We start from the raw sequence: 72,089 nt of genomic DNA, 5'->3' as shown, positions 1-72,089 counted from the left end.
AGTGAGGGCGAGGGGGAGTTATGTGAAGGTGAGGATTAAGGAAAGCAGGAAGTGAGAGGGTAAAACATGGCACAGTCTTGTATAACACAGTTTACCAAGGGGATGAAAAATGGAAGTGTGCCTGAGGAGGATTGACGTTAGCGTAAGGCGGAGGGAAAGAAAGAGGTGAGAGGGCACACCAAAGCATAACCGTGCACAGGGGTGTGAAAGAGAAGAGAGGGTGAGGGGGAGTGATGCGAGGGTTAGGAGCACGAAAATGAGGAAGGCGAGCAACACAGAAAGATATAAACAAAAAAAAGTTTAAAGAAAGAAGAAGATCCAGAAAGAGATAAAGCAAGCAAGATGAAAGAAAGAAGAAAGGAACGGGAGATTATGAATAAAATTAAAAAAATAACAGAACTCAATCTGTGCTAGGCCCGGTGGTAGCGCTTGCTTGCTTGCTCCGCTGTCCACTCTGATTTCGCAGGCGTAGAACTGGCTTTAATTCTTTTTCCAAATACCGCTAAACTTAATCTGGTTATCCCTTGCAGTCCTTTCAGGGAAAGCGCACTTCATTTTACGCATAATACACTCATAAAGTTATGCAGAGTTTCCTTGTCGGTTCGGGCCCCAACGACGGCAAAGGTACTTTTTCGTCTACCTGAATTCTGTTCCATTTATGTCATAGTTATGACAGCAGAGTTAAAAGCTACAAATAATGTTCCCTTTCCTTTCGTCGCCTTCAAAGTTTGTTGTCTTCATTAGGTTCTGTCTAAAAAAAAAAGCCGGCAGATCCCACGCATTGTGGGAATCGATGTAATGCGAAGCAGCCAGCAAAGAGCTGCATACATCGTCTTGCATGTCACTGAGGAAAATGCGTGTCATGGTTTTCATGTTAACTCCTATTATTTATGTTCGTCACACAGTAACGTCGGGCAATACCAATTTCGGGGTAGATCAAGCTAGCGAAACGGCCGCCAGCGCCCCATGAGCGTGGCACGTAAGTCATGCTGTACGTGACATGCGTGTCATGATTTTCATGTTAACTCGTGTTTTTATGTTCGTTACACAGTCACGTCGCGCAATACCAATTTCGGGGTAGATCAAGCCAGCGAAGCCGCCGCCAGCGCCCCATGAGCGTGGCACGTAAGTCATGCTGTGCATAACATGCGAGTCATGATTTTCATGTTAACTCGTGTTATTTATGTTCGTTACGCAGTCACGTCGCACATACCAATTTCGGGGTAGATCAAGCCAGCGAAGCCGCCGCCAGCGACCCATGAGCGTGGCAGGTAAGTCATGCTGTGCATGACATGCGAGTCATGATTGTCATGTTAACTCGTGTTTTTATGTTCGTCACACAGTCACGTCACAAGATACCAATTTTGGTGTATATAAATCTAGCGAAACCGCCGCCAGCGCCCCATGAGCGTGGCACGTAAGTCATGTTGTACATGACATGCGTGTCATGATTTCATGTTAACTCGTGTTATTATGTTCATTACACAGTCACGTCACAAGATACCAATTTTGGTGTATATCAAGCTAGCGAAACTGCCGCCAGCGCCCCATGAGCGTGCCACGTAACTCATGCTGTACATGACATGCGTGTCATGATTTTCATGTTATCTCGTGTTATTTATGTTCGTTACACGGTCACGTCGCAAGATACCAATTTTGGTGTATATAAAGCTAGCGAAACGGCCGCCAGCACACCATGAGCGTGGCACGTAAGTCATGCTGTGCATGACATGCGTGTCATGATTTTCATGTTAACTCGTGTTATTTATGTTCGTCAAAGAGTCACGTCGCAAGATAACAATTTTGGTGTATATCAAACTAGCGAAACGGCTGCCAGCGCACCATGAGCGTAGCATGTAAATCATGCTGTACATGACATGCGTGTCATGATTTTCATGTTATGACTTGTCATTTATGTTCGTCATACAGTCATGTTACGCCATACCAATTTTGGTGCACATTCGATGAACCAAGCGACCAGGAGAGCACAAAGTCGTAGGCGGCTAGATAGATAGATAGATAGATAGATAGATAGATAGATAGATAGATAGATAGATAGATAGATAGATAGATAGATAGATAGATAGATAGATAGATAGATAGATAGATAGATAGACAGACAGACAGACAGACAGACAGATAGATAGATAGATAGATAGATAGATAGATAGATAGATAGATAGATAGATAGATAGATAGATAGATAGATAGATAGATAGATAGATAGATAGATAGATAGATAGATACGCTCAAAGTCGCAGAAGTTCGCTAAGAAATGCTTCGCATTTATAATGGTGTAATAGTAGCGCAAAAAAGACGAGGACAAGAAAGTGAACACCACAAGCGCTTACTCACAACTGAAAGCGCAAGTGCGAAGCGCAATTCCCCGCGACGGAGATCTTGTTCAAACACCGCGATCGCACGACACGAGAACTCGCTGAAGCTTTTCATATTAGCACGAGGGCATCTACGTGCGTTAGTCATCCGTCTTTAGCCATATCGGAGAGGGAAGTGATGCTACTCAAGGAGAGGGGGTAGCCTGTTGGGGGGCGGAGGGTTGAAGGCGATGTGTTTTTTTGTTCTGGTTTTTGCCTTTTGCCTTGCCCACGATGCGCATGCGCGGGAATTAGTCGAGCGTCAAGTTTAGATATATTTTCTGTTCAAGCAATAAAGCTTTCAGTTGTGAGTAAGCGCTTGTGGTGTTCACTTTCTTGTCCTCGTCTTTTTTGCGCTACTATTACACCATTATGAATCAGTACCAACTAGCTCGCCTTTCCGTTTTGCTTCGCATTTAAAAACAAAAAACAAAGACGAGCCCCTCGAACCACTCCCTTGATTTGGAGCTTCCATGAGGTATTGATTGCAAATGTTGCAACAAACCGACACGCTTTGTGCAGACTTCAGCAGCGAACATGTTATTGCTATGGTTGTCATGGGCTCCATTTGTTTTGCTTCACGATGGCGTGCCGAACTTGGCGCTCATTGTAAAACTCACTACTAAGCTGCCTTGAACGCCTAAATATGTAACTTATTGGAGCGACCATAGTTAGCCCTACCTGCCCTGGCAGCTTAGCGGTTAGGGTGTCGTGCTGCTAAGCTCGAGAGAGAGAGAGAGAGAAACTTTATTTTTAAAAAAATCAGTCAATCACGTCAGGCATTGCCCGTCGCCCCTAGCTGTCGGCCGGAATCCCTTGAGACACGGCAGCAGCAACGACTTGACTGATGATGTCCCGCTGGACGTTGGGGTCTGGGCTGCGGAGCAGGGCCTCCCAGGATTCCAGAGTGTGGGAATCATCGTTCTGACTCGGACATCACCCCCCATGTGAACCAAATTCACTTCCTCATCACAAAATTTGCACAGGGACCGGAAAACTTCTAGGTGCCACTGGCTGTAAAGTACGGGGTTTGGAAAAACCCCTGTCTGCAATTTTACGCACATAACCTCGTCTTTCTTACTGAGCGATCTGTCCGCACCTGGGTATACTTGCCGATTCAGCCTGTAGTGTGATATGATTTCATGATATGCGAGGATATTCTCACTTCTTTTTGTAAGTTCGGTAACTTGGGAGGTTCCGGGGATCGACCGGTAAGTGAGACCTCGGGCAACCGAATGAGCCTCCTCTTTCCCTCTATGTTTCTGGTGAGCTGGTGCCCAGACGAGCAGAATCATCTCTCTGGGTCCCCCTACCATGTTTAATATACGGACGGCAGTCTCCGTCACTCTTCCCGTTTCATAATTTCTCACGGCGTTTTGGGAGTCGCTGATGACCACCTTGAACCCCTTTTGGCTGATGGCCAAGGCTATAGCCACTTTCTCGGCTTCTACAGTCTCGACACCACGGACTGCGCAGCACGCCATCAGGGCGCCGTTATCCCTGACCGCCACTGCCGTGTGTGCTGCTTTGCTCTAATATTCCGCAGGGTCTGTATACAGGACGCCCTGTCGACCGGTGTACCTGGCTTGTAATGCTTCTGCCCTGGCTTTACGTCTGCCTTCGTGAAAGGCAGGGTTCATGTTTCTGGGTAGCGGATGTATCTTTATTTTGTCCCTGATCTGTCCCGGTAAGTCTTCTGAGCGCACTTGCTCACGCTTGGGCTCGTAGCTTAAGATCTTTTATATTGCTCTCCCCGTTTTAGATCCGAGTAGCCTTTGATGCTGTGCGGCAGTGCTGGGCAGTATCGAGGAAACATGTATCTTAGATACTATATTAGATACTCCTTGTGTATCTTGTATCTGTATCGCGATACGTCTCACAAGGCGAGTATCTGTATCTGTATTTCCGATACATTCAATAATATATCGTGTATCTTAAGATACAAGATACTGCTATAGAAACAACACCGAGCGAAATAATTAACGGTGGCTGAACTACGCTTCTCAAGCTGCTACTGCTGCTATTATGCTACTTGAATAAAACTAACGACACTGACATTCATTTATATATCTGCCAGAGTTATCCTGCTAGGGCGGGCAATGAGGCCTGCGCGTCCCTATTGGTGAAGCACAGTCACGCGCGATCTAGACAAAAACAAGCCCGCGAACTTCTACGCGCAATCGAACTTCGCTTTCTCGCTATTTTTCTTTCTTTTTACTTGTGTCGGTGTCATGACACTTCGTCGTAAACACTGCACTGTTCTACGCACTCCAACGCGTTCAGTACCTTTCACGAAAATTCTGATGCTCCTACAGTGTCGTTATCGAAGTTTCCCTTGCGTGGTGTGCTTCGTTATGAAGTTTGAAGAATGCAAGAATGGGGTTTCTTTGCGCCTCGCGGCTTTCACACGACAGCGATTTAAAAGATCTCGTGGATGGAAATTTGACTTACATACGATGAGATTGACTTACATGCAAATGAGATCCTAAAAACTGTCGCTCCACCGGTGCTGTAGAACGGTGCTGCCGTAGAACTAGCCGTTACGTAACATAACATATCTTGGCGAACTGTATCTTTGTTATCCTGCTCAATTATTCAAGGGGTTATTTTCATCATAATTTGATTGTCAGCATGAGTGCTATTATTGCTGTCCTCCGTTTGCATCCCGTTTTAAAGAAAGCCCGCGAAACAGGACCACGTGATTGCCCTCGTTCGCTGCCGTACTACAGGGCTCTCAAACGCGCTTCGAGCGAAACAACCGGCGCGTAGACCACGGCGAAATGACCGGTCGCAACTTTATGCATCTGCTTCACAGTGCGTCAACATTTCTGACTACCTCACACGGCAAGGAAACGCCGTCGTCCTCGATATGCTGACATTTCGTGCGCCGGTTGCTTTGCTCGAAGCACGCTTGAGAGCGCTGCAGTGCGGTAGCGCGCGAGCGGCGCAGTCACGTGATTTCATTTGATATTTCGTTCGCTTTTAAACTCGAGAAAAATCACCACGCAGCATGTACGTCGCCACTAAAAATTGGATCGGTAGTTTTGGAATGCCTTCTACAGCGTGATGGCACCCACTTGGTCATAAGTGAATAATAAAAATGCTGCATAATTGACCTCAGTAAATCAACCAATTAAGCGCAATATAAAGCATACTATAATGGCCACTACTTGACATACTCCATTGGTTTCATTCAGTCGAGGTTAACCACTTTTTTGGATATTTGGTTCTAAAGCTGCGTGAAACAACCTGTAAACGTACTCACTGTGATTGATACGGAACCGCCTTGCTCTTTGACAGAGATATATTGCTTTTCTTTTTTTAGGTCACTGTAAAGTTTTTTTTTTTTTTTGCTGTTGCAAACCACGAGATATTCGGAACTATGTGTGGCAATAGTGTGAACAGCAGTGGTGTCTTACAACGACTTGTGCCACTACAATACGCCTGAGAAAATTCTCGACGGCACTAGTTCTCTCGGAGAAGAAATTTCAAAATATTGCACGTTAGTGGATACGTTTCTAACGAACGCTTTACGCCAGCAGTTAGGTAGAGTGTAAAAATCATTGCAGTTTTAAAGGGGCACTAAAGAGAAACAATGAATCGGTTTGGATCGATAAATTATGCTCTGAGAACTCTAATGTCGTTAAATTTGCCGTCATAGATTTATTAATAGCGGAGAAAATCAAGTTCAAAGTTTCACTTTTAAATTCCGCGCCGAAATCTCCCCGCGTGACGTCGCGAATTTCAAAGCGTATTTATCGTATTTTGGCGCCATTGGCTCAACAAAATTACCCCAAGCTTGGTATGTTAAGTCTATGGCCCCCTCAATGGACAATGTGCTTCATTTTTACCGATTAGGGACTACATAGACCCTAGTATGCGCCGGTAAAATATGTGACGTCACGGCGAATGGTGCGGAAACGTCAAGGTGGCGTCGCCACCCATATTTTGTTTTTGCGCGTTCTCTCGCTTACTAAGCGTCTTCTCGCAGCAAGCGTGGTGTATTTGGTATCGTGAAAGAGTACTTTACTATTATGAGAAAAATCGTTTTGCACTTTAGTGTCCCTTTAAGCCCTCAATGTAAACATGATGAGTCACCAAAAAATGTCGCTACTAGCGTTGTTGCTGCATTTCGGGTGATCCGGTATTGCGAAAACGGTAATGCGCTTACGGACAAGGTAGAACAGCACAGCGGTATTTGAGCCATCGTGCGCAGGCTTCTTATTGACGTTCTTGTATTCAGATGGCAACCAGCTAGCTGGTCAGCAAGTAGGGAAGCGGCACCCATCAATTACAAAAGTGTCAAACAATAACCACTGACAGAGCAGCGTATAAAGAGCTCTCATGTTAAGCTGAGTTGTTTCGAATTGAAACTAAAGAATCTTGAGCAATTAAGACAGAAATATGGGTACACAAATACATATTTTCTCAAAATAAACAAAGTTGGTCGCAGTTAGAAAATACCGATCAAAGATTTTTGTTCATACGCGTTTCCTGCTTCATTATATGAATATGTAAGAGCAAAATTGCAAGTGTATCAAAGTATCTTAAGCTACAATTGGGAAGTATCGTATCGGATACAATTGTTTCGGAAGTATCTTGTATCTGTATCTCAAATACTTCTTGCCTGGGTATCTTGTATCGTATCGCGATACAATTTCAAAGTATCTTTGCCCAGCCCTGCTGTGCGGTAACAGTAGCCTCAATCAGCTCATCGAGTGTGTTCGATGCCCTAATTTCATAATTCTGTCGGTGGACGTGTTCGGGGGAAGTCCGAGCGCGACTTTCACACTTTTTCTGATAATTGTATTGAGCTTGTTCCGTTCCGCTTGCTTTAATTTGAGGTAAAGTGCCACGTACACTATCCTACTTATTATGAAGGTTTGCACGAGTCTAAGAAGGTTCGCCTCCTTCATACCAGCGTTCCTGTTCGCTATTCGTCTGATGAGACGACATGTCTGATTTGAACTGGCTTCTAACCTGGCAAGCGTTTCATAATTCTTCCGGTTCGCCTGAATCCTCAGCCCGAGGACACGGATACTGTCGACCGCGAGGATCTCTGCGCCATTAATATACAAGTGGATGTCCACCTCAGGCTGCATGTGAAGCCGTCGTTGTCCGGGGGCATGAGGAACAGTACTTCCGATTTTTCGACCGAACGTTTAAGTCCTTTGGGTTTCAGGTACTCTACGATTTTATCAATGGCGTTTTGCAGGGAACTTTCAATTTGCCCGTCACTGCCCTTGTTAATCCATAATGTTCAGTCGTCCGCGTAAATGGTGTGATTTAGATTCTCAATATCTCTTAACTGTTCAGGCAGTTTCAACATCACAATGTTGAAAAGGGTTGGCGATAACACCGAGCCCTGCGGCGTCCCCCTGTTGCCTAATTTAATGTCCTTGATGGCTTCTTCCCTATCTTTAAGGTGGCTTTCCTGTTCGAAAGGAAGTCCTTGATGTAGTGGCAAACTCTCTTCCCGACGTTGAGTGAGGTCAGATTCGAAGACGCGGCTTTGATTGCCAGTCTGCGCTGCTGCATTTAAGTGGCGGATAAATGCGAAGCAGCAACATACTTTGATCTATGTACGCGTTGAAGAAACTCGCAGGTGGGCAAAATCACTATGCAGCCTGGGGCTCATAATCATATTGGGGTTTTGCACGTGAATCACCAGTGTTAAGTATTTTACATTTAATATTTACCCCAAGGAGCATTGCCCCCCTTTCTTGCGTCGAATGTAAACTTTGTGTGCTGTACAGCAGCTTCGCAAGATGGCCGGCTGGATAGTTTGTAGTTCTGACTGGAAGTACGACAGTGCACAAAACGAATTCGGCAGACCCCACGTACCGTGGAAATCGACGTTGTGCGAAGCATGCGGCGGGAAGGTGACTGTGGCGTAGTTTTTTTACATTGAGCGAAACGTTACGAAATGACGCTAAAGATACGTGCAAATAGTATACGCACACAAATATCGTTGAAGAGTCGCACATGTGTAATGTAATGAGGGCTCCGTTTTTCGGAGTTTACTTTTCTTGAAATTCAGATGATGTTTTACGGAGTTTATTTTTTGCGAAGAAATTCGGCGTTTATCGGAGTTTATTTGACTTAAGTCTCAAATTCTCGGAAATTCGGTGTTTAATTTTGGATTATAAGTTGTTTCGATGAATTCTTATTAATTACATTTCCAATTAAAATGCGTTGCATTGCTGCTGATGATCCTATTTCTCCATCATTTCATTTTCTTTCTCACTTCCTGTTCATTTACCCTGTTAAAAAGGCTGTTGATGTGCACTGCCGTACACTCGCCAAAGTGTACTTTTGGGGCGGCCAGGAGCTAGTCAAGCTGTTTATCAGCCTTTTTGTCCCAGCCCCCCTCACCTTCTTGATCAAAAATAAGGAACCTATTATTATTATTATTCTAAATACTCCAAAAATCTTAGATGGAATGATATCGGAACACGAAAGCGCCAGCGTATTTTAGATGTCTATAAGGTTTGAACGCAAAAAATACATATGAATACAAACACAAACACTTGATTAAAAAACACCTACCGTAAAATACCGAGCAAGCGCCCCCCCCCCCATTTTTTTCGGGAGATTTGGAATATGCGCCCCCTTTTCCCTTCCCGATATTTTGACTTATCATTCACTGTTTTTAGTCGCTCGACGAGGGCGAAAAAAAAAACAGTGAATGCATGCGCATTTATTAAAGCATTTCATTAGAATCACGGGTGTGCATTATTTATTCTTCGGGGCTCTTACACCGCCATCTTAAATTCTAATCCGGGACAGAGCAAGGCCCTCCCCCTGAATATCTTGTCGGATTATCCTTCACCATAGGGGGGGGGGGGGCGCTCACTTGCTCAGGATTTTACAGTACGTTTCTTCATATTACAACATTAAAGCTTGTTGTAATAGACGCAAGCATATTTTACGAGGTTGCTGCCGCTGATGGAGTTGCGCTCCTTTCGATTGATCATTCCCAGCTTTGAAAATGCCCTTTGAGCGTTGAAAATGACTATTTTAAATCGGAGTTAATAGGATAAATCCGAATCGTCAAAAATTTTACCGGCGAGTGTTTATGTGATGTTTTCGGATTTATTCGAAAACACGGAGCCTTATATATAACCAGTTGTTTACAGTAGCGTAACGATGTCAATAGCAACATGGGTATCAACAACACCAGACGCGGTAAGCCGATATGTAGTGCTAATACTTGTCCGTTATGATGGAGAACGCACGCGTGTTCAACGAACCCGTGTGCATGTGTGGAAGGGGTTCTTGAGAGTTCTCAAGTATACATAGCGGCGAGCGGAATGTCCTTCTTATTGTAACTGATGTGCGCAACGCAGACATCGTCGATTCCGCTGCTTGTCTCTGTGTGTTCGGTGTCTGGCGGCCGGCGAATTGGGATGCGGCCTCCGTTGAAGTTGCGCATCACTGTGTTCTTATACGTGTCCACTCCTCCACACCTGCAACTAAGCCGCTTGCTGCGGACGACAGAGTGAGCTCATCGCTCCTGGTTTCAGAAAGTGCTAACAGGCCAGTTTCTGCGAGCAGAGCGTCTTTTTCAAGGTCGTGCACATTCGTGTGCACAGACTGTACGTTGAGAGCGGCGAGCGTGAAGTGATTGTTGTGGTTGTGGCATCGAATGAAGGTGGCAGCCCGGTCCAAGACAATAGACAGTTACAGTTTAACGTTAGCGTGATAGCGGGGGTTAAGGGAATAGCGTTACTGTGACGCAAACATTGTTTGCGGAAACCGTGTACGTGCCCAAGCCGGGACGGTGGCGCCACCTCTAGCTCTTACTCCCCTTTCTGTATCAGAAAGAAAGAAATAAACTTCAAACTTCAAACCTAGCGAAGGGAGAATGCGTTAAAAAAAGTGAAAAGAACAAAACTGAAAATGCTCGCCTGTACCCCCGCACACAACAATATTACTCTTTTTTCTGTAACCAGGCGTCACACAATGCGAATTTCGCAACGAGTAGGTTGTTGAATGCTTCCAACCCATTACAAAGGGCTCCGCCGTAATTCTTCATCGTCATCAGGCACAGCATCAACAAAGTGCGCATAATGCCTTACATGCGTTTAGCAGGTACCACGGCTCTCCGTAGAATGACGAAAAATGGCACAGTGCCTGCTTCCCAACTTCTCAAAAATTACAATGATTTATAGCGCAGTGGGTTCCTCGCAAGTGCACTTGTATTGGTTGCCAAGGAAGCCCATAAGCGCATGATCCATTTCCTCGGGGTCTCAATAAAGTTCTTTGTCCGCCCCCTCTCTCTCCCACGTCAACGTATGTTTACAGCGTTGCGGGAGAGGGAAATAGTGACCGGGCGTCACCCAGTGCTAATTACATAACTGGGGGCCCTTTAAAGCTTCCAACCCATTACAAAGGCCTGAGCCATAATTCTTCATCGTCATCATTCGTAGCGTCAACAAAGTGCACAAATGCCTTACAGACGTGTAGCTGGTACCTCGCTTCTTCGCAGAATGACAAATAATGGCTTAGTAGGTGCTTCCCAACTTCACAAAAATTGTGATTATTGGCGTAGAGGGTACCACTGCTAGTGTACTTGTATTAGTAGCCCCAACAGAGTTTAGAACGGGCTCTAGAAATGCGCTCTTCCAGCTTTCGCTGTGACTGTGCTGCGCTTTCCGCGCAGGCCTGGCGTTTTTTCCGCCCGCCGCGAGCGTCGCCCCCCTCTTGTTGGTTGTTGGAGAAACCGGACGGGTGTACTCGCTGCCGCTGCGTAAGAGCAAGCGTACAACTCCCTCCTTTTCGTTCTGCTGGCGCTTCGATGTATCCAGACGCTGACCGAGTTGCAGACAGAGGCGCGACGTTGCATCGGTTGCGTCGAGACCAACGTAGTAGTAAAACGGCATGTTGGCTGGAATGCCAATACATCTCGTTAAAAATACAAGTGTCGTTATCAAAAGCTCACTTGGACGCATATAAGCAGCCTTGCTTTAATAAAGCAGTTTTTCTCTCATTATTATTATTATTATTATTATTATTATTATTATTATTATTATTATTATTATTATTAGTAGTAGTAGTAGTAGTAGTAGTAGTAGTAGTAGTAGTAGTAGTAGTAGTAGTAGTAGTAGTAGGAGGAGGAGGAGGAGGAGAAGGAGGAGGAGTAAGTGGCAAAACACACAGTGACACTCTTGCCTCTATGCCAAGCATATCTTGTCGAGCACTTACTTCTTGTTTTCCGAATGTTCATAAATGTCTTATAAAAAGAGAAATCGATGGTTCTGGTTCGTGTTAAGAGTTATATTGGACACACGCGATATCGGAGCATCACTTTACTTAAGATAATTTCCAAATAACTGTCAAGATAATTAAAAATATTCACAGGGTCCCTTATGCACTCACCTAAGACGACTCGAAGGCCAAAGTCAGCTTCTTTTTCTTCTCAGTCGATGCGTTGATCCTGCCCCGCAACCCTCCGAAAGCTTCCTGCACTTGACGAGGTTTTGCGCTGCCTCCAGGATCGGAGGTGTCACCTGGTTTCGCACTGCCTCCGCGATCGGCGCACCTTTGCTAAGGATCATAGAAAGTTACGTCACGCGACGTCACAGTGACCTCATGATGACGTGATCACGTGATGATGACTTTTCGCATCACTGATCCCCGACGTCTCTGGACGCCGACGCCGACATTCAGCCATCGCATTGGCATGGCAGACTCATTCATGTGCGAAAGCTGCAACTGTGTTGAGACTATTGAACGTCTCTTGTGTCACTGTCCCCAATTTGATGAAGATCGCTGGACACTCCAGTGTGTCTTGAATATGCTAGATGATCAGCCCTTTAATGAAGGAAAGATCTTGGAGCCTGGTCGCACAGCACATAAGCCCAGAAAGTCACAGGAGCCCTGCTGCGGTACTTGAAAGCAACTTCATTGAGCGACCGCCTGTGAAACTCGGCACTGTGTGTGTCAAGTGAAAAGTGTCTATCCTTCTCTCTCTCGTTTACTCCCTTATTCCACCTCCCCATGTGTAGTGTAGCAAACTGGACGCATAATCTAGTTAACCTCCCTACCTTTCCTACATTCCTTCTCTCTCTCTTGATGAGGCATCTAAGGCTTACGCCTTCATTTAATTTGATTGAGTTCAGTGAAAGACTGAGCAGGTGGGATAGTTGCGGCACCTGGCGGAGCAGTTCTCAACCACGCGCTCCTTAGGAACGTGGCCCGTGGGAGACACTTCGGCAGCTCGTCAAGTACAAAGTTAAGTCAAGGAATACACCGGGACACTTGAACACCACGTGCGAGGGCCACTACCAGATACGTAATATTTAAGAGTCGCCTCCCGCTTTTATTGCTGTTATTTTTAACAGTGGAGCGTTAAAACTGCGAACGACGCTCCCCTGGGGAGCGTCGTATGCAGTTTACTAGAGGGCATGTGCCACAGAAAAAGGGCAAGCCCCAGTACTTGCCACTGGTCCAATACAAAATGAAGAAGTCCGCGGACAAAAGCGTGTGTGCCACGGAGAGAGAAAGAAAGGATGAAAGAGAGAAATTAAAATAGACAACGATAGTGAGAAAGAGACAAGAAAAAAAAAAACAACGAAAGAAAGAGAAATAAAGAGAAAAAGAAAGAAGGAGAGAAAGAAAGGAAGGAAGGAACGAAGAAAGACTGGAAGACATTTGGTCGGAAGAGCAGAGGCAAAAAAAAGACTCACAGGATCCCATATGCAATTGCCTAAGAGGACACGAAGGTGAAAGCCATTTTCTTCTTTTAGATGCGTAGCATCTCTTGCTCGAGGGTATTTCCCGCGGTGGGCCAGGCCGCACTCAGGCGAACCGGCAAAGCGGGTATCCTCTGGGCTGCTGTCCGCAGGAGAGTCGGCGGGGGAGCAGGAGGGCGGCGCGGTGTGCTTCCAGGGAGGGACGTCTGAGGCGGGGGTGACCCGCGGCTGCTTGTCTCATTCTCCTGCTGTGGGGGTGCGAACGGGTTTTAAAGACGATAGTCTTTCTTGGGGAACCTAAACGCAGAAACTTTGGTCTGTCTGTCACTCGATTCAGAAACCCGGCCAAAGTTGAACCACTTTCCGAATCGCCCAGCCATCTTGAACTGGTGGCTAGGTTCATACTTGTGTACACTGTCGATCAAAAAGCAATTATTACGCGTATCTGAGGCGCAACATCACTAGGTAAGTATTAGGTGGAGTGTTCCTTTAATTGAAAATACACTAGACACGTAATTCTAAAGACCCTAGTTTCTTAATCTGCGCTGAAAATGCGGCTGCGCTGAAAATGCCACGCTATGCACGCGGACGAAAGCGCTACGCCACGGAGAAAGGAAAGAACCTCCTCCGTGCCCTCTGCAAAACATGGCCTCCGAGATGGCGGGCGCGAAACCCGCCGCGCGCTCGCCATCTCGGAGGCCATGTGCACAAACTCATGTTTCCCGACGTATTGCCAGATGGCGTCCATATCTCACGTAGCGCTAATCTATCGCCTTTCGGCGACATTTGCAGCGAAGCACGCAGATACGCGGCCTGCTGTGTACAGCATGCCTCCCGGTTGCTGCTGTTTGCCAGCTCCAGAAGCGGGTTTTGAGGAGAGGGTTTCTGGCTGTCTGGGTGCCTTTGCGACGAGGCTGGCGGCGAGATGGCCGCGGTTGTCTGCTGGGCCGACTTTCCTGACAGGGATGAAGGAGAGGTAGTGGGGAGTGCTGTCATGGCGCTCGCGTGACGCTTTCTGGCTTTGCCTGGCTGTGGTGCGTTCTTCAGGGCGGTCAGAGCCCTGGCGGCCTTTCGGGTGCGTGTGCGGTAGGTATGTGCAACTATCCTCCTTCCCTCTCTCCAACAGCTGCACGTTACTCTCTCCACTTCTCTACCAGCCCCTGCTTGCGCTTTCCCTGCATTCTCGCTACTGCTCTGGAGGCGCCAGCGCTACTCTCCTCCTCTAAGCGGGTAGAGCGCAGCGCGAATTTCAAGATCCACCCACTGCACCGCTAAAGTGAACCTCACGGTTCACTTCAGCGACCACAAAGCCATCCTCATCAAAGCAAAGTGCACACCTCAAGTACTACACGCTGCTCAATAAAGACCATCGTTAACCGTTTCACCGTCGTCTACAACGTTAATAACACCGTTAATACAACGTTAACAACACCGTTATTAGCGATCCGAGGTCGGTAGCACGCCCAACGAAAGCCAACGGAACGCGATCGTGCGAGTGCTCCGCCTTCGCATCGCCTCATGGTCCCGTTTAGCGGGAGATGTAATTTTTTTCTTCAGTCGATGTATTGTTTCTTTCCCACCCCCCTCCGAAAGAGTTCTGGACCCAACGTGGTTTTGCACTGCCTCCGTGATTGGTGGGCCTATCACAGAGGCAGTGCAAAGCGACGATGTCATGTCTTGACGTCATCATGTGACGTCATCAAGGCGATGCGCACGGGTCCGATTACACTATTGCGTTCTACTCTTGAAGGTGAAGCTCAAGCGTCCTCCAAGTTTATTATTATTATTATTATTATTATTATTATTATTATTATTATTATTATTATTATTATTATTGTTGTTGTTGTTGTTTCTGTTGTTGTTATAAGCGATCTGTGTCGTTCTTGTTCCGGTGTGTGATTTGTATGAGACGCCGTTGGCGCGTGGAATAAAGCAGTAAGCCCTGCTATTATCAGTTCGTCTTGTTTACGCCTTATCAAAGTGTATCCGCAGTGCATACTCCCGCATACAGTTCTTTCATTGCGATAGCATACGAGGGCTCGAAGTGCAGCCACCGGGACTTGGATTTAATCCACCGACCTTCGGGTCAGCAGTCGAAAACCATAACCACTAAACCACCGTAGTACGTACGACATTTTAAGAGTAGGTCATTTTAGCGCTGAAAACATTGGGTGGATTCAGCGCGATAACGAGGACAGAGATGAAGAAGGGACATGAACACCAGCGCTGTTGAAGAAGGGACACGAGCACCGGCGCTTGCTAGGCGCATTTTGGCGCCCCAGCGAGCGCCGGTTGGGGTCCAAAGACCGAGTCAAAGCCAATAGTTGACAACACAAAGAAAATATATTATCAGGTTACGGCAGTACAAATGTCTCACACACATGTACACTTGGCTGGCTAATTCACAATACAACTCAAGTGGGTTTAGCAATTACGGGGAAAGAATTAATAAAACTACGCTCAAGTACAAGCTCAGGCACTCGAGAATAATCAAGAACATTTAAATTCCTTTCATATTCACCGGCTTTTCCAGTCCGTCCACGGGTCTGTTACCGATGTCTCTCGAAGATTTCTCTTCCAGACCCACGCATGCACATCGGCTCTCGTAGACTTAAGCGCTGACCAGAAATTCCCCTACGGCAGTTGGTGATTACATGTCTCTTCTCAGCGTCACTGTCTGGAAGACTTCACATTTCTTCAAAACACTGCTTCAGTCACCGCGCGGCGTCATCTTACAACACTTATTCTTAGGATGACTGACTGACGGCAGAACAACACAACACAACACTTCTCTTGCCTACCGAATGATGGCACTACATCAGAAATATAGTCTACGAGCGCAGCGATGTGGGCTTGTTGGTGTATAATGGAAAGGCAGTTTGTTAGCGCTGGTGTAGACGAGGACACATAGCGCCCATGTGTCTAGTGTCTCTTCCTATGTGTCCTCGTCTACACCAGCGCTAAGAAACTGCCTTTCCACTACATCAGAACATTTCACTGACCGCCTGAACCTCTGTCGCCCCGCGCTTACATTCGGTTGCTCCCAGGTTCGAGATTCTTCGACATGATTCATCCGTGCATAGCACAGCGAAAGCTTGGGAAGGTGCGCGTTCTTACTCGATCGCATGTTCGTCTGCAGCGGCTCGCGCGTCGGCGGTAGCGCCGTCGCTCGACATTGCGTGGCGTCTCCGCTTCTCGATTGTTCAAGCCTTTCTCAGTCAGTCATTGTTTATTCAATCAATTAATACAAGAAGATGAATACAAAAATATTTGTACCGTTAACCTGTATGGCTAGTTGTCGGTCCAATCTATTACATAAGTATTCTGTATGCATGTCAGGAGCAGAGGGGCGGTTAATGTGATTATGAATTTATATGCAAATGCGATAGCTGGGTAGCTTCAAATATATATTTTATCTAATTAAATACGCATGACAAGAAATACAATATACCTGCAATACTTAAAGTACACACCCAATGCAAGAACAATTAAAGGCACACATTGTAAAAAAATTGGCCGCGTATCTGCGCGCTTCGCTGCAAATGTCGTCTAAATACGATAGAAGAGGCGCTGCGTGAGATATGAACGCCATCTGGCAATACGTCGGGAAACGTGAATGCTGTGTTGCGGGCTGGTAGTCCCGGCGCAGCAGCAGGCAAGACCGGCGGTGACCAACGCGACCGGTGGGGACGCCAGCCAGCCCGAACACGCGGTTTGGCGCGAAGCGCCGAAGCAGAAGAAACGTCCGCACTCAACGAGTACTCTCCACACACTCTTTTATATTCACGTCGCCTGGGTAAAGCAGGAATGCCAGAGCGGCGCCCCATGGCACTCGTACAGTGCAATCCTGAACTGAAACCGAAACACAACAATGAGCTCGCGCAGAGGGCACGGAGGAAGCGAAGTTTCGGCGCAGTCGCATTTTCAGCGCCGCTTAAGAAACTAGGGTCTCTAGAATTACGTATCTATGTATTTTCTATTAAAGGGACACACCACCTAATACTTACCTAGTGATGTTGCGCCTCAGATATGCGTAATGTTTGCTTTTTGATCAACCATGTACACATGTATGAACCTAGTGAGCCGTTCACGATGGCTGGCCCTTGTGCAAGTGGTTCAACTTTGGCCGAGTGGCTGAATCGAGGGACGTGCCGACAAACAGAAAGACAGACAGACAGAAAGACAGACCGAAATTTCTGCGTTTAAGTTCCCCAAGAAAGACTATCGTCTTTAGTACAGGGGCCCTGCAACACCTTTCTTAGTTATATTGGCATAGTCTCATTATTGACGTATGACTCTTCACGAGTCATATGCCGCAAAAATTTTTCGAATCCGTCAAGTCTAAGTGGTGTTACCAAATTATAGAGATCACGTTCCTCAGCTTTCTCCCTCAACTCAACGCCGCGAGCGCGCGGAGAGCTAGGCAGCGACTCGAGGGAGGGAGCGCAGACGAGCGAGGCTCCGCCCAAGAGCGCCGGCGGAAATTTTTCTTCATTTTTTTCTCTCTGACGTCTGGGAGCAAACACGTGGTCTGTGCCGCCACTTCCGGTCGGCTTGCGTCGTTCTCGTCGAGCGGAGCCGATGTGTATTGCGCGCGCTTGAAAACTGCGCGTCGGTTTGGTAATGTTGGGTGTGCACCTCGAACGCCGTAGTGTTTTCATCGCTCTGCCAACCATGGAAGCAAACCTGCGAGCTCGTTTGGAACGAATGACAGCTGAGATCGGTTTCGGCCCATACTCCGACACACCGCCTCGTAAGACGGCACTGGCAGACGACCCCGAAGCGCCGCCATTACCAGACGCCAGCATTGTTATCGGAGACATGCTGCACGGCTGCGTCGGTCGGTCGTGAGAACGTGCCGACGATGCAGTTCCCAGCTGACGAGGCAACACTCGAACGGCTGCCACTCTCAACGGCAACTGGCGATGGTCAAAAGCACAGAAATATTCACGTTTCCGGCACTGCGCATGGCGAAGAAAACGGAACCACGCAACTACGAGCAGACGAGCTGTCGGTGAGACCGGAAGTGCTAATATTAATGTTTGTTCGTTGTTTTTAACGCGATAACAGAATATAAACATACATATTATCTACTTATTGAACTCAAAATTAACAACGAAAGTAATAATGAGGGTGTTATCGTGATTATAACATCAGCCAATGGTGGAACTGCCGACAATCGCGTCATAATTTGCGGACTAATACATCATTTGTCGAGAGAAGAGGGAGCGATTTCCCAGCTGACTTTGAGAATTTATTGTAAATTCCAGGCCGTGCGCATCGCTATAACGTTTGGCTCGCGTGTTCTCGGGAGCCTCGACTACCGATCGGCAGCGCTTTTTGAGCATGCTCGAAAAGTGTTGCAGGGCCCCTTTAATACAGAACATTAGGGCACTAGGAATCATCGAACATACATCAGAAGTAAAAATAAAGAAAAATGTACCAGGTGAGTCGTAAAAAAGTATGGACATGAACAGAACTTTAGTTAGCAACACGATTGATTTACAAAATGTATTTTACAAGTCAAATTAAATTACAGTACAAGATTATTTCAAGTGGAATTGAGTTACACATTTTAGCACTGATGAATTAATTAACCTTTCGCCGTATACATTCCTACAAGTAGGTAGGTTAAAGGTGCCATTGCCTGCATGTCTTGTGTTACAGGTTGGTGTCGAAAACAAACTCACAGGTAATGGAAAGTTTGTATTAATAATATGATTGATTGATACATCGGTTTTATAATCTTGCAGAGACGTGAAAGGCAGTATCCGAGTCACGAAAATAAATCTGAGCTTGGCCAAGAAGAGGACGAGGACGTAATAATTCTTAAGGCGCATTTTTGTAATCGTATGAACGGTGCAGTGCACGTTATATAAATAAAGCCCCATATCTCGCTACAGTAGCTGAGTTGAGAGTCAAATAGAGAGAAATATAATGATCGAAGCACGTTATATGGAAAGTAACTTCTGGCTTTATTAAGCGTCAAACTCGCGTAAGCGAGCTTTTTGGATATCTAATTAACCTTTTCTTTCCAATGCAGGTTCCAAAACACCCAAGTATTTAATTGTGGAAACACGCTAAATGGATGTGTCGTTAATTTGTAACTTCAGAAGACTATAATGTAGATTTTTTCTCCTCCATGGAATGGAGTGTACATATTAGCTTTGGCTATATTTAATGTGAGTTTGTTGCGCGCGGACGAAGCGGAAGTTTGAGCTAACTCTGCCGCGATTTTAGGAGCGAAGCTCCTTGTGCCGTGGGTCTGTCCATCCTCCGTTTGTTTGTTTGCAGTAGCCACCTCTAGTTCGTGAGAAGTGCGCGTTCTGGTATGCAGTAGAAGAAGAAGACGGCGTTGACGAGTGAGACTCTCGTGCGTGTTCGCCTGTGTGGCGTTGTGTTGCCTCTGCCATCGCAGCGGTATCTCCGAGCCCTGCAAGAAGACGTTGACTCTACCAACGAGTTTACCATTGCCCTCCTCAACGTTCGATCTTTGCATGCCCACGTAGACGATGTGGAACGGGAAGTACTGCGGTGGACGTTCTCTGTCTTACCGAGACGTGGAACGCCAAAAGACCGTATATCAAAGGATACGTTCCAGTCGTGTGCATCGATTATGCAGAGCGTCCTGCAGGTATTGTGGCCGTATACGTCAAACAAACAGAAAAGGCACAAGATCTGAAACTACTACCAACGACACAGAGCCACAACGGTGAATATGCTGCCATCGATTTTGATGGATGCATCATCATGACCATGTACCTTGCACCCAATTTGTCGAGTGGGAATATCAAGACATTCATTGACACGGCATTGTTTAATTATGAGAAGTACAGGAATAGACCATTTGTGTTAGTTGGTGACCTGAATGTCGATATTACCAAAAAGAACAATGAGTGGTTAATACAACATATGGCAGCCAAATATGCTCTCACGTGCACGTCCTTTTATCACATGAAACCAACGGCCATCCGAGGGACGTGTATATATAGACCTGGTATTTTGAAATTTCCAATTGCAACCCGTACAGGGACCGCTATCCCTTCACTACACGGACCACAAAGCCGTGATAATGAAGGGACAACGCAAGCCAAGCACCATCTTAATAAGAAGAATAAAAGTTTGATGTTTGTAATATACACACAGTGTTTCTCACTCTTTATATGATGATTTATGGGGCGTTACACAGAAGATTCACGGTTTACCGATGATTCCCTCCGGAGCTTCGCCCCACTCATCATCATTCATCACGTGCATATGCTGTGAATTTTTTTCTTTTAGCATACAGAGAGAGTTACCTCGAAAAAGCAGTGTGGTGTCATCAGCGTCCATTATGGTTTTACATAAAAGAGCAGACGGTAGGTCATTTATATACAGGGTGTTTCAAGAAATGTGTCCAACCTTCTCAAAAAATTAGGAAAATGCGATATTTGATTGCTGCCTTCAGAATCGGTTTTTCTGTAGTGGCAGAAATTTTAAGATGTTTAAAGAAATTATTTGGGACTGTAATTAATTTTTTTTAATTAATTAACTTTTTAATTAGTGGATTTAGGTGGTTGTGTAAAATGGGAGAATTGAAGTTCTTCATGCCAGAAACCCAACCAAAATTTGAGATTTTGAAAAAAGTGGTATCTAGTAATAATTACGAAGTAATGAAGTTCAATCAAATTCAATGGCGAAACCTAAACAGAAACATGGAAGAACGCAACTGCCATATTCTTCTGAGACGTCGAAAATGAGTGAATGACTTTTTCGGTAGCGCTAGGCATCCTAAGATGGTTAGATACATCACTTGAGAGAGTAATTAAGAAAGTTAAATTAATTAACCTTTTAATTAGTGGAGTTAGGCTACTGTGTCGAATTGGGAAATTGAAGTTCTTCGTGCCAGAAACCCATCCGAACATTGAGATTTCGAAAAAGCGTCCTCTAGTAATAATTACGAAGTAATGCGTGGAACATCAATGGAGCGGGCGCTTGGGCTCGTATAGCTGCACGCCTACAGCGTTTCCGTGTGGTGACGACTACTTCAGATATTGGTTGAGGTGCACGCAAAATGGAAACTACCGCCACATTTGGAAAGCTCAAAGGCGGTCCCTTGTCTCTAAAATTCTGCGGCTGTCAGTGCTCGAAGCCGATAGGAACGCATAATATATCTGTATCGTGCCTGTTTCATGATACAAGTCCTGTTGCGAACGAGCTGTTACACGACACAGAGGACGCAGCTGATTTATATTATAGTCGTTGAGTGAGCTCTCTCCCTGACAAATGAACGTGCTTGAGTTGCACGTTTGAAAAACAAAGCTCGCAGGGCCACTTATGCATTCACCTCCGAATGGAAGGAGATAGCTATCTTTTTTTTTTTCGTCTCAGCCCATGTAAAAATCTCCCCCCCCCCCCCCCCCCCCCCTCCAATCTTACTGGCCTTAACGTGGCTTTGCACTGCCTCCAGGATCGTAGGCATCGCAAGCCATAGCTGTCAGGCGGACTATACTTGGTTGCTAGAACTGACAATCATTCCTGCAGCGCGAAATATATAGACACAGACACATGCAGGCACCGCGAGCTTTCTGTGCCTCACCTGGTTTTGCACTGCCTCCGGTATCGGCCCACCTTTGACTAAGTGACGATGCGATCGTTATGTGCCCTCATAGTGACAACATAATGACGTCACAAATTTTGGCAATATATGAGGTCATGATGACGTGATACAGTGATGTGATGACTTTTTGCATCACTCGCGTTCACGCCGCCGACAGTCAATTTTCGCGTTTGATGAACGATGGCTTTCACTTTTTTTTTATTATTGACATGATGTAAGGAGATGTTGGCGCACAAATAAGGCGCCGGCTACTCCTTAGCTCTTGGAGTACATAGGGTCCATAAACATAAAGTACATAGTATCCAAATTTCTAATCACAATCCTTATACAGGAATCCTTATATGAATAGACACCCGTAGAATTGACAGGAAGAGCTAAAACGTTTGAGGGTGTGTTGCACGCAACTATTGATAAACAGTGTGGGGCAAGCCATGCACGTTTTCTCGACCCCGTACTAGCCACTGTACCCGTACTGCTGGCAGCCACACGGTACCTTCCCAACCGGATTTGAAAAAAAAAAAAAAAAAATCCGCGTGATGATGGAATTGTGTAAAAAGGCCTGGGGTGCAGCCTCACTGGCGACCACAGCCAGCAATGCACTCCCTCACCAGAGCAGGATTGGCCACCCTGGTGTACTACTTGGCCACTACCTCCCACATGAATACACCAATTAACCCTCGGCCCTCAGTCCCCAGCGGCTGCGAAGCAACTGACCAAGGCGGCGGCCAGAACTGCGACGCAGCGGAGGGTGCTAAGAATCTCTGGGTCCGTACAGGCCGCCATTGGAATCTGAACTTGGCTACGTATAACGCTAGAACTTTATCTAGTGAGGCGAGTCTAGCTGTACTATTCGAGGAATTAGAGGGTGTTCAATGGGATGTAATAGGGCTCAGTGAGGTTAGGAGGCCACAAGAGGCATATACAGTGCTGAAGAACGGACACGTCCTATGCTATCGTGGCTTAGCTGACAGAAGAGAACTAGGGGTGGGATTCCTTATTCATAAAAATATAGCTGGTAATATAGAGGAATACTATATCATTAATGAGAGGGTGATATGTATCGTAATTAAGTTTAATAAGAGGTACAAGATGAAGGCGGTACAGGCCTACGCGCCTACATCCAGCCATGATGATCAACTTGTTGAACGCTTCTACGAAGACGTAGAATCAGCAATGAGTAAGGTAAAGACACAGTATACTGTACTGATGGGCGACTTTAATGCAAAGGTAGGCAAGAAGCAGGCTGGAGATCATGCAGTTGGGGAATATGGCATCGGTTCTAGAAACGCCAGAGGGGAGTTACTAGTACAGTTCGCAGAACGCAATAATTTACCCATCTTGAATACCTTCTAAAGAAAACGGGCTACTCGTAAGTGGACGTGGAGGAGTCCTAATGGCGAAACTAAAAATGAAATAGACTTCTTAATGTGCGGCCACCCGGGCATTGTACAGGATGTGGAAGTAGTTAACAAGATCCGATGCATTGACCATAGAATGGTAAGATCTAGAATTCAACTAGACGTGAGGAAGGAATGGCACAAACTGATACGCAAGAAGCCGATTAATGAACTAGCTCTGAGAGGGAAAGTACAGGAATTCAGAGTTTCACTTCAGAATAGGTATGCGGCTTTAACCGAGGAAACCGACCTTAGTGTTGACGCAATAAATGATAATCTGACTAGTATCATTAAGGAGTGTGCAGTGGAAGTCGGGGGTACAGTCGTCAGACAGGACACTGGTAAGCTTTCCTAAGAGGCGAAAAACCTCATTAAGAAACGTCAAGCTATGAAAGCCTCAAGTGCAACAGACAAAATAGAGCTGGCGGAGCTTTCGAAGCTAATCAATAGGCGTAAAGTAGCCGACATAAGAAAGTATAATATGGAGAGATTTGAGCATGCTCTAAAGAACGGAAGGAGCCTCAAAGCTATGAAGACAAAACTGTGCATAGGCAAAAATCAGATGTATGCATTAAGGGACAAGGAAGGCAAGGTCACAAACAATATGGATAGAATAGTTGAGGTAGCGGAAGAGTTCTACAGAGATCTGTACAGCAGCCGAGACAGTCAGGATGATAACGTAAGAAGCAGTATTAGCGCAGAGGAATCTGACATCCCACCAGCATTGACAGGAGAAGTAAAGAAAGCCCTAAAGGGAATGCAAAGAGGCAAAGCAGCTGGTGAGGATCAGGTAACATCAGACTTGTTGAAAGACGGTGGAGAGATTATGTTAAAAAAAACTGGCCACCCTGTATACGAAGTGTCTCTCGACGGGGAGGATACCAGAATCTTGGAAGAATGCCAACATTATCTTGATCCATAAGAAAGGGGACGCCAAGGACCTGAAAAATTACAGGCCCATAAGCTTACTGTCCGTTGTCTACAAACTATTTACAAAAGTAATTGCTAACAGAATTAATACGACATTAGAGTTCAATCAACCAAGGGACCAGGCAGGATTTCGTACAGGCTTCTCAACAATAGACCATATTCATACTATCAATCAGGTGATAGAGAAATGCGCGGAATACAACCAACCCCTATACATAGCCTTCATAGATTACGAGAAGGCATTTGACTCGGTGGAGACATCAGCAGTCATGCAGGCACTGCGGAATCAGGGCATCGACGAAGCCTACATAAACATAATGGAAGAAATCTACAGCGGCTCCACGGCCACTATAGTCCTCCATAAAGAAAGCGAGAGAATCCCAATAAAGAAGGGCGTACGGCAGGGAGACACGATCTCTCCAATGTTATTCACCGCGTGTTTACAGGAGGTTTTCAGGGCCCTATATTGGGAAGAATTAGGGATAAGAGTTAATGGAGAGTATCTCAGTAACCTGCGATTCGCTGATGACATTGTATTGATGAGTAACGCGGGAGACGAATTACAGCTCATGATTACTGAACTGGATACGGAAAGTAGAAGAGTAGGTCTGAAAATTAATATGCATAAAACTAAAGTAATGTGGAACAATCTTGGCAGAGAACAGCGCTTTGCGATAGGTGGAGAGACACTGGAAGTTGTAAAGGAGTACGTCTACTTAGGACAGGTAGTAACCGCGGAGCCGAACCATGAGAGTGAAATAAATAGAAGAATAAGGATGGGATGGGGCTCATTCGGCAAGCATTCTCAAATCATGAATGGTAATCTACCACTACACCTCAAGAGAAAGGTATATAACAGCTGCATCTTACCGGTACTACCTACGGAGCAGAAAACCTGGATACTTACAAAGAGGGTTCAACTTAAATTGAGGACGACACAGCGAGCGATGGAAAGGAAATGATAGTGTAACCTTAAGAGACAGGAAGAGAGCAGAGTGGGTCAGGGAACAAACGGGGGTTAAGGACATCATAGTTGAAATCAAGAAGAAGAAATGGATATGGGCCGGGCACGTAGCACGTCGGCAGGATAACCGGTGGTCGTTAAGGGTAACTGACTGGATTCCAAGAGATGGTAAACGCGTGGGGGGGAGACAGAAAATTAGGTGGGTAGATGAGATTAAGAAGTTTGTAGGTATAACGTGGCAGCAGAAAGCACAGGACCGGGTTGATTGGCGGAACATGGGAGAGGCCTTTGCCCTGCAGTGGGCGTAGACAGGCTGATGATGATGATGAATGAAATTCAACCGAATTCGATGGCTTTCGCTGTTGAAAGCCGTTACATTTCGTCGAATTTCATTACGCCACAACAATTACTAGAGGACGCTTTTTCGAAATCTCAAAGCTCGGATGGGTTCCTCGCATGAAGAACTTCAATTCCCCAATTCGACACAATCACCTAACTCCACTAATTAAAAAGTTAATTAGTGTAACTTTCTTAATTACTGTCCTAAATGATGTCCTTAACTACCTTAAGATTCCTGCCGCTACAGAAAAAGCAATTCTGAAAGCCCCGAGCAAATATCGCATTTTCCTGGTTTTTTTAGAAGGTTGGACACATTTCTTGAAACACCCTGTATAATGAAAACAACATAGGACTTAGCACGGTTCTCTGCGGTATTCCACATGTTATTTTTCTAAATTCTGGAGATGTGCGATCAAACACGACGCGTTGTTTCCTATCTGCCAGGTAATTAGAAAAGAGCGTAATTATCTTGTCAGCGAAGCCATAATAAGATTCTGATTGCTGAAGTAGTTTGGAATTCGAAACCGTGTCGAATGTTTTTTTTTTTACTTCCAAAAAAGTGCTGAGGGCGATTTCGTTACCATGAAATACTGAGTTGACGAACTATGCTAGAGTAAAAACAGCTGTGGTCGTTGACCTACCGGTGATGAAGCCATGTTGTTCAGTGCAGATCATATCGTTTTCGCTTCCAAATCGGCAGAGACGGGACCTAAATATTTTTTCAAACAGCGTGTTCACAATGCTGAGCACCCAGACGGAACGGTAATGCTCGGATTTTCTCGGTCTCTGGATTTGTATATAGGGACCACTCTCGCTATCTTTAGGATGTTTCGGTAATTGCCATTTTGTAGGCAGTTATTCATGATGTGGAAAAGAGGCTCCGCATGAAGACATACGTTTTCCATCAATACTTTTGTAGTAATGCCATCATGAACAACAGCTTTATTACATGGCAATTTTAGGATTTCTGACTTAATTTTCTCAGTGGTGGCGCTTGCAAGCTCGAAGGCTTCTTTAAATATTTCGTTTTGGCGAGAATGTAGACGAGCTGCTAGAGATTGAGCAGAAAATTTGTTACCAACATTGGTAAAAATTTATTGAAGTTATCAGCAGTATTTCTTGAATATGCTTTTTCTCGCCTGGTCCCGTAACTTCACGCACTAGCTTCCATGCCTGCTTGATATCGCCGCTCTGTTGGGCAACTCCAGCACTCTAATACTGCTTCTTGGCTTTCCTTATGATTCCTACTGATTTGTTTCTGAAGTGTTTGAACTGCATTTTATAGTATTCAGGTGTTTTGTTTTCTTTCCGTATAGTGAATTATGTATGGTTTTTCTTTACAACATTCAGAATGTCCTGCGTCATCCAAAGACATATTGCTTCCTTGTGTCTGCGGAAGAGTATTCTTGTGTTGGTTGGCTAAGTGCACTCATTATATGGCAAATAAAGTTTTCCCATTAAGTGCGAACGTCATTGTGGTATTAGGCTACAAAATCCGTACACTCAAGTAATTTGCACACTACAACGTAGTTTGTCTGCCTAACTCGTTTTCAGTAATTATGACATGAAGGTCTTAAATTAGCACGAGGCACAAACAGAAAAGAGGGACAGTGATAAGCTACAGTAACGTCATACACTCTAGCGAAAACACATCAGTTCCACAAATAAAATGAGCAACAAGTGAGGAACAGTTGTCATTTATTCCCGTAGGGACAGTGATTACGTTAATTGCACTATATGACTGGAGCATAAGAACGTAGTCAGAATATTCATGTTTAAGTAGATCGACGTTAAAATTACCGTATATAAGCAGTGGGAGGCTGTAGGCTATTAAAGGGTCTAAGATAGTTTCCATAGTGAAGGTTTGCGCCAGCGCTCGCTTCGAAGAGTGCTGCACTCTTAAAAAAAATGGAGTGACCCTCTCTCCTTTAAGGGAGAAACGGCGATGTCCCCAATGTTCGTCTTCAAATGGAGAAACCGTTTCTCCCTTTTCAATGGAGAAACCGTCAAAATCAAGATGGCTGACGCCAAGCCAGCGAAGCGAGCAATAGATTTAGGCCTAGCGAGTGCATCGATTCTCGACTGATAAAGAGTATGCGGCACTGGCAATCACAGAAAACGGTCCCGCTGAGCTTAATATCGAACGATATGACAATAAAATCAAGGAGACAAACCTGTAGTGATGAAAACCTCGCGAAACGGAACAACGGAACCCGTACGTTTCGCTCGGCCAGCGAGACGGCGTTCACTTTAAAAGAGACGGATACTGCAAAGGGGCTCTCACCCGGAGACTGTACGTTAGGCTTGCTGTCTTTATTTGTCGAAGCGTCACACGGTGTAGCGACGTTATCCACGCGTTTGTGCCTCCAAAATGTACATTCTGTAGCATTAAAACAATCCCGGCGCAGCAGAGCATAGTTTTGATAGATAGATGTTCAACTTCATATAAGTAGGTGGAGCTGTGAGAGCGCCGCGGCCGTGAAGTAGGTGGTAGCTGGCGCCATCTAGAGGGATTAAACAATACTAAAAAAAAGTTGTTTCTGTCAGAGGCGGCGTACGTTGATACTGCACACGGCATTTCGGGAAGGTAGGCCCATTCATGGATTACTCAAGGACACCGGAAAGTTGATACAGCTTTTATTAATACGCACACGTTCACTAGGCAGATACATAGTACACACAATTAATTCAATACATACACAATTCATTCGCATGTATAAAACCATTCACTACAGACGCATACTTACAGACGCTTACACATACCCCTCTATGAAGCGCTGGCCCTTATATAGTCAATGAATTACAGTGGACCATGGTGGCACAAAGGTGCGTCATTTTTGTTCAACTCTTTACGATTCCATGGCTGCGTCACAATATACGCCGACATTATTAAATAGTAGCTATGGCTTATCCAAGCGCACCAGTTAATCTAAAGCCGCATAATAATGAACGATATAATTACAGAGTTGAATAAGTTAGTGCGAAAACGACCACATTGAGAGCCGTTCATACCATTCCGATGATAATTTGAAGTAGCGCCATCTTCCGACAGCGGCCACAGATGAAATTTCTCTCTCTGATTTCTTTATTTTCAATAGTTACTGTGGGAGGGCGCAAGATCAGCAACATGCCGTTCAGACTCCGTCGCCGTCGTCGCGTCGACTTCGTTGAGTGGTTTGGCGTTGACATCGGTTCACATTCTATTTATGCGTTGACCACAAGTATGACGATGGGCCATGGATTCGTTCAACTGCTAGCCCTTCAGTGACAATGCTTCTGATGCGGTACGGCCGTCTCATTTGTGTATACGTACATTACAACGCGGGTCGTGCGAAGAAACAAGACAAGATGGCCTCGCACCGGACGGTGGTCTTTCGAGAGCGACGTCAGTGGCTCTTGGCGCCGCGGCAGCTCGATTACTTGAGTAGAGAAACTGGCGCTACACCGCGCGAATTATGTAAAAGAACGCTACCCACACTACGTGTTCTGTAATATTTCAGTACGCTGTACCTACATGCTGCTCTGCTACTGTTACGTCACCGTATTCGCCTGGCGTGTGAAATTGCGGTCATTGTGCGACAACTGTGTAGTTGTCGTTGTGGCGGTGGTTAGTCTTGCGTTGGATTTGGAATACTCTTTTCACAAAGGTGAGTGAGAGTGTTAGTGATTACCTACTGTGCACAGCTGTCATTAGAAGCGCATTTTGTGTTGAGTTTCGCACGCCAAAGCAAAATCCTGAGAACGAGAGATACATACTGCACGCGTGCATAAGTCCGTCCTAATCCTCACTGATGGCATGCGTATTCCAAAACGCATGTGATTGAGAATTTTGGCTTAATTGACAGAAGTCATTGACTTATTTTTCAGATATGTGCAATTATGATGCAGGTTAACGTTAAAATGTGGCCACGGCAGCTACATTTCAATGGGGGCGAAAGGCAAAGAACACCCATGTGCTTATGTTCGGGTGCACGTTAAAGAACCCCAGTTGATTGAAATTAATCCGTAGTCCAACACTACGGCGTGCCTCATAATCATACGGTGGTTTCGACACGTCAAACTCCAGCAATTATACGTTATCGTACTTTCACGCATGCGCTGTCCAGTGGTATCACGTTTGCTAAAATGTTGTGAAAATTAACTTTCATGCTTCTTTATATTGCTTGTTGTATTGAAAAGTGCTGTGTAAAACTAAAAACGCGTGCTCTTGTCAAGTATGTTAACGCCGAAAAAAATTGAATTATTGGTGTACAGTCTAAGGTGTTCATTAAAACAAGACTGTTTTGTGAAGCGGGACTTACTGTATTTATGACAAGCAGATCGTGCGCAAATGTATACAAACAACACGAGACACACGAAAGGATGCGGCACATCGCGCACACGCCGAGCATATAAAAAAAGGAAGAAAAAAAAACGCCACACACGTTACTCAACACATAGAACAAAGACAATGAACGTCACTCGTGTGTTGCTCGCATCAATCCTAGGTACAAGTAATTGCACGCGACTGGCCGAGATCGGTAGCACTAGATAATCTGGTCTGAGACTGCCGAGCGAGCGCGAAAAAGCGTCCGCTCTCCGCAGCACGGAATCACGATGTAACTCGAGGTGCGCATGCGCGCGCGCGCAAGTCACGTGGTTGAGGAGAAACGTTTCTCCCTTGGCGCTTGCCGCAAGAGGGCGCGACGAGTAAATCGTCCGCAAAGGAGAAAGTCGCTGCTCCGAAGGAGGAACGGAGCCCGTTGCTCCATTCTCGCTCCCTTTTTTTTTTAGAGTGTGGGTGTCGGCCAGGCGCCTTCTCCGGAGGAGGGTGAGCTAGGACACGTGCCGCGGCGCCTTGTGATCATTTCATTTTTAAGTGCATATCACTTTAGGGTCCCGGCTTGTCGTCTATTGATAGGTCTCATATGGTTTGATGTGGCGTAATCACGCCACATCAAGTGTTCAAGTGGCGTAATTAAGTGTTCAATACTGGCCTAAAATAAGGCTAGCCACACTCAAAGCCGGGTTAAAGTTAACGAACAGGGTCTGAAACAATATAATTAACGTGAATAGCCAAGAAGTAAACGCAATAATTAACTTAAAATTGTTTTAAACCCTCCGGGGGGGGGGGGGGGGGGGGGTGATTCTTAAAAGGAAGAAGGAAATGAAAATGGAAATTGGGTGTGGAGAGCACGATAACTGTCTCTCAAGTGAGGACACCTCAACCGATACACTCACGGGGGATTGGGGATTAGAGGGACAAACTGACATCCGCGCCGCGCAAGAGAGGGCCACTGCCTCACCAGGCGTGTGATTCCTTCTCCCACCGGTGCTTCTCTGGCGTCCAATGAGCGCGCGCCTTGTGGCAGCCGCACCTGGATAGACAGCGTCGATGCCAGGCAAATCCCGAGGTGTAGGCTCAGCGAGCAGCCACCACTCGACAAGCGCTACAAGCCAAGTGACAACCGCCAGTTCCTCTCCGTGTGATGGCCCAGCGAGCAGCTGCAGAACGTAAGCGACGACAACACGTCCCCAACAACGTTATAGCTCAGACCGCTGCGGCTCGCCACGCAGGCAAGCCAGCCCTACACTCAAAGGAAAGCAGGCGCACGTGAAACGTTCACAGACTAATTCAGCCGTAGTGCGTGAGAAGGCAGGTGCTGCTACGTCAATGCCGCCAGAACAACCCGACCGGCTCTCCCCTGCGCAACAAACAACACAACCATAGTATAACAGTACTTAATCGTCATTACAGCTTACCGCAAATCACATAAAGTGAAAACTTCGCGATACCCTAATACCAACATTGCAATCACAGCAATTATAGCATCAATAACGATAGCAACAAAACAACAGCGCAACGGGAATCTCTTGGTGCCCGTGCTACGCCTTCCTCAGGTTTCGCAGTTGTGGAGCTTTTAAATGGGAAGCAGCGCTCGGGGCTGCGTCCGGTGGCGGTGGTGGCGTCAGCGCCCCACTGCGCATGCGCCTACTCTCTCTCCCACTCTCCTTTTTTACGCTGGTGTTTGGTCGCCTTCTCTCCTCTCCTCCCCCGCGCTGCAGACGCGGCGCAGCCTCTCCTCCCACGTGATGCGGCCGTGCAGCAGTCAAATACAGCCCGTACAGCCTGTAACCCACTCTCTCCACTCCCTCCCCCATTTCATGTGTATATAAGGGCGTGCGTTCGGTCGGCTTCCGTCATTCTTGCTTCGCTCCCGTTCAGACGAGTCATAACGTCAACATCGGCGCCACTCGTTCACTCGGCGCTAATGGAAAGCAACGCACAAGCACAACGTAATGATAACACAAACACTAAATACAAATCTCACACACTAACGGAAACGCCGAGTGAACGTAACGGATACTTGGTGTGCGCCCCCAATGCTGCTTCGCATCCCCTCATGGTTCCCTTGAGTGGGAGATGGAGTAAATTTTTTTTTTGTTTTTTTCAGATCTGCATGCCGTAAGAGAAAGGGGAGAGCTAAAGCTACTGGGGCGGAACTTCCGCGCATCCACTGCTACGCGTATTCGACCGGTTTGACGAGCGTTTCGAGAGCGGGTAAAGTTCTTACGCTGGAAAAATGGCGATAGCCGGGAAACGCCAGGCCGAACCTTGCCTTTCATTATGAAACCGTTAAGCGCACAAAGACGGGAACAAGAAGACGACACACAGAGCGCTCTTCTTCAGAGTCTTCTTGTTCCCGTCTTTGTGCGCTTAACGGTTTCATAATGTCAGTGTACCAACTAGCTCGGACCCAGCCTCTTATTCAGTATATTTCTTGCCTTTCATCCAAAGTGTACGGCTGCGGTATGGCGTCATACATGACGTTTCCACTCAGGTCACGTGTCCCCGAGCTTTCGATGTTGAACTATACTCTCCAGATGTCTCATACGTTTCTGTCCATGCTTATGTGTATGAATCGCTTCAGCTCATCGTGAAAACGGCACCGCCGAAACGATACAAAATAACTTGGAGGACGCTTAAGCTTCGCCTTCAAGAATAGAACGCGGTAGCGTAACCTGACCCCGTTAGCATCACCTTCTCAATCGCGAGCCTGCCTTCGCTACTTGGTGGGCACCTCTACGGCGCGGCCGCTACATAAAAAAACAGGTGCGGCCTGCTGCGTGGCGCCGAAACGGCGTCTGGGGCCTACTTCTCCTTGCGCCCGCTCTGGCGCCACCACACCGGTACAGCTGTTCACGGAGAAGCACCTCGACAGTCGCGTTCGTACGCGCGACACTTACTCCAATCAGGCCGTAGATAACGCGTTTTATAGTTGCACATTATAGGTTGAATATTGAAGTCGTTATTAGAACTGCCGATTACCTCACATATTTGAACAGTTTGCCCTAGGAGTACCAATGTTTTGTACAGTGGGCCTCAATACTCTCCATTAATGCTGCCCGTTTGACTCACCTGAAATGAAAAGTGTCACTGAACCACTGATCCCGTTAATGGGCAGGCGGTCGCCGAGCAGATTCCAAGGGCTGACGTATCGGCCCACCAAAACGCACCGCGTTAAGCGCGCACAGTTTAAATGTATGTCCTTTTAGTGCACCAACAAATGCCGGTTGCGGTCCGTAGACCGAGTTAGAGCCAAGAGTTGATAACAGAAACAAAATTTATTCTCAGTTAAGGCAGTACAAGCATCAAACAAACTTGCACACTCGGCAGGTATCAATTACAACTCACAACATCACTTAGATGGTGTTTAAAACAACGGGAACAAGCTTACCGCGCTACAAATGCACTCTCATCCATTCCAAACTATCCAAGAACACATAACGCCTTGAGTATTCACCAAACTTGTGCAGCCCACAATTCTTCGAACGTTTCTCGAATATTTCTCTTCCAGGAAACACTCAAACGACCTCCAGCTCTGATCACCATCATTCGGCGACGCTCTTCAAAACAGTGCTCCCACGGCGTCATCACTCGATTCTCCAAGATCGACTGACCCCACTACACGACTCACTCGAACAACATAACTCTTCGTCGACTTCACCACCCTGTTCTACCCTCCGTCGTCTCTCGTTTGGATCCTTCCCGTTTTCGCGAACATTCCAAGTGATTGTTCGGCACGTAGCACAGCGACAGCTAGGGGAAAGGGATTCGTCTCGCCGGTTCGTCTGCGGAAACGGTCGGTTCCACTTCGATTTCTTGAATTCTCCCGATCTGCGCGGGCGTTAAGCGCGAGACAGCTGGTACGATTTTACATGCGATGTGCCGGCCGACGCGGTGGTGGAGGAGAGGAAATGGTGGCTGTCCGATGCTGTGAAAGGTCACCATTCCGGTTTCCCCACCGCCGTGTCGGACGTCGCATCGCATGGAAAATCGCACCGTCTGTCGCGACGGCGTCTTCGGTGGAGAGGGCGAGAGTACGCACTGGGCACCTTTCGATGCTTGTTTTTTTTCTTTTTTTTAACACGAAAGTGTTTTATGCCGGGGTTCACAAAGACTTTCATGACGTATTTCCGTCACGGAAGTAAGTCAGCAAAATGAACGCCATCAAATGGCAAAGAAAAAACTAAGAAAAAGTTCCGTCGACGGGAATCGAACCCATGACCTCTCGGTCCGCGACGATGGCTGGCGCGCGTTTAGCCCACTGAGCTACCGCCAAACACATTACGGAAGCGACATGAACGCGCCCTTTACCTTTCACACTTGCCTCTCACAGTGACCTTGGATGGATGGATGCTATGAGCGTCCCCTTTATAACGGGGCGGTGACATCTGTGCCACCAGGCTTGAAAAAAACAAAACGCGCCGTTGCAACGACCGTCCCATTCGGCGCGTTTCCAAGTTTAATTTCGCCAACGCTTTAACACACCGTGAGGTGGCGGCTTTAGCCCAAGCCTCGCTCATAGCATCCATCCATATCGACAAATAGCTCTCCGACGCTCGCCTGGCTGTCGCACCGCGTTCCCTGCTCGCCCTATGAGGAGTAACGGCCAGGCTAGAGGGAAGACACGACACGTGTAGCGTTTCTCTTCGCATTTCACGACGCTTTGAAGGAGTGCATATCGAGCATTAGTGTTTATTATGTGCTTCTTGATGCCATCTTTGCGCGGGATTCACCATATGCGGAGTCCACGTATATGTTAAGAACTTAAGCTACCGCAAGTGTTAAATCATGATCATGGGCGCTTGTCCTCGGTACGGAGATGTGCCACTAGGCGTCAACGTGAGTGCCATGCGTCAACATCAAGCGGTGCTATATCTGCCAAACAACGGTGGACATTGTACAAGCTCTCATATACCAATGCACTATAAAGAATAAACTACTTCTGTGACGACATGTTGCACTTGCGTGTTAAACCGATTCCTATGACGGAGGAATCAACCAGTCATCTTTTTTTTTTCCGTTGCGCGCGCCCGTTTGAGCGAACAATCGGGCGGTGACTTGATGCTGTCTTCAGGATGCGACGGCGCGCGCCTCTTTTAGCGCTCGTTTGTGACAAAAGGAAGTGCTCTCTTACGAATATTACGCTTCCCGACACTGTAGATCGCATGGAAATACGTGGTACTTCACAGTAGCGTCTTGTAACGCGTTCGAGTTGCACAGCGGCACACAACAGCTTCGCGTCATCACACCGCTAGATAAAACCGTCTGCCACACACGCACGCACCAAAAAACCGTACTCAGGCGCAGCAAACATGAGACAAGCTGCTCACACGCGCGGTCACACACAAGAAAGACACGAGAAAGCGCACGAAAATGCACACGGACACGTACAAATTCTGAGGCGACCACATAGTAACACGAACCGGCGTCTGCCTTGAGTACCGTACTAGTGGCGCCCTCACCCAAAACAGCTGCCGCTCAGCCGACCCGCACTCGACCATTGACGGCGACGCGACGCAGCAGGCCGCACCTGTTTTTTTATGTAGCGGCCGTGTCTACGGCGTCGTAAGGAAAAGAACGTTTGCGCGTGTAACATTGCCCGTTTCCAACTATCCTAGAATGCCTGCTACAAGTGGAGTTGCGAAGCGCCCATTGCGCCATGACTCTTTCTTTTTCTGATATGTTTTTGGACCGTTTTATTAACGTTATTACTCAAGCGGTGTCGCGCTCTACGTTTATCGGTCTCTCGGCGAGCAGTTTCCCGCCGCTTCTTTTTATTTTCTAATCGCGCTCTCTATCAAAGTTAAGCATTGACGTCGTGATTTGACGCGGCCCTTTGAAGGCAGTGGCGCGCGCTTGGTAGAAGCGCTCGTTTGTGACAGGATGTCTTATAGGAAAACAAACGGACGAAACTTACACACCCTTGCATTAGTTGGCACCTGCTGCTACACGTATCCTGGTGCATCAGACGAAAGCGTGTGGTGCCGCCACAAGTTGACACTTTTGTCGCTTCTAAATAAATTAAGCGACTTTCACACCCCAATTCGCTTTCTGAAATGCGCTTACAGCCAATTGTAAAAGGCCACAGCCAGCCAAAGACATCTTGAAAAGCCTCTGTCATAGATCTGGTTATATTTCAGAGTTCGGCTGCTTGTCGGAATAACTTTACTTTCAGCCTACACAACAAAAAGTCAACTGCCAAAAACAAATAGCGTTTCCATTTCATCCTTTAAGCAAACTACTACAAGACAAAGAAAATGCTTGCGATAGTGCTGTTTAAATGTCTCCTACGAGTTTCTCACCAAGCAAAGGGTACGTTCAACCAAATGCAGCATTGGCAGCCATAGCAATGAATGAATGAATTAATTAATGAATGAAAAATCCATGCAGAGCTCCTTTGGGAGAGGTCGCAGTGATGTCTATAGTCGTATAAAACTTTAGAAGTCCGCGGCATATCCTCCTCAAAGGCAGATGCATACAAGCCTACACTAGAGCACTGCACGGGCCGTGATTCTCGGCCCGGGCCCGGCCCGGGCCCGGAACTCATTCAAGTTTACCCGCCCGAACCCGGCCCGGCGACTCAAAGCGAGACCCGGGCCCGGCCCGAACCCGAGAAAAAGTTTTGCCTACTCGACCCGGCCTGGCCCGACCGCACCTCGGGCCCGAGAGGGGCCCGAACCACTAATCTAAGTGGTGTTGCCCGAATATAAAATCAACAGCAAGGTGCTTTAGGTGGCAAATATCTACGGCTTGTTGGCGCATGTTTCGCTAAGAATTATACTTTAACCTACGGTAATTTCTCGTAAAAATGGGCTCACGGTGGAAACAGTTGAGCGGACATACTGGATACAATGAATGTTTGCTCAGCACTGGTATATTGTACCAATTTTTTCTGCTAATACAATGGAGATCATCAAGGGCGTTTTGTAGCAGATACTATTGTAGCAACGAAAGTGATTTGCAGCATGAGTTCAATTTCGATTGGGAGTGCAATAAAAATAGAAGAGACACAGAACAGAACGCCTTCTTCACTTTGTTTCTATTGCACTCTCTGTTGAAGTTTAATGCAAGCTCTAACGAGAAAGCCGATCGCGCACCCTTCTGGATATCTAGTACCTGTCTTCATCAGCACATTGCCACAGGAAGAGAAATGGAGGAAGAAACCGAATTTATTACGCTGTTGCCAATACACAAACATATCTACATAAATTATAACGAACCGCGTGCACCACGTGTACTTTTAGAAATACGTATAAGCAGCCAAAAGGAAGAAAATACTGTTTGTCATAGCACTGTTTCCATATATCACACAACTGCTAGTAAATGCAGTCTATAAGTTCTTTCTGGCATATTTTATAGTTTATTTGTTCACATGTTATTGTGCAAGAAAAATCAAATTGTCAAGAGACTGCGGCTTTCAGCACACCATGCGCTGTTGCAATACATATCCTGCCGCGCTAAAATTTCTCGCACTGCTTGCGCTAGCCGCAGGGGCGCACATCTGCCTTGCGAATTGTGAAGGCGTCGGCACTCGGTGTTCTTGACTTCCACCACTGACGCAAATTTAGGATATCTTTGTGGACCTCTGCCGAATGAACATAGCTGTTCAGCTCATCCCTTCATTTCTTTCTTTCTCGAACGTCGTGCACGCCACTCTTCAATGTGATCTATAAAACTCCTCTTTGAGGGCTTCTCCTTGCAGTTTTCAGCAGTGTATGTTATGCACGGTTTACACCATACTCTTTTTTTCCATATTGTAATGGTGTATGCCTTCCTAACGGTGTTCCTAACTAGTAGAAGGTGGTTATTGGACTACGCGGGTAAAACTGGCATGAGGTGGACGAAGCGATTTCGATTAAAGGCGCGAATATGCTTCTCGACGCTTACTCATTGGATGCATGTGGTTCGATGTAAAGGGATATCACCCGGCACGGAATTCGCAATTGTCTTTTTTTCATGCCCGATATTTTGTCAAGCGAATATACCTTGCCCCACGCCTTCTTTAATGGGCCTATGCTATTCCTGCACATTCCAACGCTGTTGCGGCAGTATCATGTAGCTCTCGCACTATAAGCGCTGGGGTCTCAAACACGCGGCCTGCAAACCCCTCGCTAGCGGCCCACGGCCCGCGCATGACTGTCTTCGTACCATTTTATTTTTCTTTATAAGTATGTTCTAAAGCTACACAGGCATGACAGGGTCAATGCATTTTTTTTTTTCATGAGGCACCCCCTGCGGCCACCATGTGTTGACACATAACCGTTAACAAAACTATACATTTCAAAATGGGTGTGCGAGTAGGGAAATTTTATCGCGGATCGAATTCGCATCGAATAGTGCCGAATAGTGGCCAGAAATATCGAAAATCGAATCGAGTATCGAGTACAAAAGATCTTATTGAAAATTGAAAGAAAGAACAAAGAAATGAACTCTGCTCATGCCCTCGTGCACATAAGGCTGTGAGTGACTGCTAGACTACAAGACTACAAACTGTCATGCAGAAACACAAGCTGTTCCACATGACGTGGCTTCACGTTCTCTGCTAACAGAGCGGGCTACGGTAGCTAGTTTTTTCCCCTATGGTCGCGCAATACGGCTCATCTGACAACGGTAATGTTTTGCTTAATCGTTATGGGTGCGCTGGGCCCAAAAATCTTCTGGTGCCTGTTTACAGCTACGTTTTAACTGCCCGCCGGAATAGGCAGTTTTCGAATAGCGTTAGCGTTTGCGGCCCGCTATTTCCGTCACTTAACGGGAGCCCGCAAGCGGTTAGCGTACGACGCATGCGCAGTTGCGCGAAAAGCCAACGCAATTCTTTGCGTACGCTATTCGAAAGGCACCTATTGATGGGAGTTTCTGAACGAGCGGTGCGCTGCGGCAGTGGTGAACAAATGTTCACATGTGAAGCCAATCACCGAGGGTTTCGCGGGCCATAGTCGGGCGGTTTTACGACGTTTGAGGCATACGCGACCGAACTACGCAAGAAGTCCATACACTCGTTTCGGAAGCGAAGTTGTGAAGGGCTTGACAGTTTTCTCGTGTTTTTTTTTTGTTTTTTTTTACGTGCGGAAATCACATAATCTTCTTCAAAAGAGAGAGAGAGAGAAACAACATTTATTGAAAAAAGAAGTGTGGCTCATTGCGGGTGGGGCCCTTCTTCCAAGGCTCCACTGGCTATAGCGGCTCGGCGGGCCTGTAAACATGCGTTCTCTTTTGAACATGGATATCAGTGAATGTTTTGACCAAAGGCCTGCTGTAACGACGTTAGCGTTAGTTTTAGCCACCCCACCTAACCAAGTTGCCCCGTTGTTGGCCTTTGTCGCGTTCTAGATATTCGTCCTGTCGAATTATTCGAAACTTCGAACACTAGCTATTCCAATGTCGAATCGAATTATTCGATTATGTATTATTCCATTGGAATTCGAAACTTGAATATTCGCACTCTCCTAGATTTAAGGAGGTTTTTGGAGATAGGTATCCGTACGTTTTGGAATTCTGCCGCCGAAAACTCTTCAGAAATGACCCATGCATATAGGAGATATGGTAAAGGTCTTTAAACTGGCAACGTTAGCTGACATTTGGCACGACCTATCCCCCCACTCTTATCTTCGTCACTGTGCTTTCCCCTGCGGGAGTAAATTTTCGTGAATGCGGCCCGTTAGCTGAGGTGAGTTGAGACCCCTGATATAGCGGAACAAGACGAAAGCTCAGACGTTAACAATGTGGGCACACAAAGCAGGCTGTGCATGTCTTTCTCGTGTCACATGACAATTGGGAGCCGTGACGGAACCACGGAAAAGGAACGTGTCTATATAGTGATCTATGTAACGAGACTCCGTGCAGTCATTTCGTTTAAGTGGAGGGCTGGAACTTTCAAGAACATTTCCCCGCATTGGAGCTCTGTGATCATTCTTGCGATCATAAGTTAGAGGTATAAATTTATTATATTAGATTTATTACTGGGATTACAGAATAATACTTGGGATATAAAATAATAACGAATGCAAATAAAGCACGGAATGGCAATATGTTAACTACATAAGCGCCTGGACATTTAGCTCGCCTGTTTCAGATAAATCAAGCAGCCCCAAATGAAAGGAGCAAAAAATGTTCAGTACTTGCCCATCATAAAACTTGTCCTAATAGCCTGCCCCACATAAAAAAATCGTTTTTTAAGCTAAAATGTGAAACATATATGAACTCACAACATATGTGGAACAAACTTAAAGGGACACTGAAGTGTTTCACTATTATCAGCGACGCCACCTTGAAGATCGCGCAGCAGACGCCATGACGCCGTAGATTCTGACAGCGTCTACTGTGGCCCACGAAGTTCCTAATCGGTAAAAATGAAGTACATTGACCTCTGAGGGCATAGGCGGGCGCAGGGTTCCTCATCAGGAGGGCGAAGGTTCACCGCAGCGCCCCCCCGCACCCTACTAAGTCAATGTATGGGGCAGATTTTGCGTCCCCCCCCCCCACTCTTAGGTGACTAGAAGGGTCAATGTACGGGGCAGATTTTGCGCCCCCCTCGTAGGTGATTAGGGGGGGGGCCGCCCCCCCCCCCCGGACCATAAGCTTAACATACCAAAGTTTCAGGAAATTTCGTTCAGCCGAGGTCTCCAAAATACGACGAATACAGTTTGAAATCTGTAACGTCGCGCGCGGGATTTTCAGGGTGAAATTTATAAATTGAAGTTTGCCCTTGATTTTCTTCTGAAATAATCAACTCATTATGGTGAAATGAATGACATTCGAGTTCTCAGAGTACACTTTATCAGTCTGACCGATCCAGTGTTTAACTTTAGTGTTCCTTCAAGAACTGACCAAAGTCCAAGCCCGGCCCGACCCGAGCCAGCCACCTCAAACCCGGGCCCGGGTTTTCAGGTAGGCCCGAGCCCGTGCAGTGCTCTAGCCTACACTAATGGGCGCGCACTCATGACTGACGTCATGAGCCGGACGGCCTTGACCCAGGCTTCGGAAAATATTGCCGAGTTCATGAGAGGGACTATTTCTTTAGTCGCGGAGGCGATCCGTTTCCGCGCTTCGGTCATCTGGGCGGGGCCTCTCCGGACTTCTTAAGTTGTATCTGACTATAAGCATAGAGCTTTATTGTACACGTTGTAGGACGGCGGCTCGATCAAAAAAATTGGCCGCGTATCTGCGTGCTTCGCTGCAAATGTCGTCCAAAGACGATACAAGAGGCGCTGCGTGAGATATGGACGCCATCTGGCAATACGTTGGCAAACATGATTGCTGTATTGCGGGCTGGTAGTCCCGGCGCAGCGGCAGGCGAAGACCGGCGCTGACCAACGCGACCGGCGGGGACGCCAGCCAGCCCGAACACGCGGTTTGGCGCGAAGCGCCGAAGCAGAAGAAACGTCCGCACTCAACGAGTACTCACCGCACACTCTTTTATTTACACGTCACCGGGTTAAAACAGGAATGCCAGAGCGGCGCCCCATGGCATTCGTACAGTGCAATACTGAACCGAAACCGAAACACAACAATGAGCTCGTGCAGAGGGCACGGAGGAAGGCAAGTTTCAGCACAGTCACATTTTCAGCGCAGCTTAAGAAACTATGGTCTCTAGAATTACGTATCTATGTATTTTCTATTAAAGGAACACACCACCTAATACTTACCTAGTGATGTTGCGCCTCAGATATGCGTAATGTTTGCTTTTTGATCAACAATGTACACAAGTATGACCCTAGCCAGCCGTTCAAGGTCGCTGGCAAGTGGTTCAACTTTGGCCGGGTGGCTGAATTGAGTGACGTGCCGACAAACAGAAAGACAGACCAAAATTTCTGCGTTTAAGTTCCCCAAGAAAGACTATCGTCTTTAAAAGACTATCGTTTTTTAAAAAAAAAAGGGGGGGGGGCTCGTTTCCTCGAAGGGCCGTGGTTGTAGCTTGTGCCAGAAGGTTGTTTTCAGCCGGCGTCAGCGTTGCGTCTTTCAGCTTCTTCCTAGCGTTTGTCAGCGTATGGAACGGCTCGCAGGAGCTGCACCAGGCACCACCGAAACGCGACTTTCGCATTAAATTTTCGCAAAGCATATTTTCTCATGATGTGTACAATACTTCATAATAGCTTCAGATGTACTTGGCGAAGTGAACCGCATTAAACAGGACACAAAGGTGATGAGACAGGACGAGAGGTGCTAGGAACTCTTTTTGTTCGCTCTGCACGGACTAACGCTCGGCATAAACAGCTGCGCTTTAAAGCATAGCCACGAGTCAAAAAACCCCTCGGACAACCATAAAACGTCGCAAATGTATGCGCAAGAAGAAAGAAAATTCGATGGAAATGCGAAGCGTAGGTACGCACTTCACTACGTAAAACCTGAAAAGGAGAACTTATGCAAAATGAAACTAAAAAACTAAAAAAATTAAGGCAGCTTCGCAGTATTGGCGCCAAGGCTCAAGAATAGAGCGCAGCTGGGCGGCCTTCCTTGTTTCTCTTCATTTTCTCCTTCTTTCTCTTTTTCCATTTCTCTCTGTTTTATCTATCTGTTTTTTATCACTGTCTCTCTCTTTTCTTTTTTTTTCTGACCACCAATCTCTTTGTCTTTCACGCTCTCTATCTTCTCTTCTCTTTCGCTCTCTCTCTATTTTTCTCGCTCTGTTTCGTTCTCTTTCGTTTGCATTTCTATATATTTCTCTCCTTCTGTCTTGCTCGCTGTTTTTATATCTCTTTTTTGTGACTGTTTCTATTTCTTTCTCTCTCTGCCTATTTCTTTCTATATCTTTCTATATGTTTTGCCCTCCTCCTTAACTGCCCGTTTCCTTTCCCGACCCCTTGCTATACTATACCATTCAAGGCTATGCTAGGCTTATATTATCTTTCTGTTTCTTTGTGCCTCTTTCTTCGTCTTTCTCTCATTGTTTTATTCCGATAGCAATTATATGGACACTCAACAGATTTTTGCCATCACCGTCGCCGTCATGTGCCGGATATGTATGTATGTATGTATGTATGTATGTATGTATGTATGTATGTATGTATGTATGTATGTATGTATGTATGTATGTATGTATGTATGTATGTATGTATGTATGTATGTATGTATGTATGTATAAACAAAATCCACGAACAGAAATAATTCAGAAGAAAAAAATTGGCCGCGTGTCTGCGTGCTTCGCTGCAAATGTCGTCGAAAGACGATACTCTTCTGCCGGCCGTACTACATAAGTCCTGGTCTCATCCGTTGCCATCCGCGATGCTGTTCTCGTACCATTTCTATCCTGGCATGATTAATAGAATGGAGCTGCTGGGCTCGTTGCTCGGACGTTTCCTAGGCACGCTTGGGACGATGGGCGTCGGCACGCCGGCGCTTCTCCGTTGGAATTTGGTCGTCAGTCTTTTCCCTGCGTTGTCAGGGCATGTCTTGTAGAGTGGGCTATATTTCATCAAGCGGCCATTTGTTTTGCCTTGCCTCAGACAGCGCCTCCTCTATGTTAAATCGGCCGCATCTCGCTGGCATTGATAAAATAGAGGAGGCACTGCGTGAGATATGGACGCCATCTGGCAGTGGCGTCAGGGAACATAAGCTTGTGCAGAACCCAGGGCCATTGTCAGGTGACAGCACCATATCGTCGTCAGAGGGCTTTTCCTGCATGCGTTGCATTTTCAGCGCAGCCTGAGAAACACTAGGGTATTTACAATTACGTATCCATGCATTTTCTAGTAAAGGAACACACCACCTAATACTTACGTATCGATGTTGCACCTCAGACATGCGTAATATTTGCTTTTTGATCGACAATGTTCACAAGTATGAACGCAGCTACCAGTTCAAGATGGCTGGGCGTTCAGCAGATGATCAAGGTGAGTCGGCGTCATGACATTCACAGCAGTATCAGTTGTTCTCTCCATGGTGACTATGTGGTGGTGTGATATAAGATAAATAGGCGAGGATTCAGGAAATAAACTTTAGTTTGAAGTTGGTGCTTGTCCAGTGCACTTATTCTTCGCTTGTGTCCGTGTCTCTTTGCGCTACCTGCCTTAACATAAGTGCTTAAACTTTGGCCGGGTGACTGCATCGTGTGACAGACAGACAGACAGACAGACAGACAGACAGACAGACAGACAGACAGACAGACAGACAGACAGACAGACAGACAGACAGACAGACAGACAGACAGACAGACAGACAGACAGACAGACACATAGAGACAGGCCAAAATTTCTGCGTTAAAGTACTCCAAGAAAGACTATCGTCTTCAAAAAAGAAAAGAGGCGGTAACAATAGCCCTACAAACCTCTAAGTATCGGTGTAAGAGTCCCGTTCTCCACTGCTTTAAGCAGAGCAATGATAGAGCAGGTTAGATAGAAAGCCCCACAGACTGTTTGTTGGAACAGAAAAAAACAAGTTGGGGCAGCTACGCATTAGTGGTACGAAGACTGCGGAAACAGTGGAGCTGGTTGTCTTCCCCTCCTCCTTTTCCTCCTCCTCACCCTCACTTCCCTTTCCCACCCCCTTGCTATATTCACTATGCTCCTTTCTTTTCCTTGAATGCCTAGCATGGCTAGCCTGGGGTCGTCCTCTCTTAACGAGGCTGCTCCTTGCTCAACCAGTTAATGCGGCACGACGATGCAGTTTCGCCCAGCTTAGACAGCTACGCTGTTAAAAATTCCGGAAGGTCACACCCACTGTGGGCATCGATTACATGCGAAGCAGACAGCGAGTAGCAACCTACCGGATTTTTGGTTTGAGCCAAATATTGTGAGATGTATCGACGCATTTGTGTAAATTGAGTAGTTGTGCTCATGTTGTGGGCTTGCCAGGCATGTCGACTACACTGGCGCCTAAAGGGTTGCTCCTGTACAGTCCGACGCAACATCGGCACTCATGTTAGAGCAAACAGTTTTATCGCAACAGTGCGAATATGTGCATATCGTAAGCGGCGTTCGCCGACATATTGCCACGTGCGTTTCTTATTATCACTTTTGCTGCATTCGGTTTTCGCCCACAAAGACTGTCAGCAACGCTCAGCGCAAACCGCGCCTCATTTTTCGAGAAGCTTCGCGATTATTGTAGATCGTTTTGTTAAGATCGCGCGCCAGACGCGAACACTCGAGCTTATTCTAGAACTTGCGCGACAGCCAGCGATAACGCTGGAATATTCGACGGCACATATATAAATGCCGACACGCTTCACCGCTTGTCAGTTGATCGACGGTCGACGCTCTGTTCGCCGCTATCAGTGTATTGCTGTAGTTTGACTTTCAGTTTCCCGGCCACAAGTTCGGCCAAATAAGGAGTCTCATCTCTGGCGTGCTGACTGCTGCCTTCGTCGACGTCACGACCACGTGACATATGGTGGAGGTGCTGTTCGTCCATGTTCTGGACGCCCCCGTCCGGACGTGAACCCAGCCCACGTCGCGGAGAAGACATCGAAGCCAACTACGACCAGCGAGCTAGCCGTAGGCTACAAGGTCCACCACCGGAGTACGGGCCTCTACCCGACAAGACCAGGAAGACCCCGACCATGACCACCACATGAACGACGGCGACAGCACTCATGGCGCCTGCACCTGTGCTGCTACATCAACCGAGGGAGCCGCCTACCTTCCGCGGATCACCGCTCGAAGACCTGAAAAGTTGGCTTGAAAGGTACGACCGCGTCGCTCTTTTCAACAACTGGACTGATAACGACAAGCTACGGCACGTGTACTTCACCTTGGAAGACACCGCTCGAACATGGTTCGAGAAACAAGAGGCCACGCTCACAACCTGGGACCTTTTTCGCACCGCTTTCTTCGACACCTTCACGAGCGTCGTCCGGAAGGAAAGAGCCGAAACTCTGTTAGAGACTCGTGTACAGCTGCCGAACGAGAACATCGGCATGTACACTAAAGAAATGATCCGCCTTTTTCGCCATGCTGACCCCGCTATGTCCGAGGAGAAGAAGATCCGCTTCATAATGCGAGGAGTCAAGCAGGAACTCTTTGCCGGCCTTGTTCGTAACCCACCTAAGACGGTCGCGGAATTCGTCTTGGAAGCCACAACGATCGAAAAGGCGCTTGAAATGCGTACGAGGCAGTACAACTGCCAGATTCCCACGACGACCTACGGGGAGGTTCAAGCGCTGCATTCCGACGACCTGCAAGACACGATCAGAGCGATCGTGTGGGAGGAGCTGCAAAAACTCTTGCCGTCCTCGCAGCCTCAAGTAGACTCGATTACTGACGTCGTACGCCAGGAAATACAGCAATCCCTGGGAGCACCTCAACTAGTGCAGCCTGAGCCACAAGGGATCAGCTACGCCGTTGCAGTCCGCCGCAACACTCCTCCCCGCCCGCGTCAAGGCGCCGCGCCGCCGCAGCATTTCCGCCGCCAGGCACCGCCGCCACCACCACCGACGCCATACCGCCCGCCGACAGGACAAGGCTGCGCCCCCCGAAAGACCGACGTTTGGCGTGCCCCTGACAACCGACCGCTCTGCTATCACAGCGGGGAAGCCGGCCACACATACCGCCGCCGCCAGTACCGTCAGATGGGCCTACGTGGCTTCGCCGTCAATGCACCGCTTCCACAGCGTGGTGAGCTGCCACGCGACATCGCCGACTACTTGGCCACCAAGTGCCACCTCGCGTTCGCCGTCGCCTGGGCGCTACCGGTCCCCTCAGCGACAACAGCAGTACAGCGGCCCTAACCGGGGCCGTTCCGCGAGCCCATATTTGGAAAACTGAGGGCAGCAACCGATGGAGGTGCGGTTGCTGTACGACGAACTACCGAAGATCCTCCACCGACGCCGCGGTGAAACATTCAGAACACGACGCGAACCAGACAGACTCCTGACGACAAAACCTCGCGCACCGAAGATCTGACGACGCGACATAGAAGCAGCGGAACAAACTGACGCAGCCGTGATCCGACGCCACGACCTAACCGCAACGCAAGACGACGAACTAGTGACCTCGATGTTCTGATCGATGGCCACAACGTCACCGCTCTCGTCGATACTGGAGCCGACTATTCCGTCATCAGTGGGCCGTTCGCCACAATGTTGAAGAAAGTTAGGACTGCTTGGGAAGGCCCCGAGATCCGGACCGCTGGAGGCCATCTAATAACGCCGTCTGGAGTCTGCACAGCGAGAGTCACCATTAATAATCGCACTTATGCTGCGAGCTTCGTAATCTTGCAACATTGCTCGAGGGATGACATACTTGGCATGGACTTCTTAAACCATCACGGCGCCGTCATCGACCTAAGAACCAAGTAGATAACTCTATCGTCGGAGAAAGCGACACCGCCGGATACGAACCCATGTCAACATGCCCTGAACATACTCGAGGATCAAGTCACCATTCCTCCTAGATCCAGCATCATAATTCCAGTCGGCACCGAAACGGCCGAATGCATCGAAGGTGTCACCGAGAGCGATCAGCCTTTGCTGCTAGACCGTGACATTTGCGTCGCACGAGGCATTGCTCGGCTGTATGAAGGAAAAGGAAGCGTCATGCGAACGAATTTCAGCCAAGAATACAGACACCTGAGCAGGGGCACGACGATTGCGTACATCTAAAAAATCTTGGCTGTCAGCGATGCGTTTGCCTTTCCAGATGCTGACGAAGCTACAACGACAACCGCAATGCCTGAGCCATCCTTCGACGTAAACCCAAGCCTTCCTGACCGCCAACAGCAACAGTTCCGATGCCTTCTGAAGAAATACAAGGACTGTTTCTTGTCGTCATCACGGGTCCGGCAAACGCCCCTTGCTAAACACCGTATCATAACGGAAGAAAATGCTCGACCACTCCGTCAGAGTCCCTACCGGGTTTCCATGCGAGAAAGGGACGCCGTTAAGAAACAAGTCGACGAAATGCTACGCGACGACATCATCTAGCCGTCCAAGAGTCCGTGGGCGTCTCCCGTAGTGTTAGTGAGGAAGAAGGATGGAACCCTACGTTTCTGCGGCGATTGTCGTCACCTGAACGAAATCACGAAGAAGGACGTGTACCCTCTTCCACGGTTAGACGATGGCCTGGGTCGAGTCCACAAGGCGAAGTACTTTTCGTCGATGGACCTTAAGACCGGCTACTGGCAAATCGAGGTCGACGAGAGAGACCAAGAGAAGACGGCCTTTATAACAACAGACGGCCTGTTCGAGTTCAAGGTCATGGCCTTCGGTCTTTGTTCGGCACCTGCGACATTCCAACGTGTTATGGACACAGTGCTGGCTGGCTTGAAGTGGCAGACGTGCCTCGTGTACTCGGACAACGTCGTTGTGTTTGCCTCAAGCTTCGACGAACACCTCCGGCGCCTTGAAGCTTTACTTGAAGCAATCAAGACCTCCGGCCTCACCTTGAAGCCTGAAAAGTGCCGCTTCGCGTACGAGGAAGTCATGTTTTTGGGTCACGTTATCAGCAGGGATGGTGTTCGCCCAGACCTGCGGAAAACAGCTGCCATCACTGCCTTCCCACCGCCAACGACAAGAAGACCGTACGCCGATTTCTCGGCTTGTGCGCCTATTACAGACGCTTCGTAAAGGAATTTTCACGGATCGTCGAGCCACTAACTTACCTGACGAAGATCGACGTGGAATTCAAGTGGGGAACGGCGCAAGTCGAGGCATTTCAATAACTGAAACGACGCCCGCAGACGCCTCCGATACTCGCGCATTTCGATGAATACGCCGATACGGAAATCCACACTGACGCAAGCAGCGTAGGACTCGGTGCCGTCCTTGTGCAAAAGACTGACGGGCTTGAAAGGGTTATCAGTTATGCTAGCCGGTCACTATCCAAGGCAGAAGCCAACTATTCCACAACAGAAAATTACATCATCTCCCGCTAAAGGGGACCATGAGGCGATGCGAAGCCGGAGCACTTGCACGATCGCGTTCCGTTGGCGTTCGTTGGGCATGCTACCGACCTCGCGTCGTGGAACGCGAAGAGGGACGCTACGCGCGTCGTATCTTCCGTCTAGCCTGGCCGTTAATTCTCACAGGGCGAGCGGGAAACGCGGTCGACAGGCGGGCGAGAGGGGGGCAGCGTAGGAGAGGAGAGAGAGGGGGAGGGGACGCGCATGCGCTGGCGCTCATCGCGGCGTTGCGCGGGAGAGAATTTCGGCATGTCGAGCCTGCGTTTCAGAGGAGGAGGGAAGAGGGGGAGGGGACAGGGTGAGTGGAGATGGGAATCGGAGAGGGGGAGGGGAGAGGAGGTGTGTGGAGAGGTTGTGCACATACGCAGTAAGGGTGGTCTCGCCGCACACAACTACCACCACCACCGGTTTGAACTCCGCTATAAGATGCTTCGCGTCTAACACATCACCGGGGGACTCTTCTCCGTCGCTGACTGGCGGGAGCTCGGCGAGCAGCACGCTCTCTGCTTCCAGTTCTTTTCTCATTTTGACATTTTTTATTCTTTATTCTTACATATCCCCGCTTTGCCTCTTGGCGTTACAGCAGGGGGGTTAAAGAGTTGAAAAAAATCACGAAGCTTTCACAACTATCGACACAAATGAGAGGGACGGAATGGTTCGCCGTGGTATGGCAGTCGTTATGGTGCTCGGCTGCTGGCCTGAAGGTCGCGGATTAGATCCCGGTCGCGGTGGTCGCATTTCGATGGAGGCAGATTGCTAGAGGCTTGTATACTGTGCGATGTCAGTACACGTTAAAGAACGCCAGATGGTCAAAATTTCCGGAGCCCTCCTCTACGGCGTCTCTCATAATCATATCGTAATTGAGGGACGTAATGCGCTTTAACGCAACGAACGCAGCCCCTAGAGATCCGCTTTTGGGTGCGCATCTCGGAGGCCGTGCATAAACTTTAATTGCGCTAGCCATCAAATTTAATGCGGCCACCCATCTAACGTACCTGCGAAGGTCGGTACGCATTCCCTGCATCGTTGTCAAACATATGGGACACATTCATATGCAAGTTCCAGCTTGAGAAGTTCCTGTTTCTGTACATTTCTTCCACATTCTTCTTACGATCTGAAGGTGCTGACGGGTTGGTACGTTGACATGGTCAAGAGCGAGGTGAGATCCCGGCTCAGCGCTTTTCGAGTAATTGAATGCTGTCTGTCGGATTGGGCTGGAGGCATCTCCTTCAGGTGGACACATCGAGAATAGCTCCCCGGGAATTGTACCTTTCTCTCCTGCAGAAGTTTTCTGAGTATTGCCAGCACCTCAAGTTTGCGGCGACCTCCAGCCTTAAAGGGCGACGACGCAGCTCGCTGTATAGCATATTCGTGGAGTCTTGGACCCAGTACACTTTGCATAGATAAATAAAATAGATAAGTAATATATATCGATGCGTTAGTACACTTTCTTTCTTTCGTTTTTACTCGAGCAATTCGGTGAATATATATAGAAGTAAAGGCAATGAAAAACTGAGCTCTTTTGAATGAATGAATAGTTGAGCTGGTAGGTGTTCATGTTGAAAAGACACGATGGCCAGAGCGCCACAAGAGCTATTGTGGCCCTGTCTGCACGCCCTGTCTTTTTAAGGGCCCCCAAACAGCCTCTGAAAATACAAAATCGAGCTCGTTATTCTCTCTGGCGTTTCTCGCCTTCTTGGCGCACTTCGTGACGCCACAACAGTCATTCATGTGACATCATTAGGGTACGCACTCTCGATTGTTCGATGTACGAGAAATATCAGTTGTGATTTTTCTCCCACCCTGTTTGTGATGGGGTCGCCCACCCTTTGTTCCTTGTCTCGCGTGACTATATATCCTGAGCAGTCAACTGGTTTCGCTCCATTTTGTGCGTTTCCGACAGCGCAAACGGAGGAAACAGGGTGTAGCCGACAAGCGCGAAATCCTGACAGGCTCAAAGCTTAGTACCGACATTATACGCCGGCTTTATGAAGAAATATGTAGCGCGAGGAGATATCCCCTGTAAGAAGGGTAGTGAAGGCGAGAACGAAAACAATGGAAAAGGCGTCGGATTATTTGATTCTTCCAGCGGACGAACTCCTTAGAGTGGAGACGATGCAGCTCTTCAAAAAAAAAAAGGGGGCCAGCCACGGTTTTTACAATTTCTTTATTGCGATAACAATTCTATGGACACTCTGGACAGGTTGTCACCGTCGCCGTAATGTTCCGTATGAAGAACAAATCGACAACACCGCAGCACGCATCCTATGTTGTACCCGCGAGTAAAAGCTCGCGAGTGCTGGCGAGAAAAACGGCAAAATTATCTCCCCACCATCCCTTGAATATCCCCCTCCCTCCCTTCCCTCTCCCGCGCCACACTGCCGCCTATCCGATCAACTCCGTGCCATTCACACGCCGCCGCCGGAGGTAGAGTGACCTACCGGAGGTGGAAACACCAGCGCGCCGCCGCCGGCGATCTTGGGACCGGCGCGCAGGTCTACAGCTACCATAAAGGTTTGTCTTGTCGTTGATCATGGAGGTTAGTCGTCGGGATGGAGATGTGCCACCAAGCGTCAACTAGGGTGCTTCCACGTTAAACGGTGCTGTAGCTGCCAAACACCAATGGACATTGTGTAAGCTATCTTATATTAATGTAGAGTAAACATTCAACCACTTATGTATAGGCACGTTTTACTTTCGTCTTATAGCGATTCCTATAACGGAGGGATGAACCCAAGAAACCTCCTTGGATGAACCATCTTTTTTTTTTTAGGAGCGAAGCTCCTTAGGCGAAGCTCCGTTTCCTTAAGCATCGCTTTAGGTTGCAGTGGCCGGTGATTTAAGAAGAAATGTTTAGGCCTTGAGCGGTTTGGTTCTAGCGCTCCAGAAATTCGAGGTTAAAAGAAATAAGCCCTGTGCACAACTGCTTGTAATGGTCGTCTTCACTTTCAACACTTTTATCGTGGATTGTGAAATGTCAACCATTATTCTAGCGCACTACGGGCTCTTTCTCGAAGGTAGTAGCAGATGCTGTCCCCACCCGGCGCCGTCGCTAAAGGACAATGAAACGCTGCGCGCGGCGTTCCGTCGCCGCCGTCGGAGCTCCCCGCCGCATCACCGTTCGCACTCTCTCCCACCTATCTCCCTCTCCCTGCGCTGCGCGTGCCGCACACTCACTCGCTCAGTCATTCCCGCCACCGAGCGCAGCAGACGCTCTCCCAACCCGCTCCCCACCCTACCGCCTTCATGAAAGCCAGCAGCGAGATCAGGCGCATAGTCGTTTGCGTCCCATTTCTAAAGAGCTTCGCTCATCGGTCATATTCGTACATGAAACAACTGGTAGCTTTCTTTTTTGTTCTTGTTTGTTATCGCTGGACAGTGATGGTCTGGCGCTCATTGGCATATTGTACAGCTGCGGCGATGCTTTTCATTAAATCTTTACAGTTGTTAGTAACGCTCGTCCCGTCTGTCTCCCCTTTCTGTCCCGTTGATTGCGATTCACTTTGCCAAGTACGCAACACTAACTGGCCTAAACTTCTACCCTTCTATAAAGTTAAGATGTTTTCCTCGAGAGGCCTTTTATTAAAGAGCCGTGACATTCAACGAAGCCTTCATAAAAGGTGCTGTCCTTTTACATTTGGTTTGCATGGGTGTATACAACGGATTCGTATGACTGAGATGCATTCATGTTTCGTAATAGTGCGCGTTTGGCACAGTAAACTGGTCAGACCCATTATCTGGTTGCATGGGCTTCATTCAGCATCTATTGGCAAAAAACCAAACCTCCTTGGCAGAAACTTGCTAAAGCATGGTGGACTTCCGTTGTGACGCCGAATGCTTGTCCAGCGCATGTATATTTTGCTTAGTATAGCTATACCGACATCTTGAAGCGCTGAACGGTTAACAGCCTTGTCTTGTGACTGGTCCTGCAAGGTCGAATCTCTGACATCGCTCAATAAATTAAAAAACAACATTTTCATAGCCCGCACTATAAGCACTAAGCCGTGCAAGCCATGAAACAGCGAAACTTGACGATTCTGAAGACTAATCTGGTTGCTTCTAGGTAGTTTCTAGGCCTTAGCTATAGGTGATGAGGGTTGTTTCTAGGTTGCTTCTAGGTCGCTGCTTTGCTTTAGCTAAGTGATGCTCGGTTGTTTCTGCGTTGATTCTCAGAGCAGAGAGGTTCGAGTTAAACAATACACAGTCAAAGACACGACACGGATGTCCACACTCCAGAGACAGAAACTCGCGCTGAAACTAGGCGTTTGCGCCTCTCATAGATCTACGGGCACGTCGTCGTTGGCGTAGGCCTTCCATCGCTTCGGGGTCTTCTCGCAGCCGCCGTTGCCTTTCCCGTCCCCTAGTGTTGGGCTAACTGTTGCCTTCTTCCTATTTAGTGGGTGAGTGGTGAGTAGTGGATCATTTACCCAATGTCTGTGGTACATACCCGTTTATTTTAGATGCGAAGTATCTTATGGCGGAGTTCAATCCGGTGGTGGTGGTGGTGGTGTGCGGCGTGACCACCATTACTGCGCATGCGCATACCCTCTCCACACACCTCCTCTCCACCCCCTCACCATTCCTCCTATCCTTCCCCTCTCCCCTCCCCATCTCCCCCCTCTCTCTCCCCTCTCCCCTCTCACCTCTCCCATACCCCCCTCCACTTCACCTCTCCCCTCCCCCTTTTCACTCTTCCTCTGAAACGCGGGCTAGACATGCCGAAATTCTCTCCTGCGCAACGCCGCGATGAGCACCAGCGCATGCGCGTCCCCTCCCCCTCTCTCTCCTCTCCTATGCTGCCCCCCTCTCGCACGCCTGTCGACCGCGTTCCCCGCTCGCCCTGTGAGAATTAGCGGCCAGGCTAGAGGGAACACAAGACGCGCGTAGCGTTCCTCTTTGCGTTCCACGACGCGAGGTCGGTAGCATGCCCAACGAACGCCGACGGAACGCGATCGTGCAAGTGCTCCGGCTTCGCATCGCCTCATTGTCCCCTTTAGCGGGAAATGGTGTAATTTTTTTGAGATGGGGTCGGACACATTACGGCTAGCTTAAACAGCTTCGCTGTTCAAGAACAATGTCGCGCCCTCTTTTACACTCATGAAATTTGTGTTTTTTACATGTCGAGGAGCGGCAATAAGGAGATAATCTAAATCCCGTTAAACCCGAAGTAAAAGCTGTACGAACTGCGGAGCGTTGATTCGCCTGTGTTTCCCCGTGTGTTTATCTTGTGTTTATCTGCTCTTTTGTGCTCTTTTCTGTTATTTTCATGTGATCATGTGATATTTCCTATCCTTTTATATTCTTTTCTTGAGATTATGCAATTTGATTTGTGATTATTTATTATGAGGACGCACTTTATTCAGCCACGCTCAATCTAAATCTCATTGATGATGATATTACAGATGACGAAGATGTACAAGTGATGATCATATGTAAAGAGGATGAAGAGTCGTTCATTTGTCGCGCTCACACTATTTTCTGTTTTATGCTCTCCTTTCTACTGTTTTTCTATCGTTTTCAGCTCCGAGAGCGGTGCGTCTAACTCCATATCTCCAGAACATAACTAGGTGAACGATGGTAATGAACTACTAAGATCTCTTTCTGCAGTGATTTTCATGTAAGGAATCTCTGAAGCCCAGGCCTTGTGTTGTGAAGAATGAGAAAACCAAAGTGGAAGTCCTTCTTAACAGATGCGTTGCTCTATTGCTCAACACGATCTTGAAAAATTGTGACCTGTGCTTAGCGTCGTGGTGAGTGCGCAACACGAAAAACATTGACTTGTTGGAGATAAGTAGCACGGGGACTCAGGAGAAGTTGGAGGTTTGAAGAGATGAAAAATCCAAACAAGCGATGTCACTAGAAACAATGGTTCGACAAGTGTTGTATTCATCAAGGCAGCAATTGAATTCCTCAGCTGTACAGAAGCACACAGCTAGAGAAATCGGTTGCTGCGTTCAGGAAGCCAAGACCGCTTGTCGAAACATTGGCTCCAGCGACAAAGCCTGCTCAAGGAAGATTTATCACGTGTGCTACAGGCCACTTAATCCAGCAGTGATGCTAGAAGGTTAGAAAGAATCCGCGGTAAGCGCCCCATCTGCCGGCAGATGCTTTCACAAAACTCTCTCCGTCTGATATGTGGAGCGGCGCGAGGGCAAATTCTATTTTTCAAGGTCGGCAACGATTAGGCGCCGTGAACGTCCTATCTAGAACAACCTGTTCATTGACTCTCGGCGGCAACCGGCCCATTGTGTAAAGCGAAGCTCGCTGAATGAAGCTGATGCGAGACGCGTGCCTCGGGAATGTGTAACGGGCTCGACGGAATCAAATGGCGGCCGCTCCGACTGCCCACTCCCGCACTAGACAGCCCTTACACAGCGCTTTGCGGCCCGTGCCTCGTTCATGGTGGGCTTTGAATAAGGCACCGCATCTCCTTTTTGCTGCTGCCGCTCACCCGGTTTTGCGAGAAAGTCTCAAATCGGCCTGCAGCTCTTTATGAACACCGCCGATCCGCGCTCTTCTTTTCTTTTTGAATCACCCGCAGCATTCGCGACTGCTCGCAGGGTAAACGGCCCTTCGTGATGCTCCACGGGCGGTCGTAATGTGTGGATGCTACATGACAGACAATCCCGGTCGCCGATGACGGGTCGCTTTGCGAGGGGCCTGCAAATGTGACGCACGCGATGCGCGATGCTTATCCGACGGTGCGTTTCTCTCGCAGCCCGCTGTAGGACTTCCGTTATTCAGGGGAAAGCCTTAGTAGCCTCATCAAGCTCGAAAACTGACCGTCGGCGTCACGTGGTGACGTCACCGTATGACGTAATCAGATGATATCGTCGCTTGGTCAAAGTTGGGCCGGACACGGAGGCAGCGTAAAACCAGGTGAGGTGCAGAAAAGCTGGCAATGCCCCCGATACTGGAGGCAGTGCAAAACCACGTTAAGTGCGGAAACCTTTCGGAGGGGTGAGGGGGAAGGCCAATACATTGACTGATAAGAAAAATAAAAAGATGGTTTTCGCCTTCCAGCCGTCTTCGGCGAATGCATAAGGGACCCTTGAGTTTTTATTGTTTTAAAGACAGCCATTCCAGCTAGGACGAACCGTCCCGGACATTGCTCACCATAGCTGACTGTGAGGTCCTCCTTCTCCCCATCTTCCTCCTCCTGCTCCTTCACGACAAATAAGATATATAGGCCTTTAACGGCATTAGATATTCGATAGTGTAGCTCTCTCGCACATGTGGGAACAACGGACCGTAATTCAGCGAAGAAATACATACTTTGGCCGCCGAACAGGCACACTGCTATTCTAACAAGCACATTTCCTTGAGTGTACATCGTACAGGTGCTACTCCGAAACGATAAGGCATTTGTTGTATAAAGTATAACTGCTCTAATTTAATTGTGGCTGTAAGAATTATCACGACTTTAGGTGCGACAGCACAAGAACAATGGCTTCTCAATGCGTCACCAGGTCAAATTGGTACATTAAAGTAATCCCCTTTTTACTCCAGGACATGCTCGTCAGCTCTCCTACTACGCATTGCGCGGTAGTACAATGTAGCAGCATAACAGGTGGCCGTGGGAGCCAGAGCGAGTGCCGGAATGTCGAGACGTCTTCCTTCCACATTCCTATGACGTCACCGAACTCATTGTTCCTGCGTAGAGAAACTGAAACTTGCTAGCATAAAATACTTTTGCATTACGCTGTATCGAATTGTAAGAGACCTGTCAGCATTTTTTTCTATGCCCTCGAGGCCCAGGATCTTGACTTAACGGAAATAAAGAAAAGAACAGCACGACACGTCGATACGCCTCTAGAAGGTCACGTACCAGGGCATATTATAAAATTTGGGGATCTACGGTTAAAGCTGTAGCATATACCATATGGGCAAATCGTCAGAGAATTCGCGATTGAACCGTTAGGAAAACATTACTTGTCGCAAAACAATGCGGCCAGGCGAACATAACTGTCAACGTCGAGAGGCTGTCCCTTTGGCTTGGCTAGCGCCCACATGGGACGATTCTTTTTTGCGGCCTTCTGCTTACCAGAGGCGACGGACCGCATCACGTGTACATAGTGAGTATAATCGCCTCTTTTACTTCTAGTTTATTTTTTATTGCGTTTCGGCTCACTCTAGGTGACGGCAACATACGCGTTTTATTAGATAGTTTATCGACGTAATCATTCCTAATCTGTGCCGTCATATTTAAAGTCCATTACAAGAAGACCAACACGTAGCACTCACTCACAAACACTCCCTACAACCAATCTTTGCCAAAACAGATGCATTCAAACAGAGTTGTTTTTACAGCAGAGCTGCTATGGTCGGATCGAGGTCTGCCGTGTGTCGTAGATAGAAAAAGATTAGCATCATCATGAACCAGCATCCGATCGAAGACCGCTTAAGCACTCCGTACCGACGGTTAACAAGGGAAGCTGAAAAACATGGCAGAGGCGCTAAGTACGACCACGAAATATGGTCTGCGCGAGTTACCTTTGCTCAAGAAGCGGGAAAACGAAATCCTGTGCGTCCTGAACTTCTCTTATTTATTCGGGAGCGCTTAACCAAACCATTGAACCAAACGGAGTAAAAAAGCCATAGTGGATATCCAATACCTGAAATATAAGGGGAGGTGTCCGCTCATACTGGAATAAACTCAAGGTTTTCTTTTTACAGTCGCTCTTGCGTGGTCAAGATACCCAGAAGACTGATATGTCCCAACATGTAATACCAGAAATTCTGACATCACTGCTCAGCACTTGACATTTCGTTCAGAAAACGCAAACCTTTATTTCTCGAAATGCTTTGTACTTGCATTAGGAAATAAAATATACTCGTGCATTTAACGAAAACCAACTGGTACAACACTCTTACAGAGGGGCAGCACAGGCGCACCGTATTTAAAGGGACACTTAAGAGAAACAATGAATCGGTTTAGATTGATAAATTATATTTTGAGAACTATAATATCGTTACTTTCACCATCATAGGTGTATTAATAAAGGAGCAAATGAAGTTCAAAATGTCATTTTTAAATCTCGCGGCAAAATTTCCACGCGTGACATCACGGATTTCAAAGAGTATTTATTGTATTTTGGCGCCATTGGCTCAACAAAATGTCCTCAGACTTGGTACGGTAAACTATTTGGCCCGCTCAGAGGACAGTGTACTTCATTTTTACCGTATAGGAACTACGTAGGCAATAGTAGGCGCCGTCAAATTATGTGACGTCACGGCAAATGGTGCGGAAACTTCAAGGTGGCGTCGCCACCCTCATTTCCTTTTTGCGCAATTTATCGCTTACTAAGCGTCTTCTTGCAGAGAGCGTGGTGTTTTTGGTATTGTGAAAGAGCAGTTTACTAATACGAGAAAAATCATTTTGCTATTTAGTGTCCCTTTTAAGCGAAGCTTGTTACGAGTTACAGATTTCGGTGTGGTGGTGCTGGTGAAGTACAGAGTATTCTGTCCGCGTATACATGGCACCTACATGTAAATGTTTAAGGGCAGGGCTATCGAGGACAAAAAGAGCTGGAGGGCAGGAAAGGAATTCGCGATTCCAACTGAAAGCTAGCCACCTAGCGGGCGCGCCTGGAAGCAGCGGATGAAGGGTCAACCTTGAAGCGTTTCTTTGCGCCACACTGAAAAGCTGCTGTATATTTCTCAAATTGCTGCCATGCCACCGTTCAAAATACCGGAAAAGAAAACAGAAAAGCGACGTTCAATTACATTTATGCGTGCCCTAATACGTGTCATCGAGGTGGTAAGGCAGCAATGCGTCGGTTCGTCGTTTCCTGAATGAACCAGGCGACTCACCACGGCAAACGACGGGCATTAGAAATTTGCGCGTCCGGGAAAAGAATAGTGGCTATGCTGGTTTGCTCGAAACGGTCCACTCGCGACGACTTTTCTCCCCGTTAAATAGAGCGCTAATTTGTCTGCGCGTTATTTTAACATCACGCGGTCTTCTCGAAGAGCCGGGTGAGTCCTTTCGTTCAGGCCAGCGCTTCAGTATATTAGGAACACGTGCGAAATTTGGTGATGTTAATTTTCTTCTTAGTGTGACTTCCAGGAGAAGTTACTGACCGGTAGATTCAATGCGCCGTTTCGCTAGCTGTACAAGTAAGTGTGTGCGGCCTTACGATGCTATAGGTCCCTTAATCGTGAGACCTATCAAGTCACTCGATTAAAGGGAAAATAAAGAAAAGGTTCTCGAAATCTTCACATAAAAATTACGGCAGCTTCGCAATAGTGGTATCAAGTCTGAAGGAAGAGCGAAGCTGGGGTGGCCTTGCTTGCTTCTTTTTATTTTTTCTTTCTTTCATCTCTTTCTTTCTCTCTGTTTCTTCTATCTCTTTTTTTTGTAACTGCGTTTATTTCTTTCTATTTCTTTCTTTCGTTCTATCTATTTCTTTGTCTTTCTCGCTCTTTCTATGTTTATTTCTCTTTATTTTCTTTTCTCTCTTTCTCTGTTTCTCTTTATTTCTCTCTTTTTATTCTCTTTCTGTCTTTCTCTCTGTTTTTTCTATCTCTTTTTCGTGTCTCTTTCTTTCTATGTCATTCTCTGTCTTTCTATTCAATAGGCTTTAATACTCCCGCTCTACAGCTTACTTTTGTTTATATTTTTTTATCGCGCGCCTGCTCTTCTCTCCGCTTTCCTTTCCATCTTTCTTTCCCTTTCCCCCTCCCCTTAGTGTAGGGTAGCAAACCGGACGCTACAATTCCGGTTGACCTCCCAACCTTTCTCTCATTTTATTGTCTTTCTGTGTTTTTATGTCTTTATTCCCTTTGTTTCTCTGTATTTCTCTCTTTCTCTTTTTTTCTATCGCTTTATTTCTGTCTCTCTCGTTTTCTCTCTCTATTTCCCTCTCTCTATACCACGTGTCTCACGAGCTCCACTTCGCCAAGCAGAGTTTTCGTTTAACGCTCGCACCTGCTGTACTCGGTAGTGGGGCTTGCCCAATTACTGTGTCGCATACCCACCTGTGGAGTTTTTGACGACGGAGAACAAGGTATCAATAGCTACGCAGCTCCGCTCTTAAAAAGAAAAATAGAAAGTGCCAAAACCGCTGACATGACTTGATGAAAAGTCTTGTCTTTTTTATTTCTTGAAATGTGCTTCATGAAGCCAGTTTCTTGAACGACCTGGTTGGAATACATTCGCCAGCTTGTTAGTTTAAGTGCACCAGGGCAACAAAAGCCAGAAAGCTCCACATCAATAATTTGAGACCACTGGCCATTGTTGGGTTTGATGCGTAAATGTTTCAAAATGAACATTTTGCTTGATGTCTTATGAAACGTCCTATTGATTATGATTTTAAATGTAATAAAGTAAACTTTAAGTCTCATGCGCAGTTGGTTGCAACTGCAGAGATTGCATGTATGTTCAGGTTGTCGATGCCTTCGTAATCTCATCAAGAAGGTCCGACAGCAGAAAGAAGTGTGCGTGTCATATGCTATGGAGGATGCCTCTATCTTTCAAATACTGGATAAACATCTTATAAGACACTGGAGCCTCTTCGTAGAACACAAGACCAAGATGGTGTTCAATGCCTTTGGTGTAGAATTCTGGAAAATATTGTCTGTGTGGTTCATAAAAAGCAGCTCTTAGTACGTTGTTGAAAATAGCATCGTTAAATGTCATTTGAACATGCCTACATATGTCTCATTGACATTTTAGTGATTAAGTGAGTATTTGTGGAATGAAAAATATAATTGGGACTAATTAACTGAACCTCACTAACAAAAAGTTAGCAGTGGCTACTACAATATACTGGGAACAATACGCATAGGTATGTTTCGCGTAACGACGTTTTTTTTTTTTTAAATCGTGCTGCGAGATATTTAGGACACCCTGTATATATATGAAAATTGGTATGGCATGAGATGAATGTATGACAAACACAAATGACAGGTCATGCGTTCTATATATCAGAATATACATTTCATTAGCCTGATATGTGCTAGATTGTACATGCAAGCATCCATGATAAACATGCGATTGATGTCATGACATTAATGCGCTTATGTGTCTCAACGACAAATAGTGCAGTTTATACGGCTCCTCACTGACCGCTTCGCATTACGTCGATTCCCACAGTGCGTGTGATCTACCGTATTTCAGTACTGATCTGTAGTTCAATTCTTCTATCATATTGAGCGAGAATAATTCATGTAGATACAAATTCCTACTAATCTAAATTCTTTAACAAGTTACTGCGCAAATAAATATGCATGAATTGCTGACCAGCATGCTTTCTTTCTTTAAAAATTTACTCACTTGCGAATGAACTGTGAGTTCCTTCTTTGTAGTGCCGATTCAGACCACACAAAAAAATGGTAAGGTAATGTGGCGAACGGAACGTAAGAATTCTCAAGCTCACGTGGCGTGACGATGCGCTTTCTCTCAATCTGTCACAGCGAGAATGCACCGAAAATACAGGGGGCGCATACCGCTACACATTGAACGCTTCGCTGCGCTGGTTGCGCCATCTACATAAGCGTAATGGAAGCGACGGTCGAGGGAGGAAGTGAACAGGGCCGCCGGTCTCCGCGACTGCCGATCGACGAAACAACCAAAGAGTGGGGAGCTTGCACAGGACCTCCGGCCGTCACATTAGTTCCTCCCGTTTGCCGATGAGCAATACCATATTTATTTATTTATTTATTTATTTATTTGAAATACGTTACAGGTGCATTGGGGATCGTGTAAGGGGGGCGGTACAATCACAACATTGTATATTAAAAAAAGAATAAAAATATTAAAAACAGCAAAACAAACGACAGTACATCGTGCATAAAATATGAACGCGTAATTTGAAACGTAATACATAATGAGCATATATAATGCATACATATTGCCTACATAATGCATAATGTATAATAATCTTGCTATGTTATTCGACGAGTCCAGTGAAACGTGCAGTTAGTTCTTGATGAAATATGCAAGCGTGGGACAATGAAGCGTTGTTCTCTGACATTGTTATTTCGTGTACTAAAGACGCGTGGAAGTGCATATGTAAGCATTTAAAGACGTACACTTGGATTACAGAAAGTAAACTGCTTCCGCAGCACCGGTGCATTCAGGGAGACTATTTGCCATAGTCTCGAACGTGTATTATCTGATTTGGTAACCGCCGAGCCTTGTGCAAATGCTGCTGTGTATAAGTGTCCTTAGTTGGAAGTCCTGAATTACTTATTTTCTCAGTTCAAGGGCTTCTAGCTTCCGAGCAAGCAGAATTATCGGTATTCTCGCCGTACATTTTAGAAAACAAGTCTGAATGTTATTTATGATGACGATTCTACAGGAGTAAGCGAAAAGGAACTTAAAATGACAAGAAAAATTCCTACAATTTTACTGCGTTTTTCTACGAGCTGATCTCTAGGGAAACTGAGTTTGTATTTATTTATATTTCAAGTATGATATTTTTTGGACGTCCTCCATGAAAAATTCCGCAGATCCCACGTACCGTGGGAGTCGATGTTATGCGAAGCATGCGGCGGGTAGGTGACTGTGGCGTAACTTTTTTACTGAGCGGCACGTTACAAAATGACGCAAAAGATTTGTATAAATTTTATACGCACACATATATATATATATATATTGAAAAGCCGCATATGTGTTATATAACCAGTTGTTTACGGTTGGGTAACGCTGCCACTGGCAACGTGGGTATTACCAACACCAGAAGCGGTAAGCTGACATATAGTGCTTATACGTGTCCCGAGAACACACGCACGTTTTACGAACCGCTGTGCATGTGTGCAAGAAATTCTTGACAGTTCTGGAACAAAGGCGTCATCTCCGTGATCACTGAGCACCAGCAAGTGGTCATGACTTGTTATAGGATCCGGTCGTGATGGTGGTGACGAGGGGTCTATGTGTGGTGATGTGGTATAGTAGAGCTGTTGGAATTCATGGATGCCTCGGGCATTTCATCGACAAATTGTCTGTCGACAGAGCCGGCGACATGTCGGAGCCTGAAGCCACCCTTCGCGTTGGTGAGGTATAGGCCGTCGAGGCTGGTAGGCCTGGATAGTACTACGTAGACCAACATCAATGCATGGTGTTTGTCGTATTAGTACACTACCTGACCGCATGTGTCCTACGTAGCCTAGTCTACAAAGCGGCTGTCAATCAATCTGGCATCATCCTCGGTCAGCATGAGGCCATCGCCCAGCATCGTTAGAAATAAAGAGGCCACTGCGTCGTTCTGGTGGACGAAGTGCACTTTACGGTGCGGTGATGTGGATATCATATGTAACTTTCGTTAATGTATTCCTCCAGGCTCGAGCAATGCTTCAATATAGCTTGCTGAATCATAGAATACAAACGTAAAGTTTATTAGACTGCTATAAAAGCGGAGCCAACACTGGAACTACAGACGTTGATCTGATATGACGCCTGTATCGTAGGAGTACCGATCATAGGAGTATCATGTAGTGTTTATTGCTTTCTTGTAAAATTAGATAGCCAGCACCACAACCACAATTGACTGTCACCGCTATTACCCCTGCGTAGGCTGTTTTACCAAACCAGTTTATAGACCTGGCGTGGCTCAGTGGTAGAATACCTGATTGCCACGCAGAATGCTTGGGTTCGATTCCTGCTGCGATCTTAATTTTCATTCTTTCCATTCGTTGAGTCAACGCTGCCGATGTTGGTTTTCCTTAACGCTCTAGCATGTAAGTTACCAATGTTCTCGCCGTTCCTAGGTAGACATAAACTGTCAATCACCTGTGGCGCATACCCGTACACCGCGGCCCGTGGTAAACGGGTATGTGCCACACGTGACTAGTGGAAAGGGTTTGACGACGTACGCGACAGGATTTTAACGTTATTCATGTCATGACCCGGCAATCATATTCGTCAAATCCTCTTACCCTCCCATGCAAATTTTGGTCTACACCAAGTTAAGGAGGCGATTATGAGAGCACCCAGACGTAGGCGGCTAGATAGATAGATAGATAGATAGATACGTAGATAGAAACGCTCAAAGTGCCAGAGGTTCGCTAAGAAATGCTTCGCATTTAATAAGTACATTTTGGTGCATCAGTTTTACGTATCACACTTTTACAAAACTTTGCCCGCACAGTAATGTGTGCTACCGCTTTTCTTTCTAAAATATGACCAGAAATACACAATTCTGGGATATGTCTTGCACCGGAAATCAGTTGCAACAAAAAAAATAAAAACACGGCAGATTCCACGCATTGTGGGAAACAATGTGATGCGAAGCAGTCACCGTGTGCAAGCCTATGCCAGATTTTTGGCTTTGAGCCAAGCGTTACGAGGTGGATCGACATCTTTGTGTAAATTGAGTAGTTGTCACTATATAGTGGATTTGCCGGGAAAGCCGACTACACAGGCCTGTAAGCTGTAGCTCGTGGGCAGACGTAACGTAGGCCATCACTTGGATCTCACTTTTACGCAAAGAAATGCAAGCTATGGTGTGATGATGCGTGTATCGTAAGTAGCAGTCGTGTAGTACATATGTAGTGATCATTACATTACACCTCGAAACCACATTTGCCATTGTCCCGACATCACGCTTGTATAGGGTCTTTTTCCGAAGCTGCTTGAAGAACTGGCGTGGCTGCGAGGTAGAATACTTGACTGCCATGCAGAATGCCGGGCTTCGATTCCGTTTCGAGCCGTGACTTTTATTCCATGCCTCCATTGGAATTTTCCACCCATCGACAACACCGCCGACACAGGCACCGCAGTTTCAGCGACATGGGCTTCTTCAAGCTATCGCGTTCAGATTTCCAAAGCGTGGGTTGATACAGACTGTGAACCACCTGCGGCGCATACCTGCATACCATATACACCACTCGGCCATCTTAAAGCACTATGCAGGACTTAGACGCACTTATTCCCTACCACACCGAACAAAAAATAAAGGGGAATTGGGCAGCTGGAGACAAATTCAAGCGAGTACGTTTCCAAATTTGCACACCCTCAGTAAGATGCATCCTTCGGCATACTCTCCTCACTGCACATGGTGATCAGCTAAAGCTACCCTATACCACATCGCGTGGGCATGTCAGGCCATTACAACCCCCAATACAAAATCCGACAGCGGAGCGACGGGAGGAGCTCCTGGCCATCGAGAACCTGGGAGATCAGCTGGGTCTGATTGACCGGGCCCGCAGAGCTGCTGCTGCGCGCGGAGCCCTGCACTGAAGGCCCTCCCCACCGCAAGCCAAGCACCTCCGAATACTCGGAGCTTCTCCGCAGAGATTCTACTGCAAATAAGTAAGTTTTCACCACCACCTACGTCGATACCATGGGCATCATTATGCGGGCATGTGCCTCACGTCACTGGTAGAAATGGTTTCATGACGTACGCGACAGGGAAGTCATGCTATTCGGGTCAACACCTGCGAATCGAGTTCGTCATACACTTTTGTCCTCCTATGTCAGTTTTGCTATATGCCATGTTAAGGAGACGACCGCGAAAGCGCCAAGAGGTAGGCGGCTTGATAGATGGAAACGGTCAAAGTGCAATTGGTTGGCTAAAAATTGCGTCGCGTTTAAAAGCTATAAGCTTGCTTCTTCTCCCTATTTTTCAAATTTCGCTTTGTTAATGTAGGTATGTCGCTTTCCATGTTTATCACAAAAACAATTGTCTTTAAAGATCAATGGACGCAGAAGCATAAAGTGTCTGCTAGTACAGATTTACAACTATGCTCGAGCCATGGTTGTCCGCGGCAGTTACGTAATATAAGGAGCGATTCAAGCAGCTTTTAGTATGGCCATGCTTCATTATGATTGAAACCTGTAAAATAGATTCACTTGCTAAGTTATCGATACTCTTCTTACCAGAAAAAGTAGCTAGTCGATCAAAAGTGTAGGAGCAAATACAAAAAAAAAGTTTGTTGTACGGAGGACATGACCTGACATTAATCGGTAATAAACATGCAATCAAGACTAGCAACACCAAATATAGCCGCTATTTAAGTCACACATAATACGGAATGAACAATGCGAGAAGTTGTACTGGATGTTTACGAAGCCATCCAAATTAAAGTCCACAATTACGATGTGTGCTGGCCCGACCAATTCACCGTGGTGTGGTGATTTCGCGGTTTTTATTCCGAAACTTCATTTTTAGCGCCGCATATAGGCTTTTCAACTCGCGTTTCAGAGTTTGAGCTTGTGTTTATGTGCTAGAGGCCTCCTGGTTTTTTTTAATATTGGTTCGATGTCCCCAAACAAGCAAAATAATATATCTAGGTCTCACGTTCGATGCTGGGCACAGGACAAATCTTTGAACAGTAAAAATTTCTTTCTTAGGAACCCGTACAAATAGCCTTTCTGGCTTTGTGCTGCTCTCGACTGAGCTAGCAACCTTCCCTTTCAAGCTTCACACTAGCGACTATAAGTTGCCGGTACAATTTTTAACGAAATTTCTGGAAATAAGTTTTTAAATGATGAATTTGCAGGAGACGTTATGCTTGCTGTATAGAGAGATCAACTAGCTCTCAAAGGAATAATAACTTTATTGCTGAAAACCAGCTAGAATTGCATTACAGCTTCAGCATTCTGAAATGCGTGATTTTTTTTAGAAATTATGGATATATATGTTAGCGTACATGATTACTTTTCGAATATTCTACAAGGAATGCAGTATCCAGTGAGGTGCGTTGTGTTCAAGTTGGATTTCAACTGCATATTTACAACATTCCGGCGAGCTCAGTAATGAAGAGTATGATTACTGAATATTTCGCAATTAAAAATTCGGCAGATTCCACGTACCGTGGGAATCGATGGTATGCGAAGCATGCGCGGGATGGTGACTGTGGCGTAATTTATCACATAGAGTGAAATGTTACGGATTGACGCTATAGGAACATGGAAGTGGTATACGCACACTCATATGTTGAAGAGTCGCATATCTATTACATAACGAGTTGTTTACAGTAACGTAACGATGGCAATAGCAACATGGGTGTTACCAACACCAGAGCTGGTAAGCTGATATGTAGAGGTTATATTCTTCAATACTGGATACCGCGAATCCGAACAGGACACAGGAACAAAGATGAACAGGACAGGTGTTACTCGCAACTAAGCTTCATTCAGGAAAGCTTCCCTAGATATATACGCAGCCGAGTGGCACGCGCAGGCGCATTGCATGTACGTTACAGTCACAGTTACAGTTGTTATGCTTATATTTGTCCGTTATGACGGAGAACGCACGCACGTCTCACGCACGCCGACGGTCAATTTTCACGTTCGATGAGGCATCTAAGGCTTTCGTCTTAATATTGTGACGGAGGCGAGATGACGGTTTAATGGATATTTACACAAGTGAAGTGGCAGCCAAAACAAGATGGCTGAGAAACCCCACGCGCAAGCCCTTCTCGCTCACTCGTCGTCTTCATCTTCGGAGAGCACCGCGCTAGCTCATGTCCATGACGCACTGTGACATCACTCTCCCGCGGCGGAAGCGCCGTCACGGCGCTTGGTATGGCAGCGAGGGACCAGGAGGGCAATACGGTTTCAGTCTGGAAACGTTCACAACGTCCGTCTTGTGTGAGGAGGTCAAAGAGGCAGTGTCCAGGGGTGTGACCTCATAATTCACGTCACTGAGTTGTCGTAACACTTTATAGGGGCCATGGTAACGGGAAAGAAGCTTTCCTGATAAGCCGACCTCGCGGTGTGGTGTCCAGAGGAGGACCAGAGATCCCGGTGGGAAGTGGACATTTCGGTGGCGACTGTCATAACGGTCTTTTTGGTGTGCTTGCGACAAGGATAGTCGGTCATGGGCAAGCTGACGAGCTGCATGGGCTCGAGCAACGATATCGCTGGCGTACTCTGTAGACAATGGTGCAGCGGAAGGAAGGAGCGTGTCAAAAGGTAACGCTGGATGTCGGCCAAATAGCAAATAAAACGGTGAATAACCAGCGGTGTCATGTCGTGAAGAGTTGTACGTAAAGGTGACAAATGGGAGTGCTTTGTCCCAGTCACGGTGATCAGAGGAGACGTACGTTGACAGCATCTGAGTCAGCGTTCGGTTCAGACGCTCTGTCAATCCATTCGTCTGTGGATGATAAGCGGTGGTAAGCTTGTTCTCAGTGGAGCAGGCACGCAGGATGTCATCCACAACACGTGACAGGAAGTACCTCCCTCGATCGGTAAGCAGCTGCCGGGGGGCACCATGACGAAGAATGACTTCATACAAGAGAAGGTCAGCGACGTCAGTGGAGCAACTTGTTGGCAATGCTCATGTGATGGCAAAGCGTGTGGCGTAAACTGTGGCAACTGCAACCCATTTATTTCCCGAAGTGGACGTAGGAAAAGGGCCCAGCAGGTCAAGGCCAACACGGAAGAATGGTTCCGCAGGTATGTCGATGGGTTGGAGAAGACCGCAAGGCAGCGCAGAAGAGCGCTTGCGGCGTTGGCAGCGGTCGCAAGCAGCGACGTAGCGGACCACGGAACGGTACAGGCCGGACCAGAAAAAGCGACGTCGAAGGCGATCGTAGGTACGAGAGACACCAAGGTGGCCGGCTGTCGGTACGTCGTGGAGTTGTTCCAGAACACTGGTACGTAGATCGTGGGGTAGCACAAGAAGTAGTTCCGGGCCATCGGCGTTGAAGCTGCGACGGTACAGAATGTTGTCATGGAACTCGAACAGGCGCACGGAAGGGTCTCGTGAAGCGGAGGTTAGACGGTCGATGATGGAAAGTAATGATAGGTCCCGTCGTTGTTTGGTGGAGATATCAACCAAAGCGCGGATGGAGAGCACGCGTGAAGGGTCTCGTCAGTGATTCAAGGTCAGTGACGTCGGGCGCTTCAACCGGATGACGTGATAAACAGTCTGCGTCAGTGTGCAGTCGTCCCGACTTGTAGTGGACCACGAACGAGTAGTCCTGTAGTCGTAGGGCCCAGCGACCGAGACGTCCAGATGGGTCTTTTAGCGATGAGAGCCAGCAGAGAGCGTGATGGTCCGTGACTACGGAAAAAGTTCGGCCATGCAAGTAGGGCCTGAACTTGGTCACTGCCCACACTAAAGCTAGGCATTCACGCTCAGTGATGGAGAACTTCCGTTCGGCGGGCGAAAGAAGACGACTGGCGTAAGCAATTACTCGATCCGTGCCGTGCTCTCGTTGGCCGAGGACCGCCCCAATTCCATGGCCACTGGCATCGCTCCGGAGCTGTGTATGCGATGCTGGGTCGAAATGGGCCAGTATTGGTGGCGTAGTTAGCAGATGAAAAGGGAAGAAAAGGAGTCTGCTTGCTCGACGCCCCTACGTGAAGGGAACGTCCTGTTTTAAGAGATCAGTAAGCGGTCGGGCGATGTCAGCGAAGTTGCGGACGAATCGACGAAAATAGGAACATAATCCTACAAAACTTCGGACGTCCTTGGTTCAGCACGGGACAGGAAATTCTTGTACTGCTCGCACCTTATCTGGATCGGGTTGAACACCGGCAGCACTCACAAGGTGACCGAGTATAGTGATTTGGCGCTGTCCGAAACGACATTTTGCAGAATTCAGCTGGAGAGCGGCTTTTCCAAAGACATCCAGAACGGCCGACAGACGCGTGAGATCGCTGTCAAACGTAGGTGAATAGACGATGACATCGTCTAAGTAACATAAGCAGACAGACCACTTATATCCTCGGAGAAGGGAGTCCATCATGCGTTCGAAAGTTGCCGGGGCATTACATAGTCCGAACGGCATGACCTTGAACTGGTAAAGACCATCGGGCGTAACGAAAGGGGTTTTTTCGCGGTCCATCAGGTCGACGGAAATTTGCCAATAGGCGGACCGAAGGTCGATAGATGAAAAGAATTGGGAACCATGGAGGAAGTCGAGGCCGTCATCGATTCGAGGCACAGGGTAGACATCTTTATGAGTTACTTTGTTTAAATTGCGATAGTCGACGCAAAACCGCCAGCTGCCATCCTTCTTTTTGACAAGCACGACCGGGGAGGCCCAAGGGCTGGAAGATGGTTCTATGACGTCTTTGGTAAGCATTTTCTCGACTTCACTCTGAATGACTTGACGTTCCTGTTGAGATACACGATATGGACGCCGGCGTATAGGACTGGCGGCACCATTGTTGATCCGGTGAGTCACGACAGATGTTTGGCCTTGAGGGCGGTCGTCAAAGTCGAAAATGTCACTATAGGATGCCAGCAGACGACGGAGGCCGGTAGCTTGCGCTGTGGTGAGATCGGGAGCGATCACCTTGTTAATGTCATAGAGAGGTGTAGTGATATCAGCATCATGACTTGGGGACGTAACATCGGCGTCCATATCAGCAACCTTTCAATTGTCAAGCGGAGAGAGGGTGGCCAAATACATATCTTGCGGAAGAACTTGAGTCAACATACTGACGTTGAGAAGGGGAAGGGTCACTGTATTATCAGTCACGGAAACAACAGTGTGAGCAAGAGCGACGTCTCGGACCATCGGTACGTCAACAATAGGAGTCATGAGGTAGTCACCATCGGGCACACCACGTGAAGACGACAGAGTGACGTATGGCGCAGCTTGTGGAGGCAAGCGAACGTAATGGCGGGAGCATAAACGTGGAGGTAGGTCGGCTGAAAAATTGGCAAGCTGCGGCAACTCGAGCTGAAGAGCACCAGTCGCACAATCAATGAGCGCAGAATGACGTGACAGAAAATCCAAGCCAAGGATTAAGTCGTGAGGGCACTTCTCAATGACGGCAAATCGGACTGATGTGATGACCGGCAATAGAAACACGGGCTGTGCACATCCCTTGAACGACAGGTTTTCCTCCATCAGCGACTCGGAGTGTACGGGAAGCGGCAGGCGTGAGTACTTTGTGCAGTCGGCGGCGAAGGTCTGCGCTCATTACAGAAATGTGCGCTCCGGTATCGATAAGCGCGGAAATAGTCACACCATCAACGTCAACGTCTAATAAGCTTCGTCTCGTCAAAAGCGTCAAGAGAGGATTTATGGAGGAAGTCGACAATGCAGCGTCACCTCCGGGCGCTGCACTGTTTAGTTTTCCATAGGCAGAAGCAGGGTCGAATGGGGAGGACGGTCGGCGAGTGTGCGGCGAGCGAGACGACTGGCGACGTTCTGGAGGCGAACGCGACTGGTGGCCGCGCGGCGACGGAGAGCGGCTGGTGAACCTTCTGTAGAAGTTAGGCGAAGCAGACTGGGTGGGAGGTGCGAAGCGGGTGCTGTCCTGTCGGTGGTAAGGGGCAGACGATGGCCGAGGTGGCGAGGACCAGCGGGTATCGCAGTAACGGGCTACATGGCCGATACGATGGCAGTGAAAACAATTTGGTCGATTGTCAGTGGTTCTCCAAGCAGCAAGGTAGCGAGATCGGGCCGGAAACCGCTGCTCGGGATAGGACGAGGGCGGACGCCACGAAGTTTGCTGTGGGATGGTCACAGTGCACGCAGAGTGAACGCCTATGCTGACGAGTTCCTGACGCACGATGGCTTGAACCATGGGAGCAGTGATTGGGGTCGTGTCACTTGCAGTAGTGTGAGCCGGAGCAGGGGCCATGGCTTCAAGTTCGCGGCGGACAATGCGGGTCACCTGGTCACACGGTCTTCGCAAGACGATGTTGCAGCCGTATTCGGAAGCCGGGCAAACACGCTGTCTATGCACCGGCTCTTAGCTTCCTCAAAGCGCCGGCACTCCTTTATAATGGCGTCCACTGTCGAATAATTTTTGCATATGTCCAACCTTGTCGGCCTCCGGCATCTCGGCATTGGCTTTTCGACACAGTGCTAGCACATCTTCTATGTACGAGACGTAAGATTCCGTGGAAGTCTGCGCCCGAGACGCGAGCATTTTGTTCGCGGCGATCTTTCGTCCGACGGGCTTCCCAAACAAGTCCAACATTTTCTCTTTGCACGTCACCCAACTCCCGAGTTCAGTTTCGTGGTTCTCATACCACACTTTGGCAGTTCCCTTGAGGTAAAATATCAGATAGGCCAGCATAAAAGGCGGGCCCCAACGGTTGCGAGCACTCACGCGTTCGTACTCTGCCAGCCAATCCTCAACGTCCACTTCATTAGGATCGCCGGAACCACTAAACGTGCCAGGACCCCGTGGGTGTTCGAGCACGACCGTTGTAGTCGCAGGTGCAGCTGCAGTCGCCGCATCTTCTTCATCCGCAGAGAGACCGGGCGCAGATGCAGAAGCCGTATCTTCCGCCATTGATGTCGAGAGACCTTTCAAACGACGGCCGCTGCGGAGTTCCGTTGCGAGGCGTATCGTACCCAGCAGCTCCACCAAGTGTGACGGAGGCGAGATGACGGTTTCATGGATATTTACACAAGTGAAGTGGCAGCCAAAACAAGATGGTTGAGAAACCCCACGCGCAAGCGCTTCTCGCTCACTCGTCATCCTCATCTTCGGAGAGCACCGCGCTAGCTCATGTCCATGACGCACCGTGACAATATGGATATTAAGCGCGAAGCCCTTGAAGCGGTACTCTCTCTGTTAGAGGAGCCGGTGCCTTGCAAGCCAATTAAACCTAACAACTGATCGTGACACAAAAGTTGTCTTCACAGGTACGGCGAAAACACGATCGTTGTGAAAAGAGCGAACATTCACTGTCCTAGCTTTATAGTAGGATGCCAAACGTTGAAGGGTGCCGCAGCAGGCAGCTAATACCTCACTCGAATGC

This window comes from Rhipicephalus sanguineus, chromosome 2 (genome assembly GCF_013339695.2).
Source record: "Rhipicephalus sanguineus isolate Rsan-2018 chromosome 2, BIME_Rsan_1.4, whole genome shotgun sequence".
NCBI lineage: Eukaryota > Metazoa > Arthropoda > Arachnida > Ixodida > Ixodidae > Rhipicephalus > Rhipicephalus sanguineus.
This window is presented reverse-complemented; position numbering follows the sequence as displayed.